The sequence below is a fragment of the Coturnix japonica genome, chromosome W (assembly GCF_054131305.1).
Source record: "Coturnix japonica strain WE chromosome W, WE-NBRP24, whole genome shotgun sequence".
In the NCBI taxonomy this organism is placed as follows: Eukaryota; Metazoa; Chordata; class Aves; order Galliformes; family Phasianidae; genus Coturnix; species Coturnix japonica.
The window spans coordinates 29,758,351-29,830,439 of NC_140701.1; the positions used below are offsets into that span (position 1 = coordinate 29,758,351).

The window sequence follows — 72,089 nt, forward strand, 5'->3', positions numbered from 1 at the left end:
GCACTGGCCATGCATATATGAAGCACATGTGAAAAAAGCCCTGCACAGGAGAGAATCTGTGATGGGTGAGAAAGGCAAAGTGTACTTTGAAGCAGGGGACGCCCTGCAGGCACTGCCTATCGCATCCACCACTACTGTGTTCCTTTTCTCTCTCCTTTTGGTGGTTTGCCACCTCATAGTTATCGATAAGTAATAATACATTAGCTTAGAAATTTTCATTTATAGAATTGTCTAAAATGAATGCTTGAATGAGTGAGTATATGTCAACTCAAAAATTATGACGTTACATGTAATCTTCTGTTTAGTGTATTATCAGTGAAGGTTTTGATTGAGTGATGGTTATGTTAACATTTAAGTCCCCTGCAGCTCAGAGACACTGGGCCACTGCCATCGTGGTCCTTGGTGTGCTGCGACATATCAAGACAGACAATGGCTCGTACTTCATCTCGAGATCTACTCAAGGAGCATTGGGGAATATCTCACTCGACAGGCATCCCTGGGAATTCCCAGGGACAAGCACTGTGGAAAGGGCCAACCGTCTCCTGAATGACAAGATACGTGTCCTTGGGGAGCGGGAAGGTCACAGAGAATAGAGCTGCAATAGATTTCCTGCTGCTGGCTCAAGAGGCACAGGTGCAAGGACTTTGAATGAGAAAATGGAGTTCCAGCAGATATACGAGAAGCTTTGAGCAGAAGGATGAACTGTATAATATAGCCCAAGATGCCTTGAAAATACTAAATACAGAACCACTAACATTATTACACACTGCACCACATACCTCTGCATGTTTACGTCACTTTTTAAATAACTCACCACAAAAAAATTATATAAGTACTAACTTTTATATATTAGGATTAGGATCGGCGCTTGCGTTGTAACGGGGCATGGTTTTGTTAAGCATGGGGAGAGGGAGATGTTGTATTAGGCGAAATCGGACCCTCGGGATGTAACGTGATAGGCCCTCCCCTGCTGGGTCATGCATATGTAAAAAAGATAAGGATGAAACTGGATACCTATATAAGGGACCCTCACATTCCAATAAACGCCATTTTACCGCTGACCATATTGGTGTAACAAGCAGCTGTGACTTGGTCGGGGCCGTCGATACACATTCACAAAGGGACTTGACTTTCCAGGTTACCAGATCGAGGTAACAACCGACTAAGCATATTTCACTAACAATTCAGTTCATTTATTCAATTAGTTCTCATGCTGTTTATTCTGCTCCGTAGCTGCTGCTCTGTGAACTCCTTATCTCGATCCATGGCTGCTGCTCCATAAAACTCTTCTTGTATTACAACAATTTCAAGATACTGCCTATAGAATAACAACACTACTTATATTAATAACATAACTATTATAACTCAATCAAGGCCTCGATTGACAATATTCTAAAAATGAAAGAAAAAACAAGTCAAATACAACATAACAACATTATTGCTAAACCTACTAAAAAGAATAAACATGTTTGTACTGCAACCTGTCACAGAGTTCTCTCTAGAGCTCACTCCGGGACAGTGGGCACAAACCCGGGGCAGCAGGAACAAAAGCCCCCCCCCCTTTTCTCTAGCGGCACTGCGGCGCGGCCCGGCCCGGCCACGTGCGTTTAGGGAGACGGGAAGGGAAGGGAGATTGCGATTAGGTCTAACAAAAAATGAGGGAGGAAAAGGTGATCTGAGAACGAATGGCAGTTTAATAACCTAATAACGCTAAACAACAACAAGAGAGTTTCAACAAAGAGAATACCAAGTCCCCAATCTCACCGATGGAGCTGTGGAAGGCAGGAAGCTCTGACCACGTTGTCTCCTCGCAGGGAGCCGGGCCAGCAACCCCGTCCCCTTCCTCACTTCCCTTCCGGTGCCCCTCCCCACATGCCCATTTAAAGCAGTCCACAGAAAAAAAAACTTGTCCCCTTTACTCCCATTATGAGGCATGGTGTTCTGATGTGGAATACCAACACCAACCAAATTGCAAAACCATAACATTCCACCCCTTATTACACATCATCACATCATGCCTAACTTTTATCAACATATAAACAGAACAGTAGTTAACATGCATTACATATGTACATACAGATATATATATATATATATACACACATGGAATCACAGGCTGCACTCCCCCAGCATCAAATTTCCCTGTGGCACACACTGAACATCCCCATCCTTCTGCATCACCCACCAGGTGCACCCAGGTCCCTGTGCAAAGACAGTTCCACGGAGGGGCCTCCCCTTTCCAGAGGCTGGAAGGACCCAACCCGCTTTTCCCAGCATATTCTTTACATGCACCACAGGAACCTTGTCTCCCTCCACGGTACGCAGGGAGTTGGACTGTGTAGGGCCGTCTCGGTTGGCTGATCCTCGGGTGTTTACCAGCCAGGTGGCTTCGGCTAGATGTTTCTCCCAGTTCTTAAATGTCCCACCACCCATCGCTTTCAGCGTGGTTTTCAGCAAACCGTTGTGGCGCTCGATCTTACCAGCGGCTGGTGCGTGATAGGGGATGTGATAGATCCACTCGATGCCATGTTCTTTGGCCCAAGTGCTCACCAGTGAATTTTTGAAATGAGTCCCATTGTCTGATTCGATCCTCTCTGGGGTGCCATGTCGCCACAGGATTTGTGTCTCTAGGCCTAATATGGTGTTTCTGGCAGTGGCATGGGGTACCGCATATGTCTCAAGCCACCCGGTGGTTACCTCCACCATGGTGAGCACATAATGCTTACCATTACGAGTCTTTGGCAGGGTGATATAATCAATCTGCCATGCCTCCCCATATTTATACTTTTCCCATCGTCCTTCCCCCCAGAGAGGTCTCATCCTCTTGGCCTGTTTGATCATGGCACAGGTGTCACAATCATGGATGATCTGTGCAATAGCGTCCATATTTATGTCCACCCCTCAGTCTCTAGCCCACTTATGTGTTCCATCTCTGCCTTGATGGCCTGAGGTCTCATGGGCCCACCGAGCTAAGAATAACTCTCCCTTATTCTGCCAATCCAGGTCTATCTCAGCCACCTCAGTTCTGGCAGCTCGATCTACCTGGTGGTTATTTTGTTGCACCTCTGTTGCTCGAGTCTTGGGCACGTGGGCATCTATGTGACGCACCTTTAGGACCATGTTCTTTATTCGGGCAGCAATGTTCTTCCATAGTTCAGCGGCCCAAATAGGTTTACCTTTCCGCTGCCAGTTGTTTTGCTCCCATTGCTGCAACCACCCCCATAAGGCATTGGCCACCATCCATGAGTCAGTATAGAGGTAAAGCACTGGCCATTTCTCCCACTCAGCAATGTCTAGGGCCAGCTGTACAGCCTTTACCTCCGCAAATTGACTCGATTCTCCTCTTCCTTCCGTGGCCTCTGCAACTTGTCGTGTGGGGCTCCACACTGCAGCCTTCCATCTGCGATGTTTCCCAACAATGCGGCACGATCCATCAGTGAACAGGGTGAACTTCTTTTCGTTTTCAAGAAGTTCATTGTACGGGGGAGCCTCTTTGGTGCGTGACACCTCTTCTGCTGGTGGTGCTTCAAACTTTTTACCTTCAGGCCAGTCCATGATGACTTCTAGGATCCCTGGACGGCTGAGGTTCCCCATCCGGGCCCGCTGTGTGATTAGTGCAACCCACTTACTCCATGTGGCATCTGTGGCATGGTGAGTGGAGGGAACCTGCCCTTTAAACATCCAATTCAGCACTGGAAGTCGAGGTGCCAGGAGAAGCTGTGTTTCGGTACCAATTACCTCAGAGGCAGCCCGGACCCCTTCATATGCGGCTAGGATCTCCTTCTCAGTTGGAGTGTAGCCCTCTTCCGACCCCCTGTATGCTCTACTCCAGAATCCTAGGGGTCGGCCTCGGGTCTCATCTGAGGTTCTCTGCCACAAGCTCCAAGTGGGACCTTTCTCCCCAGCAGCCGTGTAAAGGATGTTCTTCACATCCTGTCCCATCCGTACCGGCCCCAGGGCCACAGCACGGGCTATCTCTTGCTTGATTTGCTCAAAGGCCTGCTGCTGTTCAGGGCCCCATGCGAAGCTATTCTTCTTTCGGGTCACCTGATAGAGGGGGCTTACAATGAGGCTATAATTTGGGATGTGCATCCTCCAGAAGCCTACCACACCCAGGAAGAACTGTGTCTCTTTTTTGTCATTGGGCGCAGACATTGCAGTAATTTTGTTGATCACATCAGTTGGGATGTGGCGACGCCCATCTTGCCATTTCACCCCTAGAAACTGGATTTCTTGGGCAGGGCCCTTCACTTTGTCTCGCTTAATAGCGAAACCAGCAGACAGAAGGATTTGGATTATCCATTCTCCTTTTTTAAAAACCTCCGTCGCTGTATCACCCCACACAACGATATCATCTATATACTGCAGGTGCTCTGGAGCACCGCCCTGTTCCAACGTGGCTTGGATCAGCCCATGGCAGATGGTCGGGCTGTGTTTCCACCCCTGGGGCAAACGATTCCAAGTGTACTGAACACCCCTCCAAGTAAAAGCGAACTGTGGCCTACACTCTGTGGCCAAAGGGACAGAGAAGAATGCATTGGCAATATCAATGGTGGCATACCATTTTGCCTCTTTCGATTCCAGTTCATACTGGAGTTCCAACATGTCTGGCACTGCAGCACTCAATGGGGGTGTGACCTCATTAAGGCCACGATAGTCCACTGTTAGCCTCCATTCTCCACTGGCTTTGCGCACTGGCCATATGGGGCTATTGAAGGGTGAATGGGTCTTACTAATTACTCCCTGACTTTCTAGTTGTTGAATGAGCTTATGGATAGGGAGCAAGGAATCCCTATTAGTACGGTACTGTCGTCTGTGTACTGTTCTCGTGGCAATTGGTACCCGTTGTTCTTCCACCCGCAGTAACCCCACAGCAGACGGGTCCCCTGATAGGCCAGGCAAATCAGACAGCTGCTTAATGTTGTCTGTTTCTATAGCAGCTATTCCAAAAGCCCACCTGTATCCTTTGGGGTCCTTGAAATGTCCCCTTCTTAGGTAATCTATTCCAAGTATGCAAGGAGCCCCCTGGCCAGTCACTATACGATGTTTCTGCCAGTCTCTACCAGTGAGGCTTATCTCGGCCTCCAACACAGATAGTTCCTGCGAACCCCCAGTCACCCCATGTATATGTATCCGTTCTGTCCCTTCGAAACCTGAGGGTATCAGAGTGCACTGTTGTCACGGGTTACTTAGATTTACCTATGCCCGTGACAGGGGAAGCCACCCCACGGCCCCCCCCCTCCGGGGGCCCGAAAAGGAGGGGGAAAAGGGGAGTGGGATAAAACAGCGACAATCTAAGGAGGAAAAACTTATTTTACTAAATATGATATCGAAATACAAGATAACACAATATAATATAATTGAGGCTAACAAATCGAACGAAACAGAGAGAGAGAGAGAGTCTCCGAAAACCGAGAGGCCTACTGTGAACTCTAGGCGACACGGCTGGGATGCTTCCCACTCTCCGAGAAGTTTGAGAGAAGAAGGAGGGCACTCCAACCTGGGAAGGAGATTATATAGAGTCCTGGTCCCGTGACTTATTGTTACTCCTGTTGTTCTCTGGGATATGTAGTCTTCTTCTGTGGACTGCACATTCAACAGAAGTATCCATACTTGACATGATGTTATGATGTGGAATACTGATAGCAAAATTACAAAACCATGACATTCCACCCCTTATTCTACATTATTACATCATGGTTAATATATACATATATATACACGTATGTAAAATTGTGATAGCTAAATAGTAGAATTGCATGTAACATAACTAAATGTACAACTATAATAACTAAAATACACTACATATGCAAACATATATATAGATAGATAGATACATAAAATTATTGACTGCACTCCCCCAGCATCAAATTCCCTTGTGGCACACATTGAACATCCCCATCCTTCTGCATTACCCACCAAGTGCACCCAGGTCCCTGGGCAAAGACAGTTCCACAGATAGGTTTGCCCTTTCCAGAAGCTGGAAGGACCCAAACAGCTTTTCCCAACATGTTCTTTACATGTATAACAGGGACCTTATCTCCTTCTACAGTGTGTAGGGGGCTAGATTGATTAGGACCATCACGATTGACAGATCCTCTAGTATTGACCAACCAAGTGGCTTCTGCCAGATTCTTCTCCCAGTGCTTAAATGTTCCACCACCCATTGCTTTCAACATAGTTTTCAACAACCCATTATATCGTTCAATTTTACCAGAAGCTGGTGCATGGTAGGGAATATGATAAATCCACTCAATGCCATGATCTTTGGCCCAAGTATTTATAAGAGAATTTTTGAAATGTGTCCCATTATCAGATTCAATTCTTTCTGGGGTGCCATGTCGCCACAGGACTTGTTTCTCAAGACCTAATATGGTGTTTCGAGCAGTTGCATGGGGTACTGCGTATGTTTCAAGCCACCCAGTGGTTGCCTCTACCATAGTGAGTACATAACACTTACCACTGCGAGATCGTGGCAAGGTGATATAATCAACCTGCCACACCTCCCCATATTTATAGTTTTGCCACCGCCCTTCCTCCCAGAGAGGTTTCATCCTTTTGGCTTGTTTAATTATGGCACATGTTTCACAATCATGAATAATCTGCGCAATAGCGTCCATAGTTAAGTCCTCCTCTCGGTCTCTGGCCCACTTATATGTTGCGTCTCTTCCTTGATGACCTGAGGTCTCATGAGCCCATCGAGCTAGAAATAATTCGCCCTTATTCTGCCAATCCAAGTCGATTTGAGCCACCTCAATTCTAGCAGCTTTATCTACCTGATGGTTGTTTTGTTGTTCTTCAGTAGCCCGACTTTTGGGCACATGTGCATCCACATGACGCACCTTTACAACCATATTCTTTGTTCGGGCAGAAATGTCCTTCCATAGTTCAGCGGCCCAAACAGATTTTCCCCTCCGTTGCCAGTTATTTTGTTCCCACCGCTGTAACCACCCCCATAAGGCATTTGCCACCATCTATGAGTCAGTATAAAGATACAGCATTGGCCACCTCTCCCGTTCCGCAACATCTAAGGCCAGCTGGACAGCTTTTACCTCTGCAAACTGACTTGATTCTCCCTTACCTTCAGTGGCCTCTGCAACCTGTCGTGTGGGGCTCCACACAGCAGCTTTCCATTTGCGATGCTTCCCTACAATGCGACATGATCCGTCAGTGAATAGGGCATATTTCTTTTCATTTTCTGGTAATTCGTTGTATGGTGCGGCCTCTTTAGCACGTGATACCTCTTCTGCTGGTGATGTTCCAAACTTTTTATCTTCAGGCCAGTCCATGATTACCTCTAGGATTCCTGGACGATTGAGGTTTCCCATTCGCGCTCGCTGTGTAATCAGCGTAATCCACTTGCTCCAGGTGACATCGGTAGCATGATGGGTGGAGGGAACCTGTCCTTTGAACATCCAGTTCAGCACTGGCAGTCGAGGTGCCAAAAGGAGCTGTGTTTCAGTCCCGACTACTTCGGAAGCAGCCCAAACCCCCTCATACGCGGCTAAGATCTCCTTCTCAGTTGGAGTGTAGCACTCTTCAGACCCCTTATATGATCGACTCCAGAATCCCAGGGGTCGGCCTCGGGTCTCTCCTGAGGCTCTTTGCCACAAACTCCAAGTGGGGCCTTTCTCTCCAGCAGCAGTCTAGAGGATGTTCTTTACATCCTGTCCAGTCCGTACTGGCCCCAGGGCTACAGCACGGGCTATCTCTTGTTTAATCTGTTCAAAAGCCTGCTGCTGCTCAGGGCCCCATGCAAAATCATTCTTCTTCCGCGTTACCTGATAAAGGGGGCTTACAATGAGGCTGTAGTTTGGAATGTGCATCCTCCAAAAGCCCACTGCACCCAGGAAAGATTGTGTCTCTTTCTTGCTAGTTGGTGGAGACATGGCAGTGATTTTGTCGATCACATCTGCTGGGATGTGACGACGTCCATCCTGCCACTTTATACCTAAGAACTGAATTTCCTGGGCAGGTCCTTTTACTTTGCTTCGCTTAATAGCAAAGCCAGCTTGTAGAAGAATCCGGATTATCTGCTCTCCTTTTGTGAAAACTTCTTCTGCTGTATCACCCCACACAACAATGTCATCAATGTACTGCAGGTGTTCAGGAGCACCACCCTGTTCCAGTACAGTTTGGACCAACCCATGGCAAATGGTTGGGCTGTGTTTCCACCCCTGGGGCAAACGGTTCCAAGTATACTGAATGCCCCTCCAGGTGAAGGCAAACTGTGGCTTGCATTCTGCGGCCAAAGGAATAGAGAAGAAGGCATTGGCAATGTCAATGGTGGCATACCATTTGGCTGCTTTTGACTCCAGCTCGTACTGGAGTTCCAACATGTCCGGCACAGGAGCGCTCAATGGGGGTGTGACCTCATTCAGGCCGCGGTAGTCTACTGTCAGCCTCCATTCTCCACTGGCTTTACGCACTGGCCATATGGGACTGTTAAAAGGTGTGTGAGTTTTACTGATCACTCCCTGATGCTCCAACTGGCGAATCAAATCATGAAAGGGGAGCAAGGAATCCCTGTTGGTGCGATACTGCCGTCTGTGCACTGTCTTTGTAGCAATCGGTACCTGCTGCTTTTTTACTCGTAGCAGCCCCACAACAGACGGGTCCTCTGACAGGCCAGGCAAAACAGACAGCTGCTTAATGTTGTCCATATCTACAGCAGCTATCCCAAAGGCCCATCGATACCCCTTAGGATCCTTGAAATGCCCCCTTCTGAGGTAATCAATACCCAGTATACATGGAGCCCCTGGGCCAGTCACAATAGGATGTTTTTGCCAGTCTTTGCCAGTGAGGCTTATTTCAGCCTCCAGCACAGTCAATTCTTGAGAGCCCCCAGTCACTCCAGAAATATGGATTGATTCTGTCCCTTCGTGACTGGAGGGCATTAGGGTGCACTGTGCACCGGTATCCACCAGCGCCTTATATTCCTGTGGTTCTGATGTGCCAGGCCATCGAATCCACACAGTCCAATAAACTCTATTATCCCTTTCCCTCCCCTGACTGAGGGCAGGGCCCCTCTATTGGTTACCTGTGATGACTGGAGCAACTCCACTGGTGGTTGGTATGTCTAGTAGTTCTTTCACCCGTGCTCGTAGTGCAGAAGTGGGCTGATCATGCCACTTCCTCATGTCTTCTCCACGGTCACGTAGGTAGCGCCACATGGAAACACGCGGTGCAATCGTACTGTTGTTCTTTGCTCGAGCTGGGAAGCGTGTGCGTTTAACAGCTGAGACTTCTGATGATGCAGGTGGGGAGTAGGACTGGACTAGTTTGATCAGATCCTTCATTAGACCTGGTGGCCCGTACGAGGATTGACCTTCATCAGTTGTTTCTGATACTATTACGGGATCATTACGATTAGTTGATGGAAACAATTTCTTGCACATTTCATCTACTCGGTTTTCTAGCCGTGAGATGGCAGAAACTGCGGCATGCAGTTGGGGGAGCTGCTGATCGACGGTTTGAAGCATTATAATCAGCTCAACAACTCGGGGCCATCTGTCCCCGAATCCTTTAGATCCTGATACCAATGACTGTGCAATTCTCTCTGGAGCTGTACTTGTGATTTTCTGCCACATGTCAGGATCGGCCCTCACTCTCTCAGGGTCAAGTTCGCTTGGATCAGGGCTGTACAACATTTTTGCCATGGCCAATTCCCTCAGGAGCTGAATACCTTTTTGGACAGTATTCCAACTATCAAATTTAGGCTTCAAAGCATCCTTATAGGGGTACCTTTCTCTCACGGCTTCTAACAGCTGCAACCAGAGAGTGGCAGCTCCATCCGAACATCTGCTAATCCCTCTGTCGATACCTGCATCTTGGGCAATGCTTCCTAGTTGGTGAGCTTCATTACCATCTAGAGACAAGCTGTTGGCCCCATTGTCCCAGCAGCGAAGCAACCAAGCAAGGATACCTTCATCTTGACGCCGTGTGAACTCCTTTCTTGAGCCTTGGATTTCAGTCAGCTTCAGAGGTCGACAATAGGTGATTTCCTCCTCATCATCAGTCTCTTCTTCATGCCTCTTGGTTTTTGCCTTTGCTTTTTTCGGTACTGCTCCATGCCCGGCACCTAGGTCTTCTGCTGCCCCCCCCTGTGCTTCTCCTTCTTTTCGTTCTAGACGCATGGACACCCGTTTCCATTTCTTGCCTTCCACAGGGGCAACTGATATTGCTACTGATGCCTCCTGTGACTGATCAGAATTAACTTGGGCTTGAATCTCAGATCGGAAACTCTCTCTCTCCAGAATAGTATGATACAAAGCACGGTATGCATAAGCCAAACCCCACATAAGGTTTACCTCCTTAGATCTCTGACCCAAATACTCACTTAATTTCTTAGGGTCCCTTAGGTGTTCAAGAGTGAAATCCCATGGCACTGCGGGTCCCCATGCTTCTAAGACTTTTCCTAAACCTTTCCATATTCCCTGCCAGTCATCATTCTCTGGTTCTGGAGGAGAATTCCGCATAGAACGAATGCATAGGAACATATATGCATGCACTGATAGTGATAACATGGATGCAAGTATGAGCGCTATCTCAGTTATTGAAAGGCGTGTGGAAATCTGAGAGTACAACCTAAATAAAAAGGGTTTTTTTAGCCTGTACAATGAATTAAACATGGTGGTGTTTGTAAAATTGCCTGTTCCATCTGGGATGCAAGTATTTGTAAAATTGCCTGTTCCACCTGGGATGCAAGTGTTTGTAAGATTCACAATTCCATCTGGGGTGTAGATGCAAAAATTCTGACCATACCACATCTCATAAAAGTACCAGGCAGGTGTCTCCATCAGTATCCACCTTATTAGGCTATATACCTGCACAATTCCACAACACCAAATTATGGTGTTAATAGTTGACCAATACTTTAAGAAGATCATAATTTCTTTCAATCCCTTAAACAGAGCAACTGGGATGAAGAGTGGATTCATAGCTGGCAGGCTCTGTAAAAGTCAGAGCTAGTTAGCTTTGCTCTAAGGGAGAAAGAAATCCCTTTGTTTTCTACACAAAAGTTAGATAGCAATGCTGAGAATGTGCAGCAGCCCTTAATGTTGACAATTTGTCTGGTATTTTAAGGTCACGTTCTCCTTGAGCAGCTACGGAAAGATAGCACTCCCAACACTCCCGTAACGAAGCTCTTTAAGAGCAAAGAGAGAGTCGTTCTAAAAGCTAAAAAGCTCTATGCCCGCATTCTCCACCAAAAAATCTGTCACGGGTTACTTAGATTTACCTATGCCCGTGACAGGGGAAGCCACCCCGTGGGCCCCCCCCCGGGGCCTGGAAAGGAGGGGGAAAAGGGGAGTGGGATAAAACAGCGACAATCTAAGGAGGAAAAACTTATTTTACTAAATATGATATCGAAATACAAGATAACACAATATAATATAATTGAGACCAAAAAATCGAACGAAACAGAGAGAGAGAGTCCCCGAAAACCGAGAGGCCTACTGTGAACTTTAGGCGACACGGCTAGAATGCTTCCCACTCTCCGAGAAGTTCGAGAGAAGAAGGAGGGCACTCCAGCCTGGGAACGAGATTATATAGAGTCCTAGTCCCGTGACTTATTGTTACTACTGTTGTTCTCTGGGATATGTAGTCTTCTTCTGTGGACTGCACATTCAATAGAAGTATCCATACATGATGTTATGATGTGGAATACTGATAGCAAAATTACAAAATTACAAAACCATGACAGTAGGGATGAAAAGCATTAGTTTGGGAAGAAAACCATAGTTTTGCAAGGATGAAGAGTGATACCTAAGAGTGTACTTTTCATTTCTGGGATAAGTGTTGATATTCATGTGACCTACTTCTAAAATTTGTCAGAAATCGATATTTCTGTTGGAAATGACATTCTTTTTTAGATGAAAAGAGTTATTCTGTAAACAATGTGTCATATTTGGCTACAAACGATAATTTTGTAGAGAAATCGATTTCTTTTGGTGATGAAAACCACCTTTACATTTAGAAAATGCTGTTTGTAGAGATGAAAAACATTATTTTGGTAAGAAAACCATATTTTTGCAAGGGTAAAGAGTGATACCTAAGAGAGACCTTTTTATTTCTGGTATAAGTATTGATATTCCTGTGAAATTTTTCTAAAATCTGTCAGAAAAGGATATATCTGTTGGAAAGGTCCTTATTTTGTAGAGGGAAAAAGGTATTTCTGTTAGTAATGTCCTCAATTTGTAGAACGGAAAACGTATTCTGGAAACAATGTGTCATATTTTGCTACAAAGCTTCATTTTGTAGAGAAAATGTCTTCTTTTGGGGATGAAAACCAGTAATTTAGGGAGAAATTGCTATTTGTAGGGATGAAAAGCATTAGTTTGGGAAGAAAACCATAGTTTTGCAAGGATGAAGAGTGATACCTAAGAGTGTACTGTTCATTTGTGGGATAAGTATTGATATTCATGTGACCTACTTCTAAAATTTGTCAGAAATTGATATTTCTGTTGGAAATGTCATTCTTTTTTAGATGAAAAGAGTTATTCTGGAAACAATGTGTCATATTTGGCTACAAACGATAATTTTGTAGAGAAATCGATTTGTTTTGGTGATGAAAACCACCTTTACGTTTAGAAAATGCTGTTTGTAGAGATGAAAAACATTATTTTGGTAAGAAAACCATATTTTTGCAAAGGTAAAGAGTGATACCTAAGAGAGACCTTTTTATTTCTGGTATAAGTATTGATATTCCTGTGAAATTTTTCTAAAATCTGTCAGAAAAGGATATATCTGTTGGAAATGTCCTTATTTTGTAGAGGAGAAAAGGTATTTCTGTTAGTAACGTCCTCAATTTGTAGAAGAGAAAAGGTATTCTGGAAACAATGTGTCATATTTTGCTACAAAGCTTCATTTTGTAGAGAAAATGTCTTCTTTTGGGGATGAAAACCAGTATTTCTGGGAAACAATGCTATTTTAAAGGGATAAAAAGCATTATTTTGTTGAGAAAACCATGTTTTTGGAAGGATAAGGAATGATTCTTAGGAGAGAACTTTTTATTTCTGGGATAGGTACTGATATTTGTGTGACATTCTTCTAAAATTTGTCAGAAATCGATATTTCTGTTGGAAATGTCCTTATTTTGAAGAGGGAAAGAGGTATTCCAATAACAGTGTTTCGTATGTTGCTACAAGGGACCATTTGTAGAGAAAACGATTTCTATTGGGGATGAAAACCACTTTTTTGGGTAGAAAACGCTACTTGTAGTAATGAAAAGCATTGTATTGGTAAGAAAAAGAATTTTTGGCAAGATTCAAGAGTGATACCTAAGAGAGAACACATTTTTTTCTGGTGTAATTATTGATATGATTGTGAAATACATCGGAAATTTGTCTGAAATGGATAATTCTTATGTTAATGTCATTATTTTGTAGGGGAAGACAGATATTCTGGAATCAATGAGTCATAATTTGTTACAAAGCATCGTTTTAAAGAGAACGTGTCTTCTTTTGGGGATGAAAACCAGTAATTTAGGGAGAAATTGCTATTTGTAGGAATGAAAAGCATTAGTTTGGGAAGAAAACCATAGTTTTGCAAGGATGAAGAGTGATACCTAAGAGTGTACTTTTCGTTTCTGGGATAAGTGTTGATATTCATGTGACCTACTTCTAAAATTTGTCAGAAATCGATATTTCTGTTGGAAATGTCATTCTTTTTTAGATGAAAAGAGTTATTCTGGAAACAATGTGTCATATTTGGCTACAAACGATAATTTTGTAGAGAAATCGATTTCTTTTGGTGATGAAAACCACCTTTACTTTTAGAAAATGCTGTTTGTAGAGATGGAAAACATTATTTTGGTAAGAAAACCATATTTCTGCAAGGGTAAAGAGTGATACCTAAGGGAGACCTTTTTATTTCAGGTATAAGTATTGATATTCCTGTGAAATTTTTCTAAAATCTGTCAGAAAAGGATACATCTGTTGGAAAGTGTTGCCTTGTGTAAGGTAACCTAAAGAACTACGTCCATCATTGAGAATGTGCATCTGACGGCCCCATGACCAAGTTACACGCTGATCACACCAATATGGTGAGCTGTAAAATGGCGTTTAATGAACCGTGTGAGACCCTTATATAGGGCTCCAATTTCAGCCTCATACATATACATTACCGAGCACGGGGAGGCCTATCGCGTTACATCTTGTGAGTTCGTGCCGCCTAATACATCATTTCCCCCTCTCCATGCTCGATAAAGTATGCCCCGTTACATCCCGAACGCTAATCCTTAATCCTAATATAAAAATGTTAGTCTCTATAATTTAAACTTAATAAGTTATCTAAAAAGTGAGGTAGACAAGCTACAGAGGTAGGTAGTGCAATATCTAATAACATCAGTAGTTTTCTAATGATTATATCCAAGGCATCTTGGGTTTATACAGTTCCTTCTTCTTCTCAAAGTTTATCATATACCCGTTGGTACTCCATTTTTTCGTTAAACATTCTTTCTATCATACGCTGTAAACAACCCTGGACACACTGAAACAAACAAGGTAAGCAAATCATTAAAGCTAAAAAGAATAAAATACCTATGATTAATACTTTGAGAAACTGCTTAAGCCATGGGCCCAGATTACCAAACAGTCCCTCCAACCAGCTTCCGAATGCATCATCTATTGCGATCTTCTTCGTGTGTTCTTGCATCCATTCCAACTTCCTATGTATCGAATCGCTGTGGTCGCTCAGATTGAAACAACACATCCCTTCAAAGTCCTTGCACCCGTGCCCTTGAGCAAGCAGCAGAAAGTCAATTGCAGCTCTATTTTGAAGAACAGCGTGTCTGATGTTGTTAACGTCCATCAGGAGTTCCGACAGGACTGCTGTGGTGACATTAGCTTGCTTCACGGACCAGCATGCCAATCTCTCAATTTCTCTTAGGGCCTGGGCTGAAGCTACTCCCGGAGCTAAGACGGATGCAAAGATTCTAGCTGTGGGACCCCACAGCTGAACCTCATCACTACAATCCTGGTCCAATGTTTTTATTGACCTTTTCTGGCGTCGAGCTCGATCGATCTTTTTCATAACACTTATCATTGCAGTGTGATTGGGAGCCAACAATGTCAGCGCTTCCTTAGGCAGTTCCGATCCTTCTACTGCCCGTATCAATCGATTGGCAAACTCAGAGAATGACTCTGAGGGACCCTGCATAATCTCTGACCACGGGGCTACAGGCTCTGCTTTTCTTATAAAGTGTATAAAAGCAGAGGTAGCCGCCCCCGTGGTGGCAAGCAGCTCTCCTGGGCGGAGGTCCCTAAGCTGCCTCTCTGCAGATCCAGCCAAATCCGCAGATGAACATGAAAGCCTCATTAAATCTGTTTTTGGATCTCCCTCCTTCCCATTTGCTGGATGCTGTGGATCGCGCGCAGCCTGTGCTAAAACAGCTTTGAGTTGTATTATCCACTCCTCCTTCCACACAGTAAACTGTACTGGTTCGAGGGCTACTCTCATAAGGCTTTCAATATCATATGGGAGTAGGGGACCTGGGGCTACGAGAGCCTCAAAGGCACTCATTGTCATCGGGGATCTCAATCCCTTTTTGTCAATCGCCTCTATAAACCGAGCAACTGCTTTTGCTTCCAAAGGTACCCAAACCGGTCCCTCCTGTTTGACTACAATTGGGAACACCGCCCAGTCCCGCTCCTTGAGCCCCACCTCTCTCATCGTATCGCAAATGTCAGTCCAATCAGTGGGCTTACGCGATATCTCTCGCTCCTCCCACTTCTCCCCCCTCCTCCGGGGAACCACGACCAACTGGGTGGGGACAGGCAATTCCTTCCGTTCCTCCCCTTTCTCCTCCCCCTCCTTGGGAGGCGAAACCAAAGGGGTAGGGGCAGGCAGTACCTTTCGTTCCTCCCCTTTCGCGGGATGAGGTCCCTCCTCCGGGGGCGGGTCTAGGGGTGGCTTAACGCCTCCACGGCGCGCCTCCCCCCATGACTCTCCCTCCCTCGGACAGGACCCACCCCCCTCAGGTGAACGAAAGCTCTGCAAACAGGGGTATAGGCGGGGATAATATGGCGGCGCCTCCCCAGATGAGGCAACTTCCGCCATCCCTTCCGGAGTTGCTTCGGGCGCCGCCATGGCCATTGTGAAAACGGCCGGCGTGGTCGGCGCCATCTTGGGTACGGAGGCGCCGCAAGGGAGCGGTTCCTCCGCACCCTCCGGGACCCCAGACGTCCCGGAACCCACCCCAAAAACCCCATTCGCGACTGCCTGGATCTTTTTCTCCTCCTTAGCCGCTTTAAGCGCACCGAGGACCAAAACCCAGGTTTTTAACTCCTCCTCCTTATAATCGTTTGTTGCTCTTAGGAGCAGGGCAGCGGTGAAAGATTCCCACCGCTCCGAATCGAGCAAATTACAAGGGGAGGGTGAAAGCTCCGCTTCCAGCAAAAAAGTAATAACGGCAACAATCTCCTTCTTAGAAGGAGCATTCCTACCGCAGTGGGTTTTACAAACCCGTAATAGTACCTTTGTGACGGAATCCATGTTTTTTCTGGTGCTCGACACCGTACGTCCTCGCACCCTTTGTATATATACCCAGGCCCAAAGTCCCACGGTCTTCCACGGTCTCACCGCAGGATAATCAGTAGCTGCAGTCAATATATCGCCCCTCCGGCGCTTCCACGGGATCTAACCGTAGGATTCGCGTCCGTCTCGCGGTTAGCCGTCGCACACTCACTCTCAGTACTCCTCACACGGGGCACCAATTGTTGCCTTGTGTAAGGTAACCTAAAGAACTACGTCCATCATTGAGAATGTGCATCTGACGGCCCCATGACCAAGTTACACGCTGATCACACCAATATGGTGAGCTGTAAAATGGCGTTTAATGAACCGTGTGAGACCCTTATATAGGGCTCCAATTTCAGCCTCATACATATACATTACCGAGCACGGGGAGGCCTATCGCGTTACATCCCGTGAGTTCGTACTGCCTAATACATCAGGAAAGGTCCTTATTTTGTAGAGGGGAAAAGGTATTTCTGTTAGTAATGTCCTCAATTTGTAGAAGAGAAAAGGTATTCTGGAAACAATGTGTCATATTTTGCTACAAAGCCTCATTTTGTAGAGAAAATGTCTTCTTTTGGGGATGAAAACCAGTATTTCTGGGAAACAACGCTTTTTTAAAGGGATAAAAAGCATGATTTTGGTGAGAAAACCTTGTTTTTGCAAGGATAAAGAATGATTCTTAGGAGAGAACTTTTTATTTCTGGGATAGGTACTGATATTTGTGTGACATTCTTCTAAAATTTGTCAGAAATCGATATTTCTGTTGGAAATGTCCTTATTTTGAAGAGGGAAAGAGGTATTCCAATAACAGAGTTTCATATGTTGCTACAAGGGACCATTTGTAGAGAAAACGATTTCTATTGGGGATGAAAACCACTTTTTTGGGTAGAAAACGCTACTTGTAATGATGAAAAGCTTTGTATTGGTAAGAAAATGAATTTTTGGCAAGATTCAAGAGTGATACCTAAGAGAGAACACATTTTTTTCTGGTGTAAGTATTGATATTAGTGTGAAATACATCGGAAATTTGTCTGAAATGGATAATTCTTATGTTAATGTCATTATTTTGTAGGGGAAGACAGATATTCTGGAATCAATGAGTCATAATTTGTTACAAAGCATCATTTTAAAGAGAATGTGTCTTCTTTGGGGGATGAAAACCAGTAATTTAGGGAGAAATTGCTATTTGTAGGGATGAAAAGCATTAGTTTGGGAAGAAAACCATAGTTTTGCAAGGATGAAGAGTGATACCTAAGAGTGTACTTTTCGTTTCTGGGATAAGTGTTGATATTCATGTGACCTACTTCTAAAATTTGTCAGAAATCGATATTTCTGTTGGAAATGTCATTCTTTTTTAGATGAAAAGAGTTATTCTGGAAACAATGTGTCATATTTGGCTACAAACGATAATTTTGTAGAGAAATCGATTTCTTTTGGTGATGAAAACCACCTTTACGTTTAGAAAATGCTGTTTGTAGAGATGAAAAACTTTATTTTGGTAAGAAAACCATATTTTTGCAAGGGTAAAGAGTGATACCTAAGAGAGACCTTTTTATTTCTGGTATAAGTATTGATATTCCTGTGAAATTTTTCTAAAATCTGTCAGAAAAGGATATATCTGTTGAAAAGGTCCTTATTTTGTAGAGGGGAAATGGTATTTCTATTAGTAATGTCCTCAATTTGTAGAAGAGAAAAGGTATTCTGGAAACAATGTGTCATATTTTGCTACAAAGCCTCATTTTGTAGAGAAAATGTCTTCTTTTGGGGATGAAAACCAGTATTTCTGGGAAACAACGCTATTTTAAATAGATAAAAAGCATTATTTTGGTGAGAAAAACATGTTGTTGCAAGGATAAAGAATGATTCTTAGGAGAGAACTTTTTATTTCCGAGATAGGTACTGATATTTGTGTGACATTCTTCTAAAATTTGTCAGAAATCGATATTTCTGTTGGAAATGTCATTCTTTTTTAGATGAAAAGAGTTATTCTGGAAACAATGTGTCATATTTGGCTACAAACGATAATTTTGTAGAGAAATCGATTTCTTTTGGTGATGAAAACCACCTTTACGTTTAGAAAATGCTGTTTGTAGAGATGAAAAACATTATTTTGGTAAGAAAACCATATTTTTGCAAGGGTAAAGAGTGATACCTAAGAGAGACCTTTTTATTTCTGGTATAAGTATTGATATTCCTGTGAAATTTTTCTAAAATCTGTCAGAAAAGGATACATCTGTTGGAAAGTGTTGCCTTGTGTAAGGTAACCTAAAGAACTACGTCCATCATTGAGAATGTGCATCTGACGGCCCCATGACCAAGTTACACGCTGATCACACCAATATGGTGAGCTGTAAAATGGCGTTTAATGAACCGTGTGAGACCCTTATATAGGGCTCCAATTTCAGCCTCATACATATACATTACCGAGCACGGGGAGGCCTATCGCGTTACATCTTGTGAGTTCGTGCCGCCTAATACATCATTTCCCCCTCTCCATGCTCGATAAAGTATGCCCCGTTACATCCCGAACGCTAATCCTTAATCCTAATATAAAAATGTTAGTCTCTATAATTTAAACTTAATAAGTTATCTAAAAAGTGAGGTAGACAAGCTACAGAGGTAGGTAGTGCAATATCTAATAACATCAGTAGTTTTCTAATGATTATATCCAAGGCATCTTGGGTTTATACAGTTCCTTCTTCTTCTCAAAGTTTATCATATACCCGTTGGTACTCCATTTTTTCGTTAAACATTCTTTCTATCATACGCTGTAAACAACCCTGGACACACTGAAACAAACAAGGTAAGCAAATCATTAAAGCTAAAAAGAATAAAATACCTATGATTAATACTTTGAGAAACTGCTTAAGCCATGGGCCCAGATTACCAAACAGTCCCTCCAACCAGCTTCCGAATGCATCATCTATTGCGATCTTCTTCGTGTGTTCTTGCATCCATTCCAACTTCCTATGTATCGAATCGCTGTGGTCGCTCAGATTGAAACAACACATCCCTTCAAAGTCCTTGCACCCGTGCCCTTGAGCAAGCAGCAGAAAGTCAATTGCAGCTCTATTTTGAAGAACAGCGTGTCTGATGTTGTTAACGTCCATCAGGAGTTCCGACAGGACTGCTGTGGTGACATTAGCTTGCTTCACGGACCAGCATGCCAATCTCTCAATTTCTCTTAGGGCCTGGGCTGAAGCTACTCCCGGAGCTAAGACGGATGCAAAGATTCTAGCTGTGGGACCCCACAGCTGAACCTCATCACTACAATCCTGGTCCAATGTTTTTATTGACCTTTTCTGGCGTCGAGCTCGATCGATCTTTTTCATAACACTTATCATTGCAGTGTGATTGGGAGCCAACAATGTCAGCGCTTCCTTAGGCAGTTCCGATCCTTCTACTGCCCGTATCAATCGATTGGCAAACTCAGAGAATGACTCTGAGGGACCCTGCATAATCTCTGACCACGGGGCTACAGGCTCTGCTTTTCTTATAAAGTGTATAAAAGCAGAGGTAGCCGCCCCCGTGGTGGCAAGCAGCTCTCCTGGGCGGAGGTCCCTAAGCTGCCTCTCTGCAGATCCAGCCAAATCCGCAGATGAACATGAAAGCCTCATTAAATCTGTTTTTGGATCTCCCTCCTTCCCATTTGCTGGATGCTGTGGATCGCGCGCAGCCTGTGCTAAAACAGCTTTGAGTTGTATTATCCACTCCTCCTTCCACACAGTAAACTGTACTGGTTCGAGGGCTACTCTCATAAGGCTTTCAATATCATATGGGAGTAGGGGACCTGGGGCTACGAGAGCCTCAAAGGCACTCATTGTCATCGGGGATCTCAATCCCTTTTTGTCAATCGCCTCTATAAACCGAGCAACTGCTTTTGCTTCCAAAGGTACCCAAACCGGTCCCTCCTGTTTGACTACAATTGGGAACACCGCCCAGTCCCGCTCCTTGAGCCCCACCTCTCTCATCGTATCGCAAATGTCAGTCCAATCAGTGGGCTTACGCGATATCTCTCGCTCCTCCCACTTCTCCCCCCTCCTCCGGGGAACCACGACCAACTGGGTGGGGACAGGCAATTCCTTCCGTTCCTCCCCTTTCTCCTCCCCCTCCTTGGGAGGCGAAACCAAAGGGGTAGGGGCAGGCAGTACCTTTCGTTCCTCCCCTTTCGCGGGATGAGGTCCCTCCTCCGGGGGCGGGTCTAGGGGTGGCTTAACGCCTCCACGGCGCGCCTCCCCCCATGACTCTCCCTCCCTCGGACAGGACCCACCCCCCTCAGGTGAACGAAAGCTCTGCAAACAGGGGTATAGGCGGGGATAATATGGCGGCGCCTCCCCAGATGAGGCAACTTCCGCCATCCCTTCCGGAGTTGTTTCGGGCGCCGCCATGGCCATTGTGAAAACGGCCGGCGTGGTCGGCGCCATCTTGGGTACGGAGGCGCCGCAAGGGAGCGGTTCCTCCGCACCCTCCGGGACCCCAGACGTCCCGGAACCCACCCCAAAAACCCCATTCGCGACTGCCTGGATCTTTTTCTCCTCCTTAGCCGCTTTAAGCGCACCGAGGACCAAAACCCAGGTTTTTAACTCCTCCTCCTTATAATCGTTTGTTGCTCTTAGGAGCAGGGCAGCGGTGAAAGATTCCCACCGCTCCGAATCGAGCAAATTACAAGGGGAGGGTGAAAGCTCCGCTTCCAGCAAAAAAGTAATAACGGCAACAATCTCCTTCTTAGAAGGAGCATTCCTACCGCAGTGGGTTTTACAAACCCGTAATAGTACCTTTGTGACGGAATCCATGTTTTTTCTGGTGCTCGACACCGTACGTCCTCGCACCCTTTGTATATATACCCGGGCCCAAAGTCCCACGGTCTTCCACGGTCTCACCGCAGGATAATCAGTAGCTGCAGTCAATATATCGCCCCTCCGGCGCTTCCACGGGATCTAACCGTAGGATTCGCGTCCGTCTCGCGGTTAGCCGTCGCACACTCACTCTCAGTACTCCTCACACGGGGCACCAATTGTTGCCTTGTGTAAGGTAACCTAAAGAACTACGTCCATCATTGAGAATGTGCATCTGACGGCCCCATGACCAAGTTACACGCTGATCACACCAATATGGTGAGCTGTAAAATGGCGTTTAATGAACCGTGTGAGACCCTTATATAGGGCTCCAATTTCAGCCTCATACATATACATTACCGAGCACGGGGAGGCCTATCGCGTTACATCCCGTGAGTTCGTACTGCCTAATACATCAGGAAAGGTCCTTATTTTGTAGAGGGGAAAAGGTATTTCTGTTAGTAATGTCCTCAATTTGTAGAAGAGAAAAGGTATTCTGGAAACAATGTGTCATATTTTGCTACAAAGCCTCATTTTGTAGAGAAAATGTCTTCTTTTGGGGATGAAAACCAGTATTTCTGGGAAACAACGCTTTTTTAAAGGGATAAAAAGCATTATTTTGGTGAGAAAACCTTGTTTTTGCAAGGATAAAGAATGATTCTTAGGAGAGAACTTTTTATTTCTGGGATAGGTACTGATATTTGTGTGACATTCTTCTAAAATTTGTCAGAAATCGATATTTCTGTTGGAAATGTCCTTATTTTGAAGAGGGAAAGAGGTATTCCAATAACAGAGTTTCATATGTTGCTACAAGGGACCATTTGTAGAGAAAACGATTTCTATTGGGGATGAAAACCACTTTTTTGGGTAGAAAACGCTACTTGTAATGATGAAAAGCTTTGTATTGGTAAGAAAATGAATTTTTGGCAAGATTCAAGAGTGATACCTAAGAGAGAACACATTTTTTTCTGGTGTAAGTATTGATATTAGTGTGAAATACATCGGAAATTTGTCTGAAATGGATAATTCTTATGTTAATGTCATTATTTTGTAGGGGAAGACAGATATTCTGGAATCAATGAGTCATAATTTGTTACAAAGCATCATTTTAAAGAGAATGTGTCTTCTTTGGGGGATGAAAACCAGTAATTTAGGGAGAAATTGCTATTTGTAGGGATGAAAAGCATTAGTTTGGGAAGAAAACCATAGTTTTGCAAGGATGAAGAGTGATACCTAAGAGTGTACTTTTCGTTTCTGGGATAAGTGTTGATATTCATGTGACCTACTTCTAAAATTTGTCAGAAATCGATATTTCTGTTGGAAATGTCATTCTTTTTTAGATGAAAAGAGTTATTCTGGAAACAATGTGTCATATTTGGCTACAAACGATAATTTTGTAGAGAAATCGATTTCTTTTGGTGATGAAAACCACCTTTACGTTTAGAAAATGCTGTTTGTAGAGATGAAAAACTTTATTTTGGTAAGAAAACCATATTTTTGCAAGGGTAAAGAGTGATACCTAAGAGAGACCTTTTTATTTCTGGTATAAGTATTGATATTCCTGTGAAATTTTTCTAAAATCTGTCAGAAAAGGATATATCTGTTGGAAATGTCCTTATTTTGTAGAGGGGAAAAGGTATTTCTGTTAGTAACGTCCTCAATTTGTAGAAGAGAAAAGGTATTCTGGAAACAATGTGTCATATTTTGCTACAAAGCCTCATTTTGTAGAGAAAATGTCTTCTTTTGGAGATGAAAACCAGTATTTCTGGGAAACAATGCTATTTTAAAGGGATAAAAAGCATGATTTTGGTGAGAAAACCATGTTTCTGCAAGGATAAAGATTGATTCTTAGGAGAGAACTTTTTATTTCTGGGATAGGTACTGATATTTGTGTGACATTCTTCTAAAATTTGTCAGAAATCGATATTTCTGTTGGAAATGTCCTTATTTTGAAGAGGGAAAGAGGTATTCCAATAACAGTGTTTCATATGTTGCTACAAGGGACCATTTGTAGAGAAAACGATTTCTATTGGGGATGAAAACCACTTTTTTGGGTAGAAAACGCTACTTGTAGTAATGAAAAGCATTGTATTGGTAAGAAAATGAATTTTTGGCAAGATTCAAGAGTGATACCTAAGAGAGAACACATTTTTTTTCTGGTGTAAGTATTGATATTAGTGTGAAATACATCGAAAATTTGTCTGAAATAGATAATTCTTATGTTAATGTCATTATTTTGTAGGGGAAGACAGATATTCTGGAATCAATGAGTCATAATTTGTTACAAAGCATCATTTTAAAGAGAATGTGTCTTCTTTGGGGGATGAAAACCAGTAATTTAGGGAGAAATTGCTATTTGTAGGGATGAAAAGCATTAGTTTGGGAAGAAAACCATAGTTTTGCAAGGGTAAAGAGTGATAGCTAAGAGAGACCTTTTTATTTCTGGTATAAGTATTGATATTCCTGTGAAATTTTTCTAAAATCTGTCAGAAAAGGATATTTCTGTTGGAAATGTCATTCTTTTTTAGATGAAAAGAGTTATTCTAGAAACAATGTGTCATATTTGGCTACAAACGATAATTTTGTAGGGAAATCGATTTCTTTTGGTGATGAAAACCACCTTTACGATTAGAAAATGCTGTTTGTAGAGATGAAAAACATTATTTTGGTAAGAAAACCATATTTTTGCCAGGGTAAAGAGTGATACCTAAGAGAGACCTTTTTATTTCTGGTATAAGTATTGATATTCCTGTGAAATTTTTCTAAAATCTCTCAGAAAAGGATATATCTGTTGGAAATGTCCTTATTTTGTAGAGGGGAAAAGGTATTTCTGTTAGTAATGTCCTCAATTTGTAGAAGAGAAAAGGTATTCTGGAATCAATGTGTCATATTTTGCTACAAAGCCTCATTTTGTAGAGAAAATGTCTTCTTTTGGGGATGAAAACCAGTATTTCTGGGAAACAACGCTTTTTTAAAGGGATAAAAAGCATTATTTTGGTGAGAAAACCATGTTTTTGCAAGGATAAAGAATGATTCTTAGGAGAGAACTTTTTATTTCTGGGATAGGTACTGATATTTGTGTGACATTCTTCTAAAATTTGTCAGAAATCGATATTTCTGTTGGAAATGTCCTTATTTTGAAGAGGGAAAGAGGTATTCCAATAACAGTGTTTCATATGTTGCTACAAGGGACCATTTGTAGAGAAAACGATTTCTATTGGGGATGAAAACCACTTTTTTGGGTAGAAAATGCTACTTGCAATGATGAAAAGCTTTGTATTGGTAAGAAAATGAATTTTTGGCAAGATTCAAGAGTGATACCTAAGAGAGAACACATTTTTTTCTGGTATAAGTATTGATATTAGTGTGAAATACATCGAAAATTTGTCTGAAATGGATAATTCTTATGTTGATGTCATTATTTTGTAGGGGAAGACAGATATTCTGGAATCAATGAGTCATAATTTGTTACAAAGCATCATTTTAATGAGAACGTGTCTTCTTTGGGGGATGAAAACCAGTAATTTAGGGAGAAATTGCTATTTGTAGGGATGAAAAGCATTAGTTTGGGAAGAAAACCATAGTTTTGCAAGGGTAAAGAGTGATACCTAAGAGAGACCTTTTTATTTCTGGTATAAGTATTGATATTCCTGTGAAATTTTTCTAAAATCTGTCAGAAAAGGATATTTCTGTTGGAAATGTCATTCTTTTTTAGATGAAAAGAGTTATTCTGGAAACAGTGTGTCATATTTGGCTACAAACGATAATTTTGTAGGGAAATCGATTTCTTTTGGTGATGAAAACCACCTTTACGTTTAGAAAATGCTGTTTGTAGAGATGGAAAACATTATTTTGGTAAGAAAACCATATTTTTGCAAGGGTAAAGAGTGATACCTAAGAGAGACCTTTTTATTTCTGGTATAAGTATTGATATTCCTGTGAAATTTTTCTAAAATCTCTCAGAAAAGGATATATCTGTTGGAAATGTCCTTATTTTGTAGAGGGGAAAAGGTATTTCTGTTAGTAATGTCCTCAATTTGTAGAAGAGAAAAGGTATTCTGGAATCAATGTGTCATATTTTGCTACAAAGCCTCATTTTGTAGAGAAAATGTCTTCTTTTGGGGATGAAAACCAGTATTTCTGGGAAACAACGCTATTTTAAAGGATAAAAAGCATTATTTTGGTGAGAAAACCATGTTTTTGCAAGGATAAAGAATGATTCTTAGGAGAGAACTTTTTATTTCTGGGATAGGTACTGATATTTGTGTGACATTCTTCTAAAATTGGTCAGAAATCGATATTTCTGTTGGAAATGTCCTTATTTTGAAGAGGGAAAGAGGTATTCAAATAACAGTGTTTCATATGTTGCTACAAGGGACCATTTGTAGAGAAAACGATTTCTATTGGGGATGAAAACCACTTTTTTGGATAGAAAACGCTACTTGCAATGATGAAAAGCTTTGTATTGGTAAGAAAATGAATTTTTGGCAAGATTCAAGAGTGATACCTAAGAGAGAACACATTTGTTTCTGGTGTAAGTATTGATATTAGTGTGAAATACATCGGAAATTTGTCTGAAATGGATAATTCTTATGTTAATGTCATTATTTTGTAGGGGAAGACAGATGTTCTGGAATCAATGAGTCATAATTTGTTACAAAGCATCATTTTAAATAGAATGTGTCTTCTTTTGGGAATGAAAACCAGTAATTTAGGGAGAAATTGCTATTTGTAGGGATGAAAAGCATTAGTTTGGGAAGAAAACCATAGTTTTGCAAGGATGAAGAGTGATACCTAAGAGTGTACTTTTCGTTTCTGGGATAAGTGTTGATATTCATGTGACCTACTTCTAAAATCTGTCAGAAAAGGATATCTCTGTTGGAAATGTCATTCTTTTTTAGATGAAAAGAGTTATTCTGGAAACAGTGTGTCATATTTGGCTACAAACGATAATTTTGTAGGGAAATCGATTTCTTTTGGTGATGAAAACCACCTTTACGTTTAGAAAATGCTGTTTGTAGAGATGAAAAACATTATTTTGGTAAGAAAACCATATTTTTGCAAGGGTAAAGAGTGATACCTAAGAGAGACCTTTTTATTTCTGGTATAAGTATTGATATTCCTGTGAAATTTTTCTAAAATCTGTCAGAAAAGGATATATCTGTTGGAAATGTCCTTATTTTGTAGAGGGGAAAAGGTATTTCTGTTAGTAATGTCCTCAATTTGTAGAAGAGAAAAGGTATTCTGGAAACAATGTGTCATATTTTGCTACAAAGCCTCATTTTGTAGAGAAAATGTCTTCTTTTGGGGATGAAAACCAGTATTTCTGGGAAACAACGCTTTTTTAAATAGATAAAAAACATTATTTTGGTAAGAAAACCATATTTTTGCCAGGGTAAAGAGTGATACCTAAGAGAGACCTTTTTATTTCTGGTATAAGTATTGATATTCCTGTGAAATTTTTCTAAAATTTGTCAGAAAAGGATATATCTGTTGGAAATGTCCTTATTTTGAAGAGGGAAAAAGGTATTCCAATAACAGTGTTTCATATGTTGCTACAAGGGACCATTTGTAGAGAAAACGATTTCTGTTGGGGATGAAAACCACTTTTTTGGGTAGAAAACGCTACTTGTAATGATGAAAAGCTTTGTATTGGTAAGAAAATGAATTTTTGGCAAGATTCAAGAGTGATACCTAAGAGAGAACACATTTGTTTCTGGTGTAAGTATTGATATGAGTGTGAAATACATCGAAAATTTGTCTGAAATGGATAATTCTTATGTTGATGTCATTATTTTGTAGGGGATGACAGATATTCTGGAATCAATGAGTCATAATTTGTTACAAAGCATCATTTTAAAGAGAATGTGTCTTCTTTGGGGGATGAAAACCAGTAATTTAGGGAGAAATTGCTATTTGTAGGGATGAAAAGCATTAGTTTGGGAAGAAAACCATAGTTTTGCAAGGGTAAAGAGTGATACCTAAGAGAGACCTTTTTATTTCTGGTATAAGTATTGATATTCCTGTGAAATTTTTCTAAAATCTGTCAGAAAAGGATATTTCTGTTGGAAATGTCATTCTTTTTTAGATGAAAAGAGTTATTCTGGAAACAATGTGTCATATTTGGCTACAAACGATAATTTTGTAGAGAAATCGATTTCTTTTGGTGATGAAAACCACCTTTACGTTTAGAAAATGCTGTTTGTGGAGATGGAAAACATTATTTTGGTAAGAAAACCATATTTTTGCAAGGGTAAAGAGTGATACCTAAGAGAGACCTTTTTATTTCTGGTATAAGTATTGATATTCCTGTGAAATTTTTCTAAAATCTGTCAGATAAGGATATATCTGTTGGAAATGTCCTTATTTTGTAGAGGGGAAAAGATATTTCTGTTAGTAATGTCCTCAATTTGTAGAAGAGAAATGGTATTCTGGAAACAATGTGTCATATTTTGCTACAAAGCCTCATTTTGTAGAGAAAATGTCTTCTTTTGGGGATGAAAACCAGTATTTCTGGGAAACAACGCTTTTTTAAAGGGATAAAAAGCATTATTTTGGTGAGAAAACCATGTTATTGAAAGGATAAAGAATGATTCTTATGAGAGAACTTTTTATTTCTGGGATAGGTACTGATATTTGTGTGACATTCTTCTAAAATTTGTCAGAAATGGATATTTCTGTTGGAAATGTCCTTATTTTGAAGAGGGAAAGAGGTATTCTAATAACAGTGTTTCATATGTTGCTACAAGGGACCATTTGTAGAGAAAACGATTTCTATTGGGGATGAAAACCACTTTTTTGGGTAGAAAAGGCTACTTGTAATGATGAAAAGCTTTGTATTGGTAAGAAAATGAATTTTTGGCAAGATTCAAGAGTGATACCTAAGAGAGAACACATTTTTTTCTGGTGTAAGTATTGATATTAGTGTAAAATACATCGAAAATTTGTCTGAAATGGATAATTCTTATGTTGATGTCATTATTTTGTAGGGGAAGACAGATATTCTGGAATCAATGAGTCATTATTTGTTACAAAGCATCATTTTAAAGAGAATGTGTCTTCTTTGGGGGATGAAAACCAGTAATTTAGGGAGAAATTGCTATTTGTAGGGATGAAAAGCATTAGTTTGGGAAGAAAACCATAGTTTTGCAAGGGTAAAGAGTGATACCTAAGAGAGACCTTTTTATTTCTGGTATAAGTATTGATATTCCTGTGAAATTTTTCTAAAATCTGTCAGAAAAGGATATCTCTGTTGGAAATGTCATTCTTTTTTAGATGAAAAGAGTTATTCTGGAAACAATGTGTCATATTTGGCTACAAACGATAATTTTGTAGAGAAATCGATTTCTTTTGGTGATGAAAACCACCTTTACGTTTAGAAAATGCTGTTTGTAGAGATGGAAAACATTATTTTGGTAAGAAAACCATATTTTTGCAAGGGTAAAGAGTGATACCTAAGAGAGACCTTTTTATTTCTGGTATAAGTATTGATATTCCTGTGAAATTTTTCTAAAATCTGTCAGATAAGGATATATCTGTTGGAAATGTCCTTATTTTGTAGAGGGGAAAAGGTATTTCTGTTAGTAATGTCCTCAATTTGTAGAAGAGAAAAGGTATTCTGGAAACAATGTGTCATATTTTGCTACAAAGCCTCATTTTGTAGAGAAAATGTCTTCTTTTGGGGATGAAAACCAGTATTTCTGGGAAACAACGCTATTTTAAAGGGATAAAAAGCATTATTTTGGTGAGAAAACCATGTTGTTGCAAGGATAAAGAATGATTCTTAGGAGAGAATTTTTTATTTCTGGGATAGGTACTGATATTTGTGTGACATTCTTCTAAAATTTGTCAGAAATCGATATTTCTGTTGGAAATGTCCTTATTTTGAAGAGGGAAAGAGGTATTCCAATAACAGTGTTTCATATGTTGCTGCAAGGGACCATTTGTAGAGAAAACGATTTCTATTGGGGATGAAAACCACTTTTTTGGGTAGAAAATGCTACTTGTAATGTTGAAAAGCTTTGTATTGGTAAGAAAAAGAATTTTTGGCAAGATTCAAGAGTGATACCTGAGAGAGAACACATTTTTTTCTGGTGTAAGTATTGATATTAGTGTGAAATACATTGGAAATTTGTCTGAAATGGATAATTCTTATGTTAATGTCATTATTTTGTAGGGGAAGACAGATATTCTGGAATCAATGAGTCATAATTTGTTACAAAGCATCGTTTTAAAGAGAATGTGTCTTCTTTTGGGGATGAAAACCAGTAATTTAGGGAGAAATTGCTATTTGTAGGTGTCTCGCTCCAATTTAGGAGTGAGGCAAAGGTTCTTTTGATATGTTATGCCCGGCGTGAGATTAAGAAGAAGAGCATTCAAATGTTGATCCAACCAGTTTATTGGAAATAATAGACAACTGAGGGGACGGGGAAGGGAGAGCGACGAATGCCAAAATTAGGGTGATGGGGAAGGGAAAGTAGGCGATAGAAAAAGGTAGAAAAGAGCAAGAATTACGTTAAAGCGGGGAAAAGTCACCTCCTGAATGCAGCAGCGTCTCGTAGCACGTTGTTAACGTTGGTCCGGGGCAAAATAAGCGTAGGGGAGTGCAGCAACGGAGTAGCAGGCTGCAAGCAGCAGATCGGTGAATCGCAGAAAAGATGGTCAGAGTACCGTGGTCTCTAGAAGCAGAGTCTCGGGCAGCGAGGTCCCTCGGAGCAGAGTCTCGAGCAGCAATCCCAGAAGAGAGAATAGGCAGCAGTAGGACAACGGTGGAGGGATCTGAGGTCAGATACCTAGATGCCCACAAAACCGTGGTTTGTCTGTGCCCTTTTTATCCTTCTTTCCAGCCTTCCAGAGATTTCGGGACGGCTCGGGTCAGAGTCTTGTGACTTCCTCAGAGATGTCAATCTTCCTTGAGATGGGCCAACAGGAAAGACCACTTAAGGGCCATTAGTCCTCAGGGATGGCCATCTCCATTGAGATAGGCCAACACAAAAAGACCACTCAAGGGCCATTGATCAGTATCTTATCTCCCTTTCGTAGCTCCCGGACTTGTCCATCTCCTGTGTGTCTCAGACAAAGGCAGTCCTGGAACCTTGGCCAGGACTTGCCTGAACTTGTCCATTTCAGCAAACTTTGAGACAGTAATGTAAAAAGCATGGCTTCTTACACCACCCCGTGACTCAAAGTTTGCTTAAAAAATTGACCACTGCTGATCCAGGATGGTGAGAAAAAGATAGCAAGCATGAGGGTAAAGGAAGGTGAGGGTGGGGAATTAAAATGTTTAATACAATCATTACAAAAGATTTCTTGATGTGCTCCACTTCTCCATCACTTGAGGAGGTTACAAAATACATGGACAATACAACACATTGGATAAGTTCAATGAAACATGGTATCATACACAAAACAAACATGAAAGTTGCGACAACACGCAATAGATAAAATAAGATGCATTTTACCCACAGTACACCTGGAAGACAGAGAAAAAGGTCAAGGTCTGGACTTTTCCAAGTTTGGACAGGAACACATATACCATCAGCAATTAGTTTAGCTTTACCATTATAAATCTTTAGACAACAGGTGGAATCATTTAATTTGACACAGGCATCTCCCAGTGATTCTTCAGGAGGGGTTGACACAAATATTACATAATGAATAAAAGATAGAAATTGAGAAAAAACAACCATACATTGAAAACAACCATACATTTAACAATGACCAATAGTAAAAAATAAACAAGTAAAACAATAGGGATATTTGTGTCAGGAGAACCTTCCACTTGAGCGTTTCCAAAACAGTTCAATTGCTGAGAGATATATACTAGTCTGGCAAGTCTAAGAACTGTTATAGTCACAACATAGTGTAGGATACCCCAGAATTTAAATCGTAGGGAGTAATCCCAGAAATATACACATTTCTTATCAAAAACGAAGACACTTTCCAACAACAGTGTTTTGAATGGAACTCCTGTACTGATGAGACACTGGAAAGCATCAGTGCAAAGGGTTTTATGATAAATTTCACTTTAGTGACCACATCTAACAGATATTAGATAGGTCCCATTGCTCATTTCCCAATTCATTAGGAATTTGGAAACACCATGGAGTTACATGCAAATCACCGTCAAGTTTGACCAAAAGAGGTGAAATATGGGGTTAAAAGGAATGATTACCACTGTGCAATGAGTACAAGAAAGCCAGGATAACCTGAAAAAAAAAAAACTTGGAACCCAATTGTGAAGTTTAAACAGATCCAAAGACTGATACCAATCACAACTCATAAGTACAGCAAACAAAACATAATACTATTGCAACCAAAATATGAAATAAAGAGGTATATCAGTATTCTAGCATGATCACATCTTCCAATTTTTCTGTCACAAAACACAAATGGTTAAAATCAGCTACAAGCCATTCTGTTCCGTGAAGGTCCTGCGGGGATCTTCTGTAAAAGAAAACAAGACAACTCGCCCTTTGGGGGCTTTGTTAATACAATTATCTTCTCCTTTTAGTCGTGAGCCTCCTAACAAACATCCATCCTTCACCCCCCCCCCCACCTCCCTCTCATCTGGGGGAGGGGGCGAAAGTATCAACTTTCCTTGGGCTTTTGTTCTGGCCACAAGTTAACTAATTTCTCTAGTCTGACTGTGGGTAATCCATTCATCAAATCTCGTGGAACGCCCTTTTGCCAGCCCAGTGTCCAGAGACGATTACGTTTATGATCAATATTTCTCCTACCTGTTCTTACTGGCAATGAGACCCTTCCAGTTCCACAGAGTTTTGGGCTAGGTGGCCTAGGAGCAAGGGTGGTCGCTGCGAGCCTTACCTCCCTTGGCTCAGATTTACTGGAAGAAGCCACAGGCCCATATTTCCTTTCATAATTAATCAATTCTTGGGCAACCTCCCCCCATGTCCATACCTTATACCCTGATTGCAAATGGCCTGAGGTGCCAGTTCTTTCTAATTCTGGCCGGGTTCTTTCTCCCTGAGGCATAGCTTGTATTTTTCCCTGCAGTTGTATACCTATGGGTTTCAGCGATTCTGGAAGTCCCCTGATTAATGGAGTCATCCGTTCAGGATCAACAGGCATCATCAAAGGTGATTCGTGCCGTGGCTGCAATTTCCTGTCATACATCATTTGCAGGCAAGCGGCCTTTTGGACACTTTCAACCAATTGGTCAACTGTCCCATTAATGGCAAGAGGGTCTCCCCTTTCTAAAGGGTTGAGACCACTAGCCCAGTAAGCAGCCCTCTGTGTTAGGGACCAGGGAGCACGGTTATCACCAGTAGTCAAAAATACTCCTGGCCCCCAATAACCCTCAGCCTCCTTTTCGGTTAACATAATTTGGTCTCCACCAGTTAAGCTGACTCTCCATACATATTCTGTTTCTGATTCCTTTGGAGAACGGCTAAAATCTTTTTTCAGTTTTGCTAATTCAGTGGCAGAAAAGGGAATTTCTTTAACATTCATTTGAGGATCCAGGTCCTCTCCGTTATCAAAGGTATATTCTGTTTTTATTAGAGGGCGCAGAGGGGCTATTGGAGTTTCAAACTTATCAAAATTTTCTTTTGCTTCTTTTAGTTCTTCCTGAGGATACAGTTTTTCTTGTGGTGCACCATGAATATCAGTGTCACCAGTATCTTTATATGTTAAAATTTCCTTAAAAGCCATCTGTAACAAGGCCGAATTATGTCTCTCTCTTTCCAATTGTACTTCTAGATTTCCAATTTGGTTTTGCAAAGCTTTCACAAGTTCCTGGGTTGCTTTAACTGTTTCTTGTAACGACTGTATAGTCTGGTTTTCCGCCTCAAACTGCTGGTCTCGGAACGCCACGGCTGCTTTTAAAGCAGCACCGAGTACTGCACAAATAAATGATTTGCCTTTCCCGGCTCGGGTACGAGCCCCATGTTGTAAAACGCAAATGCGGTCAGAAACAGCCTGCAAGTTATACCAATTTTCACGTGCCCAGTCCATCCCTGATGACGATGGCCGAGACGCGTGCTTTTCAAGGATATCAAACAACATATTTTCACCTTCCATATCAGATATAATTTTACTCACAACCAAAAATCTACAGGTAACGAAATCTACGCTGAGGGAGGAGGCGATTCCTTATCTCCTCAGAGAGGCAAACACTGAACAAAACCAACAACTGCTCAAAACACTCCTTTACACAAAAGACCAAATGACTCAATCAACACTTCCAAAGAAAGTGTAAACACCTCAATCGGTCCTGGCTATTCTGGCAAGCCACAACGAAAAACTTCAACATCCAAGCAAAAAAAAAGTTAGAAATAACTTCTAAGTTTCTCAAAAGTAATAAACTTCTAGGAGAAGCACACACCACTTCCACAAGAGGCTCACACACAAAACTTTTAAAACCAAAGGTACGTCACAAGATACTTAAAACCACCACAATGCAAAATAGTCTTCCCAGGGAGGCACACACGTGTAAAACAAAAGCAAACAGTACAAAATTAATTCACTCGTCCCCGACAGGTATACACGTAAGAAAGAAAGTTTCAGAATGTGGAGCAGTCTTCCTGGAGAGGTGCACACGTCAAATTAAGTTATCACAATCGCTCCTTGCAACTCCAGGAGAAACAGAAAAGTTTTAAAGAAACTGGAAGGATAACACTCTCACGACGGCTATCCTGCCGACTACGCCAATAAAAAATGTCTCGCTCCAATTTAGGAGTGAGGCAAAGGTTCTTTTGATATGTTATGCCCGGCGTGAGATTAAGAAGAAGAGCATTCAAATGTTGATCCAACCAGTTTATTGGAAATAATAGACAATTGAGGGGACGGGGAAGGGAGAGCGACGTATGCCAAAATTAGGGTGATGGGGAAGGGAAAGTAGGCGATAGAAAAAGGTAGAAAAGAGCAAGAATTACGTTAAAGCAGGGAAAAGTCACCTCCTGAATGCAGCAGCGTCTCGTAGCACGTTGTTAACGTTGGTCCGGGGCAAAATAAGCGTAGGGGAGTGCAGCAACGGAGTAGCAGGCTGCAAGCAGCAGATCGGTGAATCGCAGAAAAGATGGTCAGAGTACCGTGGTCTCTAGAAGCAGAGTCTCGGGCAGCGAGGTCCCTCGGAGCAGAGTCTCGAGCAGCAATCCCAGAAGAGAGAATAGGCAGCAGTAGGACAACGGTGGAGGGATCTGAGGTCAGATACCTAGATGCCCACAAAACCGTGGTTTGTCCGTGCCCTTTTTATCCTTCTTTCCAGCCTTCCAGAGATTTCGGGACGGCTCGGGTCAGAGTCTTGTGACTTCCTCAGAGATGTCAATCTTCCTTGAGATGGGCCAACAGGAAAGACCACTTAAGGGCCATTAGTCCTCAGGGATGGCCATCTCCATTGAGATAGGCCAACACAAAAAGACCACTCAAGGGCCATTGATCAGTATCTTATCTCCCTTTCGTAGCTCCCGGACTTGTCCATCTCCTGTGTGTCTCAGACAAAGGCAGTCCTGGAACCTTGGCCAGGACTTGCCTGAACTTGTCCATTTCAGCAAACTTTGAGACAGTAATGTAAAAAGCATGGCTTCTTACAGTAGGGATGAAAAGCATTAGTTTGGGAAGAAAACCATAGTTTTGCAAGGGTAAAGAGTGATACCTAAGAGAGACCTTTTTATTTCTGGTATAAGTATTGATATTATTATGAAATTTTTCTAAAATCTGTCAGAAAAGGATATCTCTGTTGGAAATGTCATTCTTTTTTAGATGAAAAGAGTTATTCTGGAAACAGTGTGTCATATTTGGCTACAAACGATAATTTTGTAGGGAAATCGATTTTCTTTGGAGATGAAAACCACCTTTACGTTTAGAAAATGCTGTTTGTAGAGATGGAAAACATTATTTTGGTAAGAAAACCATATTTTTGCAAGGGTAAAGAGTGATACCTAAGAGAGACCTTTTTATTTCTGGTATAAGTATTGATATTCCTGTGAAATTTTTCTAAAATCTGTCAGAAAAGGATATTTCTGTTGGAAATGTCATTCTTTTTTAGATGAAAAGAATTATTCTGGAAACAATGTGTCATATTTGGCTACAAATGATAATTTTGTAGAGAAATCGATATCTTTTGGTGATGAAAACCACCTTTACGTTTAGAAAAGGCTGTTTGTAGAGATGGAAAACATTATTTTGGTAAGAAAACCATATTTTTGCAAGGGTAAAGAGTGATACCTAAGAGAGACCTTTTTATTTCTGGTATAAGTATTGATATTCCTGTGAAATTTTTCTAAAATCTGTCAGAAAAGGATATATCTGTTGGAAAGGTCCTTATTTTGTAGAGGGGAAAAGGTATTTCTGTTAGTAATGTCCTCAATTTGTAGAAGAGAAAAGGTATTCTGGAAACAATGTGTCATATTTTGCTACAAAGCCTCATTTTGTAGAGAAAATGTCTTCTTTTGGGGATGAAAACCAGTATTTCTGGGAAACAACGCTATTTTAAAGGGATAAAAAGCATTATTTTGGTGAGAAAACCATGTTGTTGCAAGGATAAAGAATGATTCTTAGGAGAGAACTTTTTATTTCTGGGATAGGTACTGATATTTGTGTGACATTCTTCTAAAATTTGTCAGAAATCGATATTTCTGTTGGAAATGTCCTTATTTTGAAGAGAGAAAGAGGTATTCCAATAACAGTGTTTCATATGTTGCTACAAGGGACCATTTGTAGAGAAAACAATTTCTATTGGGGATGAAAACCACTTTTTTGGGTAGAAAACGCTACTTGTAATGATGAAAAGCTTTGTATTGGTAAGAAAATGAATTTTTGGCAAGATTCAAGAGTGATACCTAAGAGAGAACACATTTTTTTCTGGTGTAAGTATTGATATGAGTGTGAAATACATCGGAAATTTTTTCTGAAATGGATAATTCTTATGTTAAGGTCATTATTTTGTAGGGGAAGACAGATATTCTGGAATCAATGAGTCATAATTTGTTACAAAGCATCATTTTAAAGAGAATGTGTCTTCTTTGGGGGATGAAAACCAGTAATTTAGGGAGAAATTGCTATTTGTAGGGATGAAAAGCATTAGTTTGGGAAGAAAACCATAGTTTTGCAAGGGTAAAGAGTGATACCTAAGAGAGACCTTTTCATTTCTGGGATAAGTGTCGATATTCAAGTGACCTACTTCTAAAATTTGTCAGAAATCGATATTTCTGTTGGAAATGTCATTCTTTTTTAGATGAAAAGAGTTATTCTGGAAACAATGTGTCATATTTAGCTACAAACGATAATTTTGTAGAGAAATCGATTTCTTTTGGTGATGAAAACCACCTTTACGTTTAGAAAATGCTGTTTGTAGAGATGGAAAACATTATTTTGGTAAGAAAACCATATTTTTGCAAGGGTAAAGAGTGATACCTAAGAGAGACCTTTTTATTTCTGGTATAAGTATTGATATTCCTGTGAAATTTTTCTAAAATCTGTCAGAAAAGGATATATCTGTTGGAAAGGTCCTTATTTTGTAGAGGGGAAAAGGTATTTCTGTTAGTAATGTCCTCAATTTGTAGAAGAGAAAAGGTATTCTGGAAACAATGTGTCATATTTTGCTACAAAGCCTCATTTTGTAGAGAAAATGTCTTCTTTTGGGGATGAAAACCAGTATTTCTGGGAAACAACGCTATTTTAAAGGGATAAAAAGCATTATTTTGGTGAGAAAACCATGTTTTTGCAAGGATAAAGAATGATTCTTAGGAGAGAAATTTTTATTTCTGGGATAGGTACTGATATTTGTGTGACATTCTTCTAAAATTTGTCAGAAATCGATATTTCTGTTGGAAATGTCCTTATTTTGAAGAGGGAAAGAGGTATTCCAATAACAGTGTTTCATATGTTGCTACAAGGGACCATTTGTAGAGAAAACAATTTCTATTGGGGATGAAAACCACTTTTTTGGGTAGAAAACGCTACTTGTAATGATGAAAAGCTTTGTATTGGTAAGAAAATGAATTTTTGGCAAGATTCAAGAGTGATACCTAAGAGAGAACACATTTTTTTCTGGTGTAAGTATTGATATGAGTGTGAAATACATCGGAAATTTTTTCTGAAATGGATAATTCTTATGTTAAGGTCATTATTTTGTAGGGGAAGACAGATATTCTGGAATCAATGAGTCATAATTTGTTACAAAGCATCATTTTAAAGAGAATGTGTCTTCTTTGGGGGATGAAAACCAGTAATTTAGGGAGAAATTGCTATTTGTAGGGATGAAAAGCATTAGTTTGGGAAGAAAACCATAGTTTTGCAAGGGTAAAGAGTGATACCTAAGAGAGACCTTTTCATTTCTGGGATAAGTGTCGATATTCAAGTGACCTACTTCTAAAATTTGTCAGAAATCGATATTTCTGTTGGAAATGTCATTCTTTTTTAGATGAAAAGAGTTATTCTGGAAACAATGTGTCATATTTAGCTACAAACGATAATTTTGTAGAGAAATCGATTTCTTTTGGTGATGAAAACCACCTTTACGTTTAGAAAATGCTGTTTGTAGAGATGGAAAACATTATTTTGGTAAGAAAACCATATTTTTGCAAGGGTAAAGAGTGATACCTAAGAGAGACCTTTTTATTTCTGGTATAAGTATTGATATTCCTGTGAAATTTTTCTAAAATCTGTCAGAAAAGGATATATCTGTTGGAAAGGTCCTTATTTTGTAGAGGGGAAAAGGTATTTCTGTTAGTAATGTCCTCAATTTGTAGAAGAGAAAAGGTATTCTGGAAACAATGTGTCATATTTTGCTACAAAGCCTCATTTTGTAGAGAAAATGTCTTCTTTTGGGGATGAAAACCAGTATTTCTGGGAAACAACGCTATTTTAAAGGGATAAAAAGCATTATTTTGGTGAGAAAACCATGTTTTTGCAAGGATAAAGAATGATTCTTAGGAGAGAAATTTTTATTTCTGGGATAGGTACTGATATTTGTGTGACATTCTTCTAAAATTTGTCAGAAATCGATATTTCTGTTGGAAATGTCCTTATTTTGAAGAGGGAAAGAGGTATTCCAATAACAGTGTTTCATATGTTGCTACAAGGGACCATTTGTAGAGAAAACAATTTCTATTGGGGATGAAAACCACTTTTTTGGGTAGAAAACGCTACTTGTAATGATGAAAAGCTTTGTATTGGTAAGAAAAAGAATTTTTGGCAAGATTCAAGAGTGATACCTAAGAGAGAACACATTTTTTTCTGGTGTAAGTATTGATATGAGTGTGAAATACATCGAAAATTTGCCTGAAATGGAAAATTCTTATATTGATGTCATTTTTTTTGGGGGGAAGACAAATATTCTGGAATCAATGAGTCATAATTTGTTACAAAGCATCATTTTAAAGAGAATGTGTCTTCTTTGGGGGATGAAAAACAGTAATTTAGGGAGAAATTGCTATTTGTAGGGATGAAAAGCATTAGTTTGAGAAGAAAACCATAGTTTTGCAAGGATGAAGAGTGTTACCTAAGAGTGTACTTTTCGTTTCTGGGATAAGTGTTGATATTCATGTGACCTACTTCTAAAATTTGTCAGAAATCGATATTTCTGTTGGAAATGTCATTCTTTTTTAGATGAAAAGAGTTATTCTGGAAACAGTGTGTCATATTTGGCTACAAACGATTATTTTGTGGAGAAATCGATTTCTTTTGGTGATGAAAACCACCTTTACGTTTAGAAAATGCTGTTTGTAGAGATGAAAAACATTATTTTGGTAAGAAAACCATATTTTTGCAAGGGTAAAGAGTGATACCTAAGAGAGACCTTTTTATTTCTGGTATAAGTATTGATATTCCTGTGAAATTTTTCTAAAATCTGTCAGAAAAGGATATATCTGTTGGAAATGTCCTTATTTTGTAGAGGAGAAAAGGTATTTCTGTTAGTAATGTCCTCAGTTTGTAGAAGAGAAAAGGTATTCTGTAAACAATGTGTCATATTTTGCTACAAAGCTTCATTTTGTAGAGAAAATGTCTTCTTTTGGGGATGAAAACCAGTATTTCTGGGAAACAACGCTATTTGAAAGGGATAAAAAGCATCATTTTGGTGAGAAAACCATGTTTTTGCAAGGATAAAGATTGATTCTTAGGAGAGAACTTTTATTTCCGGGATAGGTACTGATATTTGTGTGACATTCTTCTAAAATTTGTCAGAAATCGATATTTCTGTTGGAAATGTCCTTATTTTGAAGAGGGAAAGAGGTATTCCAATAACAGTGTTTCATATGTTGCTACGAGGGACCATTTGTAGAGAAAACGATTTCTATTGGGGATGAAAACCACTTTTTTGGGTAGAAAATGCTACTTGTAATGATGAAAAGCTTTGTATTGGTAAGAAAAAGAATTTTTGGCAAGATTCAAGAGTGATACCTAAGAGAGAACACATTTTTTTCTGGTGTAAGTATTGATATGAATGTGAAATACATGGGAAATTTGTCTGAAATGGATAATTCTTAGGTTAATGTCATTATTTTGTAGGGGAAGACAGATATTCTGGAATCAATGAGTCATAATTTGTTACAAAGCATCATTTTAAAGAGAATGTGTCATCTTTGGGGGATGAAAACCCGTAATCTAGTGAGAAATTGCTATTTGTAGGGATGAAAAGCATTAGTTTGAGAAGAAAACCATAGTTTTGCAAGGATGAAGAGTGATACCTAAGAGTGTACTTTTCGTTTCTGGGATAAGTGTTGATATTCATGTGACCTACTTCTAAAATTTGTCAGAAATCGATATTTCTGTTGGAAATGTCATTCTTTTTTAGATGAAAAGAGTTATTCTGGAAACAGTGTGTCATATTTGGCTACAAACGATAATTTTGTGGAGAAATCGATTTCTTTTGGTGATGAAAACCACCTTTACGTTTAGAAAATGCTGTTTGTAGAGATGAAAAACATTATTTTGGTAAGAAAACCATATTTTTGCAAGGGTAAAGAGTGATACCTAAGAGAGACCTTTTTATTTCTGGTATAAGTATTGATATTCCTGTGAAATTTTTCTAAAATCTGTCAGAAAAGGATATATCTGTTGGAAATGTCCTTATTTTGTAGAGGGGAAAAGGTATTTCTGTTAGTAATGTCCTCAGTTTGTAGAAGAGAAAAGGTATTCTGGAAACAATGTGTCATATTTTGCTACAAAGCTTCATTTTGTAGAGAAAATGTCTTCTTTTGGGGATGAAAACCAGTATTTCTGGGAAACAACGCTATTTATAGGGATAAAAAGCATTATTTTGGTGAGAAAACCATGTCCTTGCAAGGATAAAGAATGATTCTTAGGAGAGAACTTTTTATTTCTGGGATAGGTACTGATATTTGTGTGACATTCTTCTAAAATTTGTCAGAAATCGATATTTCTGTTGGAAATGTCCTTATTTTGATGAGGGAAAGAGGTATTCCAATAACAGTGTTTCATATGTTGCTACAAGGGACCATTTGTAGAGAAAACGATTTCTATTGGGGATGAAAACCACTTTTTTTGGGTAGAAAACGCTACTTGTAATGACGAAAAGCTTTGTATTGGTAAGAAAATGAATTTTTGGCAAGATTCAAGAGTGATACCTAAGAGAGAACACATTTTTTTCTGGTGTAAGTATTGATATGAGTGTGAAATACATCGAAAATTTGCCTGAAATGGATAATTCTTATATTGATGTCATTTTTTTGGGGGGGAAGACAAATATTCTGGAATCAATGAGTCATAATTTGTTACAAAGCATCATTTTAAAGAGAATGTGTCTTCTTTGGGGGATGAAAACCAGTAATTTAGGGAGAAATTGCTATTTGTAGGGATGAAAAGCATTAGTTTGAGAAGAAAACCATAGTTTTGCAAGGATGAAGAGTGATACCTAAGAGTGTACTTTTCGTTTCTGGGATAAGTGTTGATATTCATGTGACCTACTTCTAAAATTTGTCAGAAATCGATATTTCTGTTGGAAATGTCATTCTTTTTTAGATGAAAAGAGTTATTCTGGAAACAGTGTGTCATATTTGGCTACAAACGATAATTTTGTGGAGAAATCGATTTCTTTTGGTGATGAAAACCACCTTTACGTTTAGAAAATGCAGTTTGTAGAGATGAAAAACATTATTTTGGTAAGAAAACCATATTTTTGCAAGGGTAAAGAGTGATACCTAAGAGAGACCTTTTTATTTCTGGTATAAGTATTGATATTCCTGTGAAATTTTTCTAAAATCTGTCAGAAAAGGATATATCCGTTGGAAATGTCCTTATTTTGTAGAGGAGAAAAGGTATTTCTGTTAGTAATGTCCTCAATTTGTAGAAGAGAAAAGGTATTCTGGAAACAATGTGTCATATTTTGCTACAAAGCCTCATTTTGTAGAGAAAATGTCTTCTTTTGGGGATGAAAACCAGTATTTCTGGGAAACAACGCTTTTTTAAAGGGATAAAAAGCATTATTTTGGTGAGAAAACCATGTTTCTGCAAGGATAACGATTGATTCTTAGGAGAGAACTTTTATTTCCGGGATAGGTACTGATATTTGTGTGACATTCTTCTAAAATTTGTCAGAAATCGATATTTCTGTTGGAAATGTCCTTATTTTGAAGAGGGAAAGAAGTATTCCAATAACAGTGTTTCATATGTTGCTACAAGGGACCATTTGTAGAGAAAACGATTTCTATTGGGGATGAAAACCACTTTTTTTGGTAGAAAACGCTACTTGTAATGATGAAAAGCTTTGTATTGGTAAGAAAAAGAATTTTTGGCAAGATTCAAGAGTGATACCTGAGAGAGAACACATTTTTTTCTGGTGTAAGTATTGATATTAGTGTGAAATACATCGGAAATTTGTCTGAAATGGATAATTCTTATGTTAATGTCATTATTTTGTAGGGGAAGACAGATATTCTGGAATCAATGAGTCATAATTTGTTACAAAGCATCCTTTTAAAGAGAATGTGTCTTCTTTTGGGGATGAAAACCAGTAATTTAGGGAGAAATTGCTATTTGTAGGGATGAAAAGCATTAGTTTGGGAAGAAAACCATAGTTTTGCAACGATGAAAAGTGATACCTAAGAGTGTACTTTTCGTTTCTGGGATAAGTGTTGATATTCATGTGACCTACTTCTAAAATTTGTCAGAAATCGATATTTCTGTTGGAAATGTCATTCTTTTTTAGATGAAAAGAGATATTCTGGAAACAATGTGTCATATATGGCTACAAACGATAATTTTGTAGAGAAATCGATTTCTTTTGAAGATGAAAACCACCTTTACGTTTAGAAAATGCTGTTTGTAGAAATGAAAAACATTAATTTGGTAAGAAAACCATATTTTTGCAAGGGTAAAGAGTGATACCTAAGAGAGACCTTTTTATTTCTGGTATAAGTATTGATATTCCTGTGAATTTTTTCTAAAATCTGTCAGAAAAGTATATATCTGTTGGAAATGTCCTTATTTTGTAGAGGGGAAAAGGTATTTCCGTTAGTAATGTCCTCAATTTGTAGAAGAGAAATGGTATTGTGGAAACAATGTGTCATATTTTGCTACAAAGCTTCATTTTGTAGAGAAAATGTCTTCTTTTGGGGATGAAAACCAGTATTTCTGGGAAACAACGCTATTTGAAAGGGATAAAAAGCATCATTTTGGTGAGAAAACCATGTCCTTGCAAGGATAAAGATTGATTCTTAGGAGAGAACTTTTATTTCCGGGATAGGTACTGATATTTGTGTGACATTCTTCTAAAATTTGTCAGAAATCGATATTTCTGTTGGAGAGGTCCTTATTTTGAAGAGGGAAAGAGGTATTCCAATAACAGTGTTTCATATGTTGCTACAAGGGACCATTTGTAGAGAAAACGATTTCTATTGGGGATGAAAACCACTTTTTTGGGTAGAAAATGCTACTTGTAATGATGAAAAGCTTTGTATTGGTAAGAAAAAGAATTTTTGGCAAGATTCAAGAGTGATACCTGAGAGAGAACACATTTTTTTCTGGTGTAAGTATTGATATTAGTGTGAAATACATCGGAAATTTGTCTGAAATGGATAATTCTTATGTTAATGCCATTATTTTGTAGGGGAAGACAGATATTCTGGAATCAATGAGTCATAATTTGTTACAAAGCATCCTTTTAAAGAGAATGTGTCTTCTTTTGGGGATGAAAACCAGTAATTTAGGGGGAAATTGCTATTTGTAGGGATGAAAAGCATTAGTTTGGGAAGAAAACCATAGTTTTGCAAGGATGAAGAGTGATACCTAAGAGTGTACTTTTCATTTCTGGGATAAGTATTGATATTCATCTGACCTACTTCTAAAATTTGTCAGAAATCGATATTTCTGTTGGAAATGTCATTCTTTTTTAGATGAAAAGAGTTATTCTGGAAACAATGTGTCATATATGGCTACAAGCGATAATTTTGTAGAGAAATCGATTTCTTTTGGTGATGAAAACCACCTTTACGTTTAGAAAATGCTGTTTGTAGAGATGAAAAACATTATTTTGGTAAGAAAACCATATTTTTGCAAGGGTAAAGAGTGATACCTAAGAGAGACCTTTTTATTTCTGGTAAAAGTATTGATATTCCTGTGAATTTTTTCTAATATCTGTCAGAAAAGGATATATCTGTTGGAAATGTCCTTATTTTGTAGAGGAGAAAAGGTATTTCTGTTAGTAATGTCCTCAATTTGTAGAAGAGAAAAGGTATTCTGGAAACAATGTGTAATATTTTGCTACAAAGCTTCATTTTGTAGAGAAAATGTCTTCTTTTGGGGATGAAAACCAGTATTTCTGGGAAACAACGCTATTTGAAAGGGATAAAAAGCATCATTTTGGTGAGAAAACCATGTCCTTGCAAGGATAAAGATTGATTCTTAGGAGAGAACTTTTATTTCCGGGATAGGTACTGATATTTGTGTGACATTCTTCTAAAATTTGTCAGAAATCGATATTTCTGTTGGAAATGTCCTTATTTTGAAGAGGGAAAGAGGTATTCCAATAACAGTGTTTCATATGTTGCTACAAGGGACCATTTGTAGAGAAAACGATTTCTATTGGGGATGAAAACCACTTTTTTGGGTAGAAAATGCTACTTGTAATGATGAAAAGCTTTGTATTGGTAAGAAAAAGAATTTTTGGCAAGATTCAAGAGTGATACCTGAGAGAGAACACATTTTTTTCTGGTGTAAGTATTGATATTAGTGTGAAATACATTGGAAATTTGTCTGAAATGGATAATTCTTATGTTAATGTCATTATTTTGTAGGGGAAGACAGATATTCTGGAATCAATGAGTCATAATTTGTTACAAAGCATCGTTTTAAAGAGAATGTGTCTTCTTTTGGGGATGAAAACCAGTAATTTAGGGAGAAATTGCTATTTGTAGGGATGAAAAGCATTAGTTTGGGAAGAAAACCATAGTTTTGCAAGGATGAAGAGTGATACCTAAGAGTGTACTTTTCATTTCTGGAATAAGTGTCGATATTCATGTGACCTACTTCTAAAATTTGTCAGAAATCGATATTTCTGTTGGAAATGTCATTCTTTTTTAGATGAAAAGAGATATTCTGGAAACAATGTGTCATATATGGCTACAAACGATAATTTTGTAGAGAAATCGATTTCTTTTGGTGATGAAAACCACCTTTACGATTAGAAAATGCTGTTTGTAGAGATGAAAAACATTATTTTGGTAAGAAAACCATATTTTTGCCAGGGTAAAGAGTGATACCTAAGAGAGACCTTTTTATTTCTGGTATAAGTATTGATATTCCTGTGAAATTTTTCTAAAATCTTTCAGAAAAGGATATATCTGTTGGAAATGTCCTTATTTTGTAGAGGGGAAAAGGTATTTCTGTTAGTAATGTCCTCAATTTGTAGAAGAGAAAAGGTATTCTGGAAACAATGTGTCATATTTTGCTACAAAGCTTCATTTTGTAGAGAAAATGTCTTCTTTTGGGGATGAAAACCAGTATTTCTGGGAAACAACGCTATTTGAAAGGGATAAAAAGCATCATTTTGGTGAGAAAACCATGTCCTTGCAAGGATAAAGATTGATTCTTAGGAGAGAACTTTTATTTCCGGGATAGGTACTGATATTTGTGTGACATTCTTCTAAAATTTGTCAGAAATCGATATTTCTGTTGGAAATGTCCTTATTTTGAAGAGGGAAAGAGGTATTCCAATAACAGTGTTTCATATGTTGCTACAAGGGACCATTTGTAGAGAAAACGATTTCTATTGGGGATGAAAACCACTTTTTTGGGTAGAAAATGCTACTTGTAATGATGAAAAGCTTTGTATTGGTAAGAAAAAGAATTTTTGGCAAGATTCAAGAGTGATACCTGAGAGAGAACACATTTTTTTCTGGTGTAAGTATTGATATTAGTGTGAAATACATTGGAAATTTGTCTGAAATGGATAATTCTTATGTTAATGTCATTATTTTGTTGGGGAAGACAGATATTCTGGAATCAATGAGTCATAATTTGTTACAAAGCATCCTTTTAAAGAGAATGTGTCTTCATTTGGGGATGAAAACCAGTAATTTAGGGAGAAATTGCTATTTGTAGGGATGAAAAGCATTAGTTTGGGAAGAAAACCATAGTTTTGCAAGGATGAAGAGTGATACCTAAGAGTGTACTTTTCATTTCTGGGATAAGTGTCGATATTCATGTGACCTACTTCTAAAATTTGTCAGAAATCGATATTTCTGTTGGAAATGTCATTCTTTTTTAGATGAAAAGAGATATTCTGGAAACAATGTGTCATATATGGCTACAAACGATAATTTTGTAGAGAAATCGATTTCTTTTGAAGATGAAAACTACCTTTACGTTTAGAAAATGCTGTTTGTAGAAATGAAAAACATTATTTTGGTAAGAAAACCATATTTTTGCAAGGGTAAAGAGTGATACCTAAGAGAGACCTTTTTTTTTCTGGTATAAGTATTGATATTCCTGTGAATTTTTTCTAAAATCTGTCAGAAAATGATATATCTGTTGGAAATGTCCTCATTTTGTAGAGGAGAAAAGATATTTCCGTTACTAACGTCCTCAATTTGTAGAAGAGAAAATTTATTGTGGAAACAATGTGTCATATTTTGCTACAAAGCTTCATTTTTTAGAGAAAATGTCTACTTTTGTGGATGAAAACCAGTATTTCTGGGAAACAACGCTATTTTAAAGGGATAAAAAACATTATTTTGGTGAGAAAACCATGTCCTTGCAAGGATAAAGAATGATTCTTAGGAGAGAACTTTTTATTTCCGGGATAAGTACTGATATTTGTGTGACATTCTTCTAAAATTTGTCAGAAATCGATATTTCTGTTGGAAATGTCCTTATTTTGAAGAGGGAAAGAGGTATTCCAATAACAGTGTTTCATATGTTGCTACAAGGAACCATTTGTAGAGAAAACGATTTCTATTGGGGATGAAAACCACTTTTTTGGGTAGAAAATGCTACTTGTAATGATGAAAAGCTTTGTATTGGTAAGAAAAAGAATTTTTGGCAAGATTCAAGAGTGATACCTGAGAGAGAACACATTTTTTTCTGGTGTAAGTGTTGCCTTGTGTAAGGTAACCTAAAGAACTACGTCCATCATTGAGAATGTGCATCTGACGGCCCCATGACAAAGTTACACGCTGATCACACCAATATGGTGAGCTGTAAAATGGCCTTTAATGAACCGTGTGAGACCCTTATATAGGGCTCCAATTTCAGCCTCATACATATACATTACCGAGCACGGGGAGGCCTATCGCGTTACATCCCGTGAGTTCGTGCCGCCTAATACATCATTTCTCCCTCTCCATGCTCGATAAAGTATGCCCAGTTACATCCCGAACGCTAATCCTTAATCCTAATATAAAAATGTTAGTCTCTATAATTTAAACTTAATAAGTTATCTAAAAAGTGAGGTAGACAAGCTACAGAGGTAGGTAGTGCAATATCTAATAACATCAGTAGTTTTCTAATGATTACATCCAAGGCATCTTGGGTTTATACAGTTCCTTCTTCTTCTCAAAGTTTATCATATACCCGTTGGTACTCCATTTTTTCGTTAAACATTCTTTCTATCATACGCTGTAAACAACCCTGGACACACTGAAACAAACAAGGTAAGCAAATCATTAAATCTAAAAAGAATAAAATACCTATGATTAATACTTTGAGAAACTGCTTAAGCCATGGGCCCAGATTACCAAACAGTCCCTCCAACCAGCTTCCGAATGCATCATCTATTGCGATCTTCTTCGTGTGTTCTTGCATCCATTCCAACTTCCTATGTATCGAATCGCTGTGGTCGCTCAGACTGAAACAACACATCCCTTCAAAGTCCTTGCACCCGTGCCCTTGAGCAAGCAGCAGAAAGTCAATTGCAGCTCTATTTTGAAGAACAGCGTGTCTGATGTTGTTAACGTCCATCAGGAGTTCCGACAGGACTGCTGTGGTGACATTAGCTTGCTTCACGGACCAGCATGCCAATCTCTCAATTTCTCTTAGGGCCTGGGCTGAAGCTACTCCCGGAGCTAAGACGGATGCAAAGATTCTAGCTGTGGGACCCCACAGCTGAACCTCATCACTACAATCCTGGTCCAATGTTTTTATTGACCTTTTCTGGCGTCGAGCTCGATCGATCTTTTTCATAACACTTATCATTGCAGTGTGATTGGGAGCCAACAATGTCAGCTTTCCCAAATAACACGGCCCCCCAACTGGATTCTTTGGTATCCCTTGCCAAGCTCTATCCCCACATATCAAAAATATGTCCTTAGGAAGGGCCTTGGCTGTACCATTGCAGTTTATTCCTTCCCCAGCTAAAGGTTCCTTTCGAGAACAACAACCAGAACATGCCAGATCGTCAGGGCCCCAGTAGCATGAGAGATTATAGGTGGACCCGTTAGGATGACGTACCACATACTTCTGATTGTAAGAGAGCCACCTCCCACCCTGCTTTATGCATTGGTCTGCAAATCCATTCTTGGAGCCATCCCCGGAGCAGGGACGGGAGAATCCCTCCACCCTTTCAGCTGAGAAACCACAATATGCCCCTGACAAGCTATATGTGTCAAATTGAATGGGGTTAAGTAAAGTAAAGGGTTCTGACCCAGTTGTTCCCGAGAATGGTACCCCATTCCCGAGTAGGCCTTCCCATACCCTGCGATTGGACAGTTGACCCGGTGTCCTAAAACCCGAAAAATACAAACATCTAACCGGGCGTTCCCACTTTTGAGAGTTCTTATTCCATGTTACGTTACCAACCGATTGGGATCCAAGAAGCTGCAACTCTGGTGGATCCCAGGGCAAGGAGGTGTTCAGGGATCTAATAAAACATGCAGACATTCTGGCCCAGTCAGTGAATTTAGACTCAAATGCTTTCATAAAGAAAACTTTGTCCACTGCATCTCTCTTGCAGTTGTTCTTATGCACATATCCGTTGAACTCCTTTGGGTCCCACCTGGGTACACCTATAAGGCATGTTCTAAACGGTGATGTGGCTGACTGCAGGCTAAGGCAGAAATCTTTCTGCCCAGTTCGATTAGACCATGTAACCCAAATATTTTCTGGTTGTGATGTTAAGTGAGTACCCTCTCCCCCGGTAATGAATGCAATTACACAAAGACACACAGCAAGTGATACAACAGATGTCCTTCTCGTTGGTACTAGCAGCAGTTCTTTATCTGTTCTTTTTCCTTTTTCTGAAGAGTCACTTCGCGGTTGCGGCTGGCGGGTTCCCATCAACCATGCCTGAAAAGAATCCTTTATAACAGAAGTCAGCGCTTCCTTAGGCAGTTCTGATCCTTCTACTGCCCGTATCAATCGATTGGCAAACTCAGAGAATGACTCTGAGGGACCCTGCATAATCTCTGACCACGGGGCTACAGGCTCTGCTTTTCTTATAAAGTGTATAAAAGCAGAGGTAGCCGCCCCCGTGGTGGCAAGCAGCTCTCCTGGGCGGAGGTCCCTAAGCTGCCTCTCTGCAAATCCAGCCAAATCCGCAGATGAACCTGAAAGCCTCATTAAATCAGTTTTTGGATCTCCCTCCTTCCCATTTGCTGGATGCTGTGGATCGCGCGCAGCCTGTGCTAAAACAGCTTTGAGTTGTATTATCCACTCCTCCTTCCACACAGTAAACTGTACTGGTTCGAGGGCTACTCTCATAAGGCTTTCAATATCATATGGGAGTAGGGGACCTGGGGCTACGAGAGCCTCAAAGGCACTCATTGTCATCGGGGATCTCAATCCCTTTTTGTCAATCGCCTCTATAAACCGAGCAACTGCTTTTGCTTCCAAAGGTACCCAAACCGGTCCCTCCTGTTTGACTACAATTGGGAACACCGCCCAGTCCCGCTCCTTGAGCCCCACCTCTCGCATTGTATCGCAAATGTCAGTCCAATCAGTGGGCTTACGCGATATCTCTCGCTCCTCCCACTTCTCCCCCCTCCTCCGGGGAACCACGACCGACTGGGTGGGGACAGGCAATTCCTTCCGTTCCTCCCCTTTCTCCTCCCCCTTCGCGGGAGACGAAACCGACAGGGTGAAGGCAGACAGTACCTTTTGTTCCTCCCCTTTCTCCTCCCCCTCCTCGGGAGGCGAAACCAAAGGGGTAGGGGCAGGCAGTACTTTTCGTTCCTCCCCTTTCACGGGATGAGGTCCCTCCTCCGGGGGCGGGTCTAGGGGTGGCTTAACGCCTCCACGGCGCGCCTCCCCCCATGACTCTCCCTCCCTCGGACAGGACCCACCCCCCTCAGGTGAACGAAAGCTCTGCAAACAGGGGTATAGGCGGGGATAATATGGCGGCGCCTCCCCAGATGAGGCAACTTCCGCCATCCCTTCCGGAGTTGTTTCGGGCGCCGCCATGGCCATTGTGAAAACGGCCGGCGTGGTCGGCGCCATCTTGGGTACGGAGTCGCCGCAAGGGAGCGGTTCCTCCACACCCTCCGGGACCCCAGACGTCCCGGAACCCACCCCAAAAACCCCATTCGCGACTGCCTGGATCTTTTTCTCCTCCTTAGCCGCTTTAAGCGCACCCAGGATCAAAACCCAGGTTTTTAACTCCTCCGCCTTATAATCGCTTGTTGCTCTTAGGAGCAGGGCAGCGGTGAAAGATTCCCACCGCTCCGAATCGAGCAAATTACAAGGGGAGGGTGAAAGCTCCGCTTCCTGCAAAAAAGTAATAACGGCAACAATCTCCTTCTTAGAAGGAGCATTCCTACCGCAGTGGGTTTTACAAACCCGCAATAGTACCTTTGTGACGGAATCCATGTTTTTTCTGGTGCTCGACACTGTACGTCCTCGCACCCTTTGTATATATACCCGGGCCAAAAGTCCCACGGTCTTCCACGGTCTCACCGCAGGATAATCAGTAGCTGCAGTCAATATATCGCCCCTCCGGCGCTTCCACGGGATCTAACCGTAGGATTCGCGTCCGTCTCGCGGTTAGTCGTCGCACACTCACTCTCAGGACTCCTCACACGGGGCACCAATTGTTGCCTTGTGTAAGGTAACCTAAAGAACTACGTCCATCATTGAGAATGTGCATCTGACGGCCCCATGACAAAGTTACACGCTGATCACACCAATATGGTGAGCTGTAAAATGGCCTTTAATGAACCGTGTAAGACCCTTATATAGGGCTCCAATTTCAGCCTCATACATACACATTACCGAGCACGGGAAGGCCTATCGCGTTACATCCCGTGAGTTCGTGCCGCCTAATACATCAGTGTAAGTATTGATATTAGTGTGAAATACATTGGAAATTTGTCTGAAATGGATAATTCTTATGTTAATGTCATTATTTTGTAGGGGAAGACAGATATTCTGGAATCAACGAGTCATAATTTGTTACAAAGCATCCTTTTAAAGAGAATGTGTCTTCTTTTGGGGATGAAAACCAGTAATTTAGGGAGAAATTGCTATTTGTAGGGATGAAAAGCATTAGTTTGGGAAGAAAACCATAGTTTTGCAAGGATGAAGAGAGATACCTAAGAGTGTACTTTTCATTTCTGGGATAAGTGTCGATATTCATGTGACCTACTTCTAAAATTTGTCAGAAATCGATATTTCTGTTGGAAATGTCATTCTTTTTTAGATGAAGAGAGTTATTCTGGAAACAATGTGTCATATTTGGCTACAAACGATAATTTTGTAGAGAAATCGATTTCTTTTGAAGATGAAAACCACCTTTACGTTTAGAAAATGCTGTTTGTAGAGATGAAAAACATTATTTTGGTAAGAAAACCATATTTTTGCAAGGGTAAAGAGTGATACCTAAGAGAGACCTTTTTATTTCTGGTATAAGGATTGATATTCTTGTGAATTTTTTCTAATATCTATCAGAAAACTATATATCTGTTGGAAATGTCCTTATTTTGTAGAGGAGAAAAGGTATTTCCATTAGTAATGTCCTCAATTTGTAGAAGAGAAATGGTATTGTGGAAACAATGTGTCATATTTTGCTACAAAGCTTCATTTTGTAGAGAAAATGTCTTCTTTTGGGGATGAAAACAAGTATTTCTGGGAAACAACGCTATTTATAGGGAAAAAAAGCATTATTTTGGTGAGAAAACCATGTTCTTGCAAGGATAAAGACTGATTCTTAGGAGAGAACTTTTTATTTCCAAGATTGGTACTGATATTTGTGTGACATTCTTCTAAAATTTGTCAGAAATCGATATTTCTGTTGGAAATGTCATTCTTTTTTAGATGAAAAGAGTTATTCTGGAAACAATGTGTCATATTTGGCTACAAACGATAATTTTGTAGAGAAATCGATTACTTTTGAAGATGAAAACCACCTATAGGTTTAGAAAATGCTGTTTGTAGAAATGAAAAACATTATTTTGGTAAGAAAACCATATTTTTGCAAGGGTAAATAGTGATACCTAAGAGAGACCTTTTATTTCTGGTATAAGTATTGATATTCCTGTGAATTTTTTCTAAAATCTGTCAGAAAAGGATGTATCTGTTGGAAATGTCCTTATTTTGTAGAGAAGAAAAGGTATTTCCGTTAGTAACGTCCTCAATTTGTAGAAGAGAAAAGGTATTGCGGAAACAATGTGTCATATTTTGCTACAAAGCTTCATTTTGTAGAGAAAATGTCTTCTTTTGGGGATGAAAACCAGTATTTCTGGGAAACAACGCTATTTTAAAGGGATAAAAAACATTATTTTGGTGAGAAAACCATGTCCTTGCAAGGATAAAAAATGATTCTTAGGACAGAACTTTTTATTTCTGGGATAGGTACTGATATTTGTGTGACATTCTTCTAAAATTTGTCAGAAATCGATATTTCTGTTGGAAATGTCCTTATTTTGAAGAGGGAAAGAGGTATTCCAATAACAGTGTTTCATATGTTGCTACAAGGGACCATTTGTAGAGAAAACGATTTCTATTGGGGATGAAAACCACTTTTTTGGGTAGAAAATGCTACTTGTAATGATGAAAAGCTTTGTATTGGTAAGAAAAAGAATTTTTGGCAAGATTCAAGAGTGATACCTGAGAGAGAACACATTTTTTTATGGTGTAAGTCTTGATATTAGTGTGAAATACATCGGAAATTTGTCTGAAATGGATAATTCTTATGTTAATGTCATTATTTTGTAGGGGAAGACAGATATTCTGGAATCAATGAGTCATAATTTGTTACAAAGCATCGTTTTAAAGAGAATGTGTCTTCTTTTGGGGATGAAAACCAGTAATTTAGGGAGAAATTGCTATTTGTAGGGATGAAAAGCATTAGTTTGGGAAGAAAACCATAGTTTTGCAAGGATGAAGAGCGATACCTAAGAGTGTACTTTTCATTTCTGGGATAAGTGTCGATATTCAAGTGACCTACTTCTAAAATTAGTCAGAAATCGATATTTCTGTTGGAAATGTCATTCTTTTTTAGATGAAAAGAGTTATTCTGGAAACAATGTTTCATATATGGCTACAAACGATAATTTTGTAGAGAAATCGATTTCTTTTGAAGATGAAAACCACCTTTACGTTTAGAAAATGCTGTTTGTAGAGATGAAAAACATTATTTTGGTAAGAAAACCATATTTTTGCAAGGGTAAAGAGTGATACCTAAGAGAGACCTTTTTATTTCTGGTATAAGTATTGATATTCCTGTGAATTTTTTCTAATATCTATCAGAAAACTATATATCTGTTGGAAATGTCCTTATTTTGTAGAGGAGAAAAGGTATTTCCGTTAGTAATGTCCTCAATTTTTAGAAGAGAAATGGTATTCTGGAAACAATGTGTCATATTTTGCTACAAAGCTTCATTTTGTAGAGAAAATGTCTTCTTTTGGGGATGAAAACCAGTATTTCTGGGAAACAACGCTATTTATAGGGAAAAAAAGCATTATTTTGGTGAGAAAACCATGTTCTTGCAAGGATAAAGACTGATTCTTAGGAGAGAACTTTTTATTTCCGGGATAGGTACTGATATTTGTGTGACATTCTTCTAAAATTTGTCAGAAATCGACATTTCTGTTGGAAATGTCCTTATTTTGAAGAGGGAAAGAGGTATTCCAATAACAGTGTTTCATATGTTGCTACAAGGGACCATTTGTAGAGAAAACGATTTCTATTGGGGATGAAAACCACTTTTTTGGGTAGAAAATGCTACTTGTAATGATGAAAAGCTTTGTATTGGTAAGAAAAAGAATTTTTGGCAAGATTCAAGAGTGATACCTGAGAGAGAACACATTTTTTTCTGGTGTAAGTATTGATATTAGTGTGAAATACATCGGAAATTTCTCTGAAATGGATAATTCTTATGTTAATGTCATTATTTTGTAGGGGAAGACAGATATTCTGGAATCAATGAGTCATAATTTGTTACAAAGCATCGTTTTAAAGAGAATGTGTCTTCTTTTTGGGATGAAAACCAGTAATTTAGGGAGAAATTGCTATTTGTATGGATGAAAAGCATTAGTTTGGGAAGAAAACCATAGTTTTGCAAGGATGAAGAGCGTTACCTAAGAGTGTACTTTTCATTTCTGGGATAAGTGTCGATATTCATGTGACCTACTTCTAAAATTTGTCAGAAATCGATATTTCTGTTGGAAATGTCATTCTTTTTTAGATGAAGAGAGTTATTCTGGAAACAATGTGTCATATTTGGCTACAAACGATAATTTTGTAGAGAAATCGATTTCTTTTGAAGATGAAAACCACCTTTACGTTTAGAAAATGCAGTTTGTAGAGATGAAAAACATTATTTTGGTAAGAAAACCATATTTTTGCAAGGGTAAAGAGTGATACATAAGAGAGAACTTTTTATTTCTGGTATAAGTATTGATATTCCTGTGAATTTTTTCTTATATCTATCAGAAAACTATATATCTGTTGGAAATGTCCTTATTTTGTCAAGGAGAAAAGGTATTTCCGTTAGTAATGTCCTCAATTTGTAGAAGAGAAATGGTATTCTGGAAACAATGTGTCATATTTTGCTACAAAGCTTCATTTTGTAGAGAAAATGTCTTCTTTTGGGGATGAAAACCAGTATTTCTGGGAAACAACGCTTTTTTAAAGGGATAAAAAGCATTATTTTGGTGAGAAAAGCATGTCCTTGCAAGGATAAAGAATGATTCTTAGGAGAGAACTTTTATTTCCGGGATAGGTACTGATATTTGTGTGACATTCTTCTAAAATTTGTCAGAAATCGATATTTCTGTTGGAAATGTCCTTATTTTGAAGAGGGAAAGAGGTATTCCAATAACAGTGTTTCATATGTTGCTACAAGGAACCATTTGTAGAGAAAACGATTTCTATTGGGGATGAAAACCACTTTTTTGGGTAGTAAATGCTACTTGTAATGATGAAAAGCTTTGTATTGGTAAGAAAAAGAATTTTTGGCAAGATTCAGGAGTGATAACTGAGAGAGAACGCATTTATTTCTGGTGTAAGTATTGATATTAGTGTGAAATACATCGGAAATTTGTCTGAAATGGATAATTCTTATGTTAATGTCATTATTTTGTAGGGGAAGACAGATATTCTGAAATCAATGAGTCATAATTTGTTACAAAGCATCTTTTTAAAGAGAATGTGTCTTCTTTTGGGGATGAAAACCAGTAATTTAGGGAGAAATTGCTATTTGTAGGGATGAAAAGCATTAGTTTGAGAAGAAAACCATAGTTTTGCAAGGATGAAGAGCGATACCTAAGAGTGTACTTTTCATTTCTGGGATAAGTGTCGATATTCAAGTGACCTACTTCTAAAATTTGTCAGAAATCGATATTTCTGTTGGAAATGTCATTCTTTTTTAGATGAAAAGAGTTATTCTGGAAACAATGTGTCATATATGGCTACAAACGATAATTTTGTAGAGAAATCGATTTCTTTTGAAGATGAAAACCACCTTTACGTTTAGAAAATGCAGTTTGTAGAGATGAAAAACATTATTTTGGTAAGAAAACCATATTTTTGCAAGGGTAAAGAGTGATACATAAGAGAGACCTTTTTATTTCTGGTATAAGTATTGATATTCCTGTGAATTTTTTCTAATATCTATCAGAAAACTATATATCTGTTGGAAATGTCCTTATTTTGTAGAGGAGAAAAGGTATTTCCGTTAGTAATGTCCTCAATTTGTAGAAGAGAAATGGTATTGTGGAAACAATGTGTCATATTTTGCTACAAAGCTTCATTTTGTAGAGAAAATGTCTTCTTTTGGGGATGAAAACCAGTATTTCTGGGAAACAACGCTATTTATAGGGAAAAAAAGCATTATTTTGGTGAGAAAACCATGTTCTTGCAAGGATAAAGAATGATTCTTAGGAGAGAACTTTTATTTCCGAGATTGGTACTGATATTTGTGTGACATTCTTCTAAAATTTGTCAGAAATCGATATTTCTGTTGGAAATGTCCTTATTTTGAAGAGGGAAAGAGGTATTCCAATAACAGTGTTTCATATGTTGCTATAAGGGACCATTTGTAGAGAAAACGATTTCTATTGGGGATGAAAACCACTTTTTTGGGTAGAAAATGCTACTTGTAATGATGAAAAGCTTTGTATTGGTAAGAAAATGAATTTTTGGCAAGATTCAAGAGTGATACCTGAGAGAGAACACTTTTTTTTCTGGTGTAAGTATTGATATTAGTGTGAAATACATTGGAAATTTGTCTGAAATGGATAATTCTTATGTTAATGTCATTATTTTGTAGGGGAAGACAGATATTCTGGAATCAATGAGTCATAATTTGTTACAAAGCATCGTTTTAAAGGGAATGTGTCTTCTTTTGGGGATGAAAACCAGTAATTTAGGGAGAAATTGCTATTTGTAGGGATGAAAAGCATTAGTTTGGGAAGAAAACCATAGTTTTGCAAGGATGAAGAGTGATACCTAAGAGTGTACTTTTCATTTCTGGGATAAGTGTCGATATTCAAGTGACCTACTTCTAAAATTTGTCAGAAATCGATATTTCTGTTGGAAATGTCATTCCTTTTTAGATGAAAAGAGTTATTCTGGAAACAATGTGTCATATATGGCTACAAGCGATAATTTTGTAGAGAAATCGATTTCTTTTGAAGATGAAAACCACCTTTACGTTTAGAAAATGCTGTTTGTAGAGATGAAAAACATTAATTTGGTAAGAAAACCATATTTTTGCAAGGGAAAAGAGTGATACATAAGAGAGAACTTTTTATTTCTGGTATAAGTATTGATATTCCTGTGAATTTTTTCTAAAATCTGTCAGAAAAGGATATATCTGTTGGAAATGTCCTTATTTTGTAGAGGAGAAAAGGTATTTCTGTTAGTAATGTCCTCAGTTTGTAGAAGAGAAAAGGTATTCTGGAAACAATGTGTCATATTTTGCTACAAAGCTTCATTTTGTAGAGAAAATGTCTTCTTTTGGGGATGAAAACCAGTATTTCTGGGAAACAACGCTATTTTAAAGGGATAAAAAGCATTATTTTGGTGAGAAAACCATGTCCTTGCAAGGATAAAGAATGATTCTTAGGAGAGAACTTTTATTTCCGGGATAGGTACTGATATTTGTGTGACATTCTTCTAAAATTTGTCAGAAATCGATATTTCTGTTGGAAATGTCCTTATTTTGAAGAGGGAAAGAGGTATTCCAATAACAGTGTTTCATATGTTGCTACAAGGAACCATTTGTAGAGAAAACGATTTCTATTGGGGATGAAAACCACTTTTTTGGGTAGTAAATGCTACTTGTAATGATGAAAAGCTTTGTATTGGTAAGAAAAAGAATTTTTGGCAAGATTCAGGAGTGATAACTGAGAGAGAACGCATTTTTTTCTGGTGTAAGTATTGATATTAGTGTGAAATACATCGGAAATTTGTCTGAAATGGATAATTCTTATGTTAATGTCATTATTTTGTAGGGGAAGACAGATATTCTGAAATCAATGAGTCATAATTTGTTACAAAGCATCTTTTTAAAGAGAATGTGTCTTCTTTTGGGGATGAAAACCAGTAATTTAGGGAGAAATTGCTATTTGTAGGGATGAAAAGCATTAGTTTGGGAAGAAAACCATAGTTTTGCAAGGATGAAGAGCGATACCTAAGAGTGTACTTTTCATTTCTGGGATAAGTGTCGATATTCAAGTGACCTACTTCTAAAATTTGTCAGAAATCGATATTTCTGTTGGAAATGTCATTCTTTTTTAGATGAAAAGAGTTATTCTGGAAACAATGTGTCATATATGGCTACAAACGATAATTTTGTAGAGAAATCGATTTCTTTTGAAGATGAAAACCACCTTTACGTTTAGAAAATGCAGTTTGTAGAGATGAAAAACATTATTTTGGTAAGAAAACCATATTTTTGCAAGGGTAAAGAGTGATACATAAGAGAGACCTTTTTATTTCTGGTATAAGTATTGATATTCCTGTGAATTTTTTCTAATATCTATCAGAAAACTATATATCTGTTGGAAATGTCCTTATTTTGTAGAGGAGAAAAGTTATTTCCGTTAGTAATGTCCTCAATTTGTAGAAGAGAAATGGTATTGTGGAAACAATGTGTCATATTTTGCTACAAAGCTTCATTTTGTAGAGAAAATGTCTTCTTTTGGGGATGAAAACCAGTATTTCTGGGAAACAACGCTATTTATAGGGAAAAAAAGCATTATTTTGGTGAGAAAACCATGTTCTTGCAAGGATAAAGAATGATTCTTAGGAGAGAACTTTGATTTCCGAGATTGGTACTGATATTTGTGTGACATTCTTCTAAAATTTGTCAGAAATCGATATTTCTGTTGGAAATGTCCTTATTTTGAAGAGGGAAAGAGGTATTCCAATAACAGTGTTTCATATGTTGCTATAAGGGACCATTTGTAGAGAAAACGATTTCTATTGGGGATGAAAACCACTTTTTTGGGTAGAAAATGCTACTTGTAATGATGAAAAGCTTTGTATTGGTAAGAAAATGAATTTTTGGCAAGATTCAAGAGTGATACCTGAGAGAGAACACTTTTTTTTCTGGTGTAAGTATTGATATTAGTGTGAAATACATTGGAAATTTGTCTGAAATGGATAATTCTTATGTTAATGTCATTATTTTGTAGGGGAAGACAGATATTCTGGAATCAATGAGTCATAATTTGTTACAAAGCATCGTTTTAAAGAGAATGTGTCTTCTTTTGGGGATGAAAACCAGTAATTTAGGGAGAAATTGCTATTTGTAGGGATGAAAAGCATTAGTTTGGGAAGAAAACCATAGTTTTGCAAGGATGAAGAGTGATACCTAAGAGTGTACTTTTCATTTCTGGGATAAGTGTCGATATTCAAGTGACCTACTTCTAAAATTTGTCAGAAATCGATATTTCTGTTGGAAATGTCATTCCTTTTTAGATGAAAAGAGTTATTCTGGAAACAATGTGTCATATATGGCTACAAGCGATAATTTTGTAGAGAAATCGATTTCTTTTGAAGATGAAAACCACCTTTACGTTTAGAAAATGCTGTTTGTAGAGATGAAAAACATTAATTTGGTAAGAAAACCATATTTTTGCAAGGGAAAAGAGTGATACATAAGAGAGAACTTTTTATTTCTGGTATAAGTATTGATATTCCTGTGAATTTTTTCTAAAATCTGTCAGAAAAGGATATATCTGTTGGAAATGTCCTTATATTGTAGAGAAGAAAAGGTATTTCTGTTAGTAATGTCCTCAGTTTGTAGAAGAGAAAAGGTATTCTGGAAACAATGTGTCATATTTTGCTACAAAGCTTCATTTTGTAGAGAAAATGTCTTCTTTTGGGGATGAAAACCAGTATTTCTGGGAAACAACGCTATTTTAAAGGGATAAAAAGCATTATTTTGGTGAGAAAACCATGTCCTTGCAAGGATAAAGAATGATTCTTAGGAGAGAACTTTTATTTCCGGGATAGGTACTGATATTTGTGTGACATTCTTCTAAAATTTGTCAGAAATCGATATTTCTGTTGGAAATGTCCTTATTTTGAAGAGGGAAAGAGGTATTCCAATAACAGTGTTTCATATGTTGCTACAAGGAACCATTTGTAGAGAAAACGATTTCTATTGGGGATGAAAACCACTTTTTTGGGTAGAAAATGCTACTTGTAATGATGAAAAGCTTTGTATTGGTAAGAAAAAGAAATTTTGGCAAGATTCAGGAGTGATAACTGAGAGAGAACGCATTTTTTTCTGGTGTAAGTATTGATATTAGTGTGAAATACATCGGAAATTTGTCTGAAATGGATAATTCTTATGTTAATGTCATTATTTTGTAGGGGAAGACAGATATTCTGAAATCAATGAGTCATAATTTGTTACAAAGCATCCTTTTAAAGAGAATGTGTCTTCTTTTGGGGATGAAAACCAGTAATTTAGGGAGAAATTGCTATTTGTAGGGATGAAAAGCATTAGTTTGGGAAGAAAACCATAGTTTTGCAAGGATGAAGAGCGATACCTAAGAGTGTACTTTTCATTTCTGGGATAAGTGTCGATATTCAAGTGACCTAGTTCTAAAATTTGTCAGAAATCGATATTTCTGTTGGAAATGTCATTCTTTTTTAGATGAAGAGAGTTATTCTGGAAACAATGTGTCATATATGGCTACAAATGATAATTTTGTAGAGAAATCGATTACTTTTGAAAATGAAAACCACCTTTAGGTTTAGAAAATGCTGTTTGTAGAAATGAAAAACATTATTTTGGTAAGAAAACCATATTTTTGCAAGGGTAAAGAGTGATACCTAAGAGTGACCTTTTTATTTCTGGTATAAGTATTGATATTCCTGTGAATTTTTTCTAAAATCTGTCAGAAAAGGATATATCTGTTGGAAATGTCCTTATTTTGTAGAGGAGAAAAGTTATTTCCGTTACTAACGTCCTCAATTTGTAGAAGAGTAAAGGTATTGTGGAAACAATGTGTCATATTTTGCTACAAAGCTTCATTTTGTAGAGAAAATGTCTTCTTTTGGGGATGAAAACCAGTATTTCTGGGAAACAACGCTATTTATAGGGAAAAAAAGCATTATTTTGGTGAGAAAACCATGTTCTTGCAAGGATAAAGAATGATTCTTAGGAGAGAACTTTTATTTCCGAGATTGGTACTGATATTTGTGTGACATTCTTCTAAAATTTGTCAGAAATCGATATTTCTGTTGGAAATGTCCTTATTTTGAAGAGGGAAAGAGGTATTCCAATAACAGTGTTTCATATGTTGCTATAAGGGACCATTTGTAGAGAAAACGATTTCTATTGGGGATGAAAACCACTTTTTTGGGTAGAAAATGCTACTTGTAATGATGAAAAGCTTTGTATTGGTAAGAAAATGAATTTTTGGCAAGATTCAAGAGTGATACCTGAGAGAGAACACATTTTTTTCTGGTGTAAGTATTGATATTAGTGTGAAATACATCGGAAATTTGTCTGAAATGGATAATTCTTATGTTAATGTCATTATTTTGTAGGGAAAGACAGATATTCTGGAATCAATGAGTCATAATTTGTTACAAAGCATCGTTTTAAAGAGAATGTGTCTTCTTTTGGGGATGAAAACCAGTAATTTAGGGAGAAATTGCTATTTGTAGGGATGAAAAGCATTAGTTTGGGAAGAAAACCATAGTTTTGCAAGGATGAAGAGTGATACCTAAGAGTGTACTTTTCATTTCTGGGATAAGTGTCGATATTCAAGTGACCTACTTCTAAAATTTGTCAGAAATCGATATTTCTGTTGGAAATGTCATTCCTTTTTAGATGAAAAGAGTTATTCTGGAAACAATGTGTCATATATGGCTACAAGCGATAATTTTGTAGAGAAATCGATTTCTTTTGAAGATGAAAACCACCTTTACGTTTAGAAAATGCTGTTTGTAGAGATGAAAAACATTAATTTGGTAAGAAAACCATATTTTTGCAAGGGAAAAGAGTGATACATAAGAGAGAACTTTTTATTTCTGGTATAAGTATTGATATTCCTGTGAATTTTTTCTAAAATCTGTCAGAAAAGGATATATCTGTTGGAAATGTCCTTATATTGTAGAGAAGAAAAGGTATTTCTGTTAGTAATGTCCTCAGTTTGTAGAAGAGAAAAGGTATTCTGGAAACAATGTGTCATATTTTGCTACAAAGCTTCATTTTGTAGAGAAAATGTCTTCTTTTGGGGATGAAAACCAGTATTTCTGGGAAACAACGCTATTTTAAAGGGATAAAAAGCATTATTTTGGTGAGAAAACCATGTCCTTGCAAGGATAAAGAATGATTCTTAGGAGAGAACTTTTATTTCCGGGATAGGTACTGATATTTGTGTGACATTCTTCTAAAATTTGTCAGAAATCGATATTTCTGTTGGAAATGTCCTTATTTTGAAGAGGGAAAGAGGTATTCCAATAACAGTGTTTCATATGTTGCTACAAGGAACCATTTGTAGAGAAAACGATTTCTATTGGGGATGAAAACCACTTTTTTGGGTAGAAAATGCTACTTGTAATGATGAAAAGCTTTGTATTGGTAAGAAAAAGAAATTTTGGCAAGATTCAGGAGTGATAACTGAGAGAGAACGCATTTTTTTCTGGTGTAAGTATTGATATTAGTGTGAAATACATCGGAAATTTGTCTGAAATGGATAATTCTTATGTTAATGTCATTATTTTGTAGGGGAAGACAGATATTCTGAAATCAATGAGTCATAATTTGTTACAAAGCATCCTTTTAAAGAGAATGTGTCTTCTTTTGGGGATGAAAACCAGTAATTTAGGGAGAAATTGCTATTTGTAGGGATGAAAAGCATTAGTTTGGGAAGAAAACCATAGTTTTGCAAGGATGAAGAGCGATACCTAAGAGTGTACTTTTCATTTCTGGGATAAGTGTCGATATTCAAGTGACCTAGTTCTAAAATTTGTCAGAAATCGATATTTCTGTTGGAAATGTGATTCTTTTTTAGATGAAGAGAGTTATTCTGGAAACAATGTGTCATATATGGCTACAAATGATAATTTTGTAGAGAAATCGATTACTTTTGAAAATGAAAACCACCTTTAGGTTTAGAAAATGCTGTTTGTAGAAATGAAAAACATTATTTTGGTAAGAAAACCATATTTTTGCAAGGGTAAAGAGTGATACCTAAGACTGACCTTTTTATTTCTGGTATAAGTATTGATATTCCTGTGAATTTTTTCTAAAATCTGTCAGAAAAGGATATATCTGTTGGAAATGTCCTTATTTTGTAGAGGAGAAAAGTTATTTCCGTTACTAACGTCCTCAATTTGTAGAAGAGTAAAGGTATTGTGGAAACAATGTGTCATATTTTGCTACAAAGCTTCATTTTGTAGAGAAAATGTCTTCTTTTGGGGATGAAAACCAGTATTTCTGGGAAACAACGCTATTTATAGGGAAAAAAAGCATTATTTTGGTGAGAAAACCATGTTCTTGCAAGGATAAAGAATGATTCTTAGGAGAGAACTTTTATTTCCGAGATTGGTACTGATATTTGTGTGACATTCTTCTAAAATTTGTCAGAAATCGATATTTCTGTTGGAAATGTCCTTATTTTGAAGAGGGAAAGAGGTATTCCAATAACAGTGTTTCATATGTTGCTATAAGGGACCATTTGTAGAGAAAACGATTTCTATTGGGGATGAAAACCACTTTTTTGGGTAGAAAATGCTACTTGTAATGATGAAAAGCTTTGTATTGGTAAGAAAATGAATTTTTGGCAAGATTCAAGAGTGATACCTGAGAGAGAACACATTTTTTTCTGGTGTAAGTATTGATATTAGTGTGAAATACATCGGAAATTTGTCTGAAATGGATAATTCTTATGTTAATGTCATTATTTTGTAGGGAAAGACAGATATTCTGGAATCAATGAGTCATAATTTGTTACAAAGCATCGTTTTAAAGAGAATGTGTCTTCTTTTGGGGATGAAAACCAGTAATTTAGGGAGAAATTGCTATTTGTAGGGATGAAAAGCATTAGTTTGGGAAGAAAACCATAGTTTTGCAAGGATGAAGAGTGATACCTAAGAGTGTACTTTTCATTTCTGGGATAAGTGTCGATATTCAAGTGACCTACTTCTAAAATTTGTCAGAAATCGATATTTCTGTTGGAAATGTCATTCCTTTTTAGATGAAAAGAGTTATTCTGGAAACAATGTGTCATATATGGCTACAAGCGATAATTTTGTAGAGAAATCGATTTCTTTTGAAGATGAAAACCACCTTTACGTTTAGAAAATGCTGTTTGTAGAGATGAAAAACATTAATTTGGAAAGAAAACCATATTTTTGCAAGGGAAAAGAGTGATACCTAAGAGAGACCTTTTTATTTCTGGTATAAGTATTGATATTCCTGTGAATTTTTTCTAAAATCTGTCAGAAAAGGATATATCTGTTGGAAATGTCCTTATATTGTAGAGAAGAAAAGGTATTTCTGTTAGTAATGTCCTCAGTTTGTAGAAGAGTAAAGGTATTGTGGAAACAATGTGTCATATTTTGCTACAAAGCTTCATTTTGTAGAGAAAATGTCTTCTTTTGGGGATGAAAACCAGTATTTCTGGGAAACAACGCTATTTTAAAGGGATAAAAAGCATTATTTTTGTGAGAAAACCATGTCCTTGCAAGGATAAAGAATGATTCTTAGGAGAGAACTTTTATTTCCGCGATAGGTACTGATATTTGTGTGACATTCTTCTAAAATTTGTCAGAAATCGATATTTCTGTTGGAAATGTCCTTATTTTGAAGAGGGAAAGAGGTATTCCAATAACAGTGTTTCATATGTTGCTACAAGGAACCATTTGTAGAGAAAACGATTTCTATTGGGGATGAAAACCACTTTTTTGGGTAGAAAATGCTACTTGTAATGATGAAAAGCTTTGTATTGGTAAGAAAAAGAATTTTTGGCAAGATTCAGGAGTGATAACTGAGAGAGAACGCATTTTTTTCTGGTGTAAGTATTGATATTAGTGTGAAATACATCGGAAATTTGTCTGAAATGGATAATTCTTATGTTAATGTCATTATTTTGTAGGGGAAGACAGATATTCTGAAATCAATGAGTCATAATTTGTTACAAAGCATCCTTTTAAAGAGAATGTGTCTTCTTTTGGGGATGAAAACCAGTAATTTAGGGAGAAATTGCTATTTGTAGGGATGAAAAGCATTAGTTTGGGAAGAAAACCATAGTTTTGCAAGGATGAAGAGTGATACCTAAGAGTGTACTTTTCATTTCTGGGATAAGTGTCGATATTCATGTGACCTAGTTCTAAAATTTGTCAGAAATCGATATTTCTGTTGGAAATGTCATTCTTTTTTAGATGAAGAGAGTTATTCTGGAAACAATGTGTCATATATGGCTACAAATGATAATTTTGTAGAGAAATCGATTACTTTTGAAAATGAAAACCACCTTTAGGTTTAGAAAATGCTGTTTGTAGAAATGAAAAACATTATTTTGGTAAGAAAACCATATTTTTGCAAGGGTAAAGAGTGATACCTAAGAGTGACCTTTTTATTTCTGGTATAAGTATTGATATTCCTGTGAATTTTTTTTAATATCTATCAGAAAACTATATATCTGTTGGAAATGTCCTTATTTTGTAGAGGAGAAAAGGTATTTCCGTTACTAACGTCCTCAATTTGTAGAAGAGTAAAGGTATTGTGGAAACAATGTGTCATATTTTGCTACAAAGCTTCATTTTGTAGAGAAAATGTCTTCTTTTGGGGATGAAAACCAGTATTTCTGGGAAACAACGCTATTTTAAAGGGATAAAAAACATTATTTTGGTGAGAAAACCATGTCCTTGCAAGGATAAAAAATGATTCTTAGGAGAGAACTTTTTATTTCTGGGATAGGTACTGATATTTGTGTGACATTCTTCTAAAATTTGTCAGAAATCGATATTTCTGTTGGAAATGTCCTTATTTTGAAGAGGGAAAGAGGTATTCCAATAACAGTGTTTCATATGTTGCTACAAGGAACCATTTGTAGAGAAAACGATTTCTATTGGGGATGAAAACCACTTTTTTGGGTAGAAAATGCTACTTGTAATGATGAAAAGCTTTGTATTGGTAAGAAAATGAATTTTTGGCAAGATTCAAGAGTGATACCTGAGAGAGAACACATTTTTTTCTGGTGTAAGTATTGATATTAGTGTGAAATACATCGGAAATTTGTCTGAAATGGATAATTCTTATGTTAATGTCATTATTTTGTAGGGGAAGACAGATATTCTGGAATCAATGAGTCATAATGTGTTACAAAGCATCGTTTTAAAGAGAATGTGTCTTCTTTTGGGGATGAAAACCAGTAATTTAGGGAGAAATTGCTATTTGTAGGGATGAAAAGCATTAGTTTGGGAAGAAAACCATAGTTTGGCAAGGATGAAGAGAGATACCTAAGAGTGTACTTTTCATTTCTGGGATAAGTGTCGATATTCAAGTGACCTACTTCTAAAATCTGTCAGAAATCGATATTTCTGTTGGAAATGTCATTCTTTTTTAGATGAAAAGAGATATTCTGGAAACAATGTGTCATATATGGCTACAAACGATAATTTTGTAGAGAAATCGATTTCTTTTGAAGATGAAAACCACCTTTAGGTTTAGAAAATGCTGTTTGTAGAGATGAAAAACATTATTTTGGTAAGAAAACCATATTTTTGCAAGGGTAAAGAGTGATACCTAAGAGAGACCTTTTTATTTCTGGTATAAGTATTGATATTCCTGTGAATTTTTTCTAAAATCTGTCAGAAAAGGATATATCTGTTGGAAATGTCCTTACTTTGTAGAGGAGAAAAGGTATTTCCATTAGTAATGTCCTCAATTTGTAGAAGAGAAATGGTTTGGTGGAAACAATGTGTCATATTTTGCTACAAAGCTTCATTTTGTAGAGAAAATGTCTTCTTTTGGGGATGAAAACAAGTATTTCTAGGAAACAACGCTATTTATAGGGAAAAAAAGCATTATTTTGGTGAGAAAACCATGTTCTTGCAAGGATAAAGACTAATTCTTAGGAGAGAACTTTTTATTTCCGGGATAGGTACTGATATTTGTGTGACATTCTTCTAAAATTTGTCAGAAATCGATATTTCTGTTGGAAATGTCCTTATTTTGAAGAGGGAAAGAGGTATTCCAATAACAGTGTTTCATATGTTGCTACAAGGGACCATTTGTAGAGAAAACGATTTCTATTGGGGATGAAAACCACTTTTTTGGGAAGAAAATGCTACTTGTAATGATGAAAAGCTTTGTATTGGTAAGAAAAAGAATTTTTAGCAAGATTCAGGAGTGATACCTGAGAGAGAACGCATTTTTTTCTGGTGTAAGTATTGATATTAGTGTGAAATACATCGGAAATTTCTCTGAAATGGATAATTCTTATGTTAATGTCATTATTTTGTAGGGGAAGACAGATATTCTGGATTTAATGAGTCATAATTTGTTACAAAGCATCCTTTTAAAGAGAATGTGTCTTCTTTTGGGGATGAAAACCATTAATTTAGGGAGAAATTGCTATTTGTAGGGATGAAAAGCATTAGTTTGGGAAGAAAACCATAGTTTTGCAAGGATGAAGAGTGATACCTAAGAGTGTACTTTTCATTTCTGGGATAAGTGTCGATATTCATGTGACCTACTTCTAATATTTGTCAGAAATCGATATTTCTGTTGGAAATGTCCTTATTTTGAAGAGGGAAAGAGGTATTCCAATAACAGTGTTTCATATGTTGCTACAAGGAACCATTTGTAGAGAAAACGATTTCTATTGGGGATGAAAACCACTTTTTTGGGAAGAAAATGCTACTTGTAATGATGAAAAGCTTTGTATTGGTAAGAAAAAGAATTTTTGGCAAGATTCAAGAGTGATACCTGAGAGAGAACGCATTTTTTTCTGGTGTAAGTATTGATATTAGTGTGAAATACATCGGAAATTTCTCTGAAATGGATAATTCTTATGTTAATGTCATTATTTTGTAGGGGAAGACAGATATTCTGGAATCCATGAGTCATAATTTGTTACAAAGCATCCTTTTAAAGAGAATGTGTCTTCTTTTGGGGATGAAAACCAGTAATTTAGGGAGAAATTGCTATTTGTAGGGATGAAAAGCATTAGTTTGGGAAGAAAACCATAGTTTTGCAAGAATGAAGAGTGATACCTAAGAGTGTACTTTTCATTTCTGGGATAAGTGTCGATATTCATGTGACCTACTTCTAAAATTTGTCAGAAATCGATATTTCTGTTGGAAATGTCATTCTTTTTTAGATGAAAAGAGTTATTCTGGAAACAATGTGTCATATTTGGCTACAAACGATAATTTTGAAGAGAAATCGATTTCTTTTGAAGATGAAAACCACCTTTACGTTTAGAAAATGCTGTTTGTAGACATGAAAAACATTAATTTGGTAAGAAAACCATATTTTTGCAAGGGTAAAGAGTGATACCTAAGAGAGACCTTTTTATTTCTGGTATAAGTATGGATATTCCTGTGAATTTTTTCTAATATCTGTCAGAAAAGTATATATCTGTTGGAAATGTCCTTATTTTGTAGAGAAGAAAAGATATTTCCGTTAGTAATGTCCTCAATTTGTAGAAGAGATATGGTATTCTGGAAACAATGTGTCATATTTTGCTACAAAGCTTCATTTTGTAGAGAAAATGTCTTCTTTTGGAAATGAAAACCAGTATTTCTGGGAATCAACGCTATTTTAAAGGGATAAAAAGCATTATTTTGGTGAGAAAAGCATGTCCTTGCAAGGATAATGAATGATTATTAGGAGAGAACTTTTATTTCCGGGATAGGTACTGATATTTTTGTGACATTCTTCTAAAATTTGTCAGAAATCGATATTTCTGTTTGAAATGTCCTTATTTTGAAGAGGGAAAGAGGTATTCCAATAACAGTGTTTCATATGTTGCTACAAGGAACCATTTGTAGAGAAAACGATATCTATTGGGGTTGAAAACCAGTTTTTTGGGTAGAAAATGCTACTTGTAATGATGAAAAGCTTTGTATTGGTAAGAAAAAGAATTTTTGGCAAGATTCAAGAGTGATACCTGAGAGAGAACGCATTTTTTTCTGGTGTAAGTATTGATATTAGTGTGAAATACATCGGAAATTTCTCTGAAATGGATAATTCTTATGTTAATGTCATTATTTTGTAGGGGAAGACAGATATTCTGGAATCCATGAGTCATAATTTGTTACAAAGCATCCTTTTAAAGAGAATGTGTCTTCTTTGGGGGATGAAAACCAGTAATTTAGGGAGAAATTGCTATTTGTAGGGATGAAAAGCATTAGTTTGGGAAGAAAACCATAGTTTTGCAAGGATGAAGAGTGATACCTAAGAGTGTACTTTTCATTTCTGGGATAAGTGTCGATATTCATGTGACCTACTTATAAAATTTGTCAGAAATCGATATTTCTGTTGGAAATGTCATTTTTTTTTTTGAAGAAAAGAGTTATTCTGGAAACAATGTGTCATATTTGGCTACAAACGATAATTTTGTAGAGAAATCGATTTCTTTTGAAGATGAAAACCACCTTTACGTTTAGAAAATGCTGTTTGTAGAGATGAAAAACATTTTGGTAAGAAAACCATATTTTTGCAAGGGTAAAGAGTGATACCTAAGAGAGACCTTTTTATTTCTGGTATAAGTATGGATATTCCTGTGAATTTTTTCTAATATCTGTCAGAAAAGTATATATCTGTTGGAAATGTCCTTATTTTGTAGAGAAGAAAAGATATTTCCGTTAGTAATGTCCTCAATTTGTAGAAGAGATATGGTATTCTGGAAACAATGTGTCATATTTTGCTACAAAGCTTCATTTTGTAGAGAAAATGTCTTCTTTTGGGGATGAAAACCAGTATTTCTGGGAAACAACGCTATTTTAAAGGGATAAAAAGCATTATTTTGGTGAGAAAACCATGTCCTTGCAAGGATAAAGAATGATTCTTAGGAGAGAACTTTTATTTCCGGGATAGGTACTGATACTTGTGTGACATTCTTCTAAAATTTGTCAGAAATCGATATTTCTGTTGGAAATGTCCTTATTTTGAAGAGGGAAAGAGGTATTCCAATAACAGTGTTTCATATGTTGCTACAAGGGACCATTTGTAGAGAAAACGATTTCTATTGGGGATGAAAACCACTTTTTTGGGTAGAAAATGCTACTTGTAATGATGAAAAGCTTTGTATTGGTAAGAAAAAGAATTTTTAGCAAGATTCAGGAGTGATACCTCAGAGAGAACGCATTTTTTTCTGGTGTAAGTATTGATATTAGTGTGAAATACATCGGAAATTTCTCTGAAATGGATAATTCTTATGTTAATGTCATTATTTTGTAGGGGAAGACAGATATTCTGGAATCAAGGAGTCATAATTTGTTACAAAGCATCCTTTTAAAGAGAATGTGTCTTCTTTTGGGGATGAAAACCATTAATTTAGGGAGAAATTGCTATTTGTAAGGATGAAAAGCATTAGTTTGGGAAGAAAACCATAGTTTTGCAAGGATGAAGAGTGATACCTAAGAGTGTACTTTTCATTTCTGGGATAAGTGTCGATATTCATGTGACCTACTTCTAAAATTTGTCAGAAATCGATATTTCTGTTGGAAATGTCATTCTTTTTTAGATGAAAAGAGTTATTCTGGAAACAATGTGTCATATTTTGCTACCAAGCTTCATTTTGTAGAGAAAATGTCTTCTTTTGGGGATGAAAACCAGTATTTCTGGGAAACAACGCTATTTTAAAGGGATAAAAAGCATTATTTTGGTGAGAAAACCATGTCCTTGCAAGGATAAAGAATGATTCTTAGGAGAGAACTTTTATTTCCGGGATAGGTACTGATATTTGTGTGACATTCTTCTAAAATTTGTCAGAAATCGATATATCTGTTTGAAATGTCCTTATTTTGAAGAGGGAAAGAGGTATTCCAATAACAGTGTTTCATATGTTGCTACAAGGGACCATTTGTAAAGAAAATGATTTCTATTTGGGATGAAAACCACTTTTTTGGGTAGAAAATACTACTTCTAATGATGAAAAGCTTTGTATTGGTAAGAAAAAGAATTTTTAGCAAGATTCAGGAGTGATACATGAGAGAGAACGCATTTTTTTCTGGTGTAAGTATTGATATTAGTGTGAAATACATCGGAAATTTGTCTGAAATGGATAATTCTTATGTTAATGTCATTATTTTGTAGGGGAAGACAGATATTCTGGAATCAATGAGTCATAATTTGTTACAAAGCATCGTTTTAAAGAGAATGTGTCTTCTTTTGGGGATGAAAACCAGTAATTTAGGGAGAAATTGCTATTTGTAGGGATGAAAAGCATTTTTTTGGTAAGAAAACCATATTTTTGCAAGGATGAAGAGTGATACCTAAGAGTGTACTTTTCATTTCTGGGATAAGTGTCGATATTCATGTGACCTACTTCTAAATTTTGTCAGAAATCGATATTTCTGTTGGAAATGTCATTCTTTTTTAGATGAAAAGAGTTATTCTGGAAACAATGTGTCATATTTGGCTACAAACGATAATTTTGTAGAGAAATCGATTTCTTTTGAAGATGAAAACCACCTTTACGTTTAGAAAATGCTGTTTGTAGAGATGAAAAACATTTTGGTAAGAAAACCATATTTTTGCAAGGGTAAAGAGTGATACCTAAGAGAGACCTTTTTATTTCTGGTATAAGTATGGATATTCCTGTGAATTTTTTCTAATATCTGTCAGAAAAGTATATATCTGTTGGAAATGTCCTTATTTTGTAGAGAAGAAAAGATATTTCCGTTAGTAATGTCCTCAATTTGTAGAAGAGATATGGTATTCTGGAAACAATGTGTCATATTTTGCTACAAAGCTTCATTTTGTAGAGAAAATGTCTTCTTTTGGGGATGAAAACCAGTATTTCTGGGAAACAACGCTATTTTAAAGGGATAAAAAGCATTATTTTGGTGAGAAAACCATGTCCTTGCAAGGATAAAGAATGATTCTTAGGAGAGAACTTTTATTTCCGGGATAGGTACTGATACTTGTGTGACATTCTTCTAAAATTTGTCAGAAATCGATATTTCTGTTGGAAATGTCCTTATTTTGAAGAGGGAAAGAGGTATTCCAATAACAGTGTTTCATATGTTGCTACAAGGGACCATTTGTAGAGAAAACGATTTCTATTGGGGATGAAAACCACTTTTTTGGGTAGAAAATGCTACTTGTAATGATGAAAAGCTTTGTATTGGTAAGAAAAAGAATTTTTAGCAAGATTCAGGAGTGATACCTCAGAGAGAACGCATTTTTTTCTGGTGTAAGTATTGATATTAGTGTGAAATACATCGGAAATTTCTCT

General features: G+C 37.9%; 2 protein-coding genes across 2 annotated transcripts; both read right to left on the reverse strand.

Moving 5' to 3' along the window:
* Window positions 1–30,921: 30,921 nt before the first annotated feature.
* Window positions 30,922–33,868, reverse strand: LOC146754666 (uncharacterized). Its single transcript, XM_085527650.1, has one exon. The coding sequence runs from the start codon at window positions 33,393–33,395 to the stop codon at window positions 31,944–31,946; it is 1,452 nt and encodes a 483-aa protein (XP_085383776.1). The 5' UTR covers window positions 33,396–33,868; the 3' UTR covers window positions 30,922–31,943.
* Window positions 33,869–46,963: 13,095 nt separating this feature from the next.
* On the reverse strand, window positions 46,964–50,722 carry LOC146754667 (uncharacterized). The gene has a single exon (XM_085527642.1). It carries the CDS (start codon window positions 50,571–50,573, stop codon window positions 47,328–47,330), a length of 3,246 nt encoding a protein of 1,081 aa, XP_085383768.1. The 5' UTR covers window positions 50,574–50,722; the 3' UTR covers window positions 46,964–47,327.
* Window positions 50,723–72,089: the final 21,367 nt, after the last annotated feature.

Coding starts and splice junctions, on each gene's coding strand:
- LOC146754667 (XM_085527642.1), bottom strand. CDS start 50,573: ATGGATTCCGTCACAAAGGTACTATTGCGGGTTTGTAAAACCCACTGC.
- LOC146754666 (XM_085527650.1), bottom strand. CDS start 33,395: ATGGAAGGTGAAAATATGTTGTTTGATATCCTTGAAAAGCACGCGTCT.